Here is a 71,299-nt window from a genome sequence, read left to right as displayed (position 1 = left end):
GTTCTTGCAAGCTAAGCTGGAGTCAGTCTCTCTCATTAAGGCCACATGGCCACACTGTGTCTCTTAGTTCTTGCAAGCTAAGCTGGAGTCAGTCTCTCTCATTAAGGCCACATGGCCACACTGTGTCTCTTAGTTCTTGCAAGCTAAGCTGGAGTCATTTTCTCTCATTAAGGCCACATGGCCACACTGTGTCTATTAGTTCTTGCAAGCTGAGCTGGAGTTAGTCTCTCTCATTAAGGCCACATGGCCACACTGTGTCTCTTAGTTCTTGCAAGATAAGCTGGAGTCAGTCTCTCTCATTAAGGCCACATGGCCACACTGTATCTCTTAGTTCTTGCAAGCTGAGCTGGAGTTAGTCTCTCTCATTAAGGCCACATGGCCACACTGTGTCTCTTAGTTCTTGCAAGCTAAGCTGGAGTCAGTCTCTCTCATTAAGGCCACATGGCCACACTGTGTCTCTTAGTTCTTGCAAGCTAAGCTGGAGTCAGTCCCTCTCATTAAGGCCACATGGCCACACAGTGTCTCTTAGTTCTTGCAAGCTAAGCTGGAGTGAGTCTCTCTCATTAAGGCCACATGGCTACACTGTCTCTTAGTTCTTGCAAGCTAAGCTGGAGTGAGTCTCTCTCATTAAGGCCACATGGCCATACTGTGTCTCTTAGTTCTTGCAAGCTAAGTTGGAGTGAGTCTCTCTCATTAATGCCACATGGCTACACTGTGTCTCTTAGTTCTTGCAAGCTAAGCTGGAGTCAGTCTCTCTCATTAAGGCCACATGGCCACACCGTGTCTCTTAGTTCTTGCAAGCTAAGCTGGAGTCAGTCTCTCTCATTAAGGCCACATGGCCACACTGTGTCTCTTAGTTCTTGCAAGCTAAGCTGGAGCCAGTCTCTCTCATTAAGGCCACATGGCCACACTGTGTCTCTTAGTTCTTGCAAGCTAAGCTGGAGTCAGTCTCTCTCATTAAGGCCACATGGCCACACTGTCTCTTAATTCTTACAAGCTAAGCTGGAGTCAGTCTCTCTCATTAAGGCCACATGGCCACTGTCTCTTAGTTCTTGCAAGCTAAGCTGGAGTCAGTCTCTCTCATTAAGGCCACATGGCCACACTGTGTCTCTTAGTTATTACAAGCTAAGCTGGAGTCAGTCTCTCATTAAGGCCACATGGCCACACAGTGTCTCTTAGTTCTTGCAAGCTAAGCTGGGGTCATTCTCTTTTCGACATATGTCCAACCAAATTCTGTAATAATAATGTTCCAGTTTCTCTATATGTTTTTAAATATAGATTTAAATAAATCTACATTTAAAAATCCACAAATCTGGCTGCCTCCTGATGATGCTGGTTGTAATTACTGGCAAAACGACGTACTCAGATTGTTAATGTTGTGGCTATGCTCTCTAACACACAACCGGTGTGCTGTACTAGTAACGAATTGGCATGTTCTGTTTAAGTGACAAATCTTACTAATTGGCTGTGTCGGGTGGTGGTGGGTTTACCGACATATTTTTATATTTACGCAATCTTACGCAAAAAACCTGTATTATGTAAAAATAAATTTATTTTCCTCCTTTCTTTTTGGACAGTTTCAAATCTCTAACGTCTTTCAAATTGTTCTGATGTACAGTGCTACATTTCAAATTACTGTCATGTTTGCAACGGGTTGTTTACAATATATTTAAATGGTGTAGATTCATGTTTAAACTCGCTTCGAATCTGCATTCATCATTTTCTTCTTAAGCAGTCCGTAGCTACAATTGATACATCGATGCATGACCCATTTGATTATGGTTTATTGGTCTTTATTTATCAATTAAAATGTTATTGAGTGTGCCAAATCCTAAAGAGTGGTGTTTGAGTCGACCTTATTTATTTCATATTCACATCTAAAACGCCTGTGCACATGAATGTAATCCAGTTACACACTCTCCTACTTGTTCATCAACTCTCTTCGTGGTGTAGATTTGATGGCTTGTATAGCAACCATAAACAAACACAACAAGTCCGGGTGACTCATGATCCATGACTCACGATGCCAGTGGGCCAGGTTTCACTATCAACTCTCTACCTGTGTGGCATGAATAAAACGCACCTGTAAATTTGACCTGAAATTATTGCACAACAATTGCCCCGCCTTCATGGGATGTTTATCCTCCACTGTTTATCTGGCTTTGACCTGAATTATATAAAAGTGCGGCTCTGCAACTGCTGTAGAGTCACATTGGTATAAACGCATTTAACAATATGAACAGCGCATTGAAAACGCGTACTATTTTATGTATTGTTTAACAAGTGTGTTTACAAATCCACACTGAGAAACACGATGATTGACAGAGGGGAGTAGATTATGTTTTTGATGGTGTATTTAAATAGACCTACTGTAGGTAAGTAGTTTTCAGTTTTAATGGCATAGTTTAACAAGACAACACTTGCCACCATCCTTCAAACCCATTGGTGAAAAAGAGCACAGTTTATGTTTACATTATAATATAATGTTTACATTATATATAATATATAATATAATGTTTACATTATATATAATGCTTACATTATATATAATATAATGTTTACATGATATGTTTACATATAATGTTTACATTATATATAATATAATGTTTATGCGCGAGTCGCCATGAGGTTCATATGAATGGTTACCTAATAACTTTTGAAACACGGTAATCGCTGTGAAGTGCAGTTTCCAATTCTTATTGTTCACTCAATCTCTCTGGCCTTTCTATGCAATATGAAGAAGGGTCATTGCCCGAAACGTCGCTTATCGGATGTTTTCCCTTTTGCAAGGCCCCAGTCCTACTGATGCATGAATTTGTTTGGTATTTGAAATGATACGAAGGCTCAGCAAGTGATTCCTTGCAGACATAAACAGAAGCGATACGCGCCACCCCAGCCACCCATGTCGCGAATCAATCGATTATCGCGATTGAGTGCTCATGAATAAATTCTAAATTCAACGCCTTGTTTTAAAACGTGAACACAGCCGGCTCTAGTGACTGGAGTGGGTGGGTGTTGGACAATGTGAAACAATGACACGCAACGTATACAAATCTAAAACATAAATTCTTACGCACGCGATCCGGTGTGCATATCGCGATCTTCAGGATGAATGATCACGTCCGAATCAATGCGTCGTCGTTGCTCCCCTAGCATGCGCTCTGCGTAACCCGCTCGTATTGTTGTTGTTTGCGGCAGAGTTTAGGACCTTCGTGGCCAAGAGCCGCAGCTCCCGAGGCAAAGGAGTGATGGCACGCTTCAAGGTGCCGGACTTGCTGAAGCATCTCATGGAACGATACGGGGCTCCGGATATTCACGATCTGGGCATCCGTATCACCAGCATACCTCTGGGCATTTCCGTACGTGCCGTGCCTGCGTGTACGAGTGTGTGTGTGTGTGTACGTGTGTATGCATTGCGTCGCTTGTTGACTGCGAATTGTATTATTATTGGATGCCTCAAGTTATGCTCTTTGGTTCTTTCGGTAAAGTCAGGTAGGTATAAAATAAAATAAATCACGACGTTTCGGGCGCGACACAAGCGTCCGTCATCAGGTGATAAAGCCTTGGTGTGCTGCTGAGGCAGACTGTTTTAAATGGTTTGAAATGTGTGTAGCCCATGGGTCATAAAGAAGTGGCCAGGGCTAGTGATGTTGACGTGAGAAATTAGCGTGGAACTGTAAGGTAGGAAAGCGGCCTCCTCCTCGATTTTACGTGACTTTACCGAAAGAACCAAAGAGTCTGGATTCCTGCAGTCGCGAAAGCTTCAAATCAAGATTGCCTCAAGTATGTATTGTTGTTGCCCTTGAGGGGGTTTACTTTCGGAATTAAATGCATTCTGGAATTGCTGACACACAGCCACAACGTACGTGTCGCTGTGTTCACACCTGAGAGTGACACTGCATCAGCCTTTTACCAATATTCCCCCGCCCCTGCGTTTGCCTTACACGGCCACAATGCTGAGCTATCCTCAGTTGCTCAGGCACACAAGTTTCACACCTGTCTCCCTGTCAAGTGAATGTTGTGTATCCTTTTGTCATGCAGTCTGAGACAGACTTCCAACACGACTTCAGTTTTGTGGGTGCAGTGCTGCGACAAGAGCACTGAAGTAACTGCTCGTGTAAGTACATCATGTTAATATATATCGTATTCAAGGCTGAGGCCTATTTTACTGTACCGCTCCTTACATAAATCTTCTTTCCCGAGTGGTTGTGCATTTTTCGCTTGTTTCAGAGGTTCGCGATTCGATCCCAGGAGTCGCCCTCGTTAATATTGCGGGTGTATTATCCAAAACTGCATTTCTATATGCTTCACAAATAATGTAAAAAAAAATCCCGTGTTGTTATTAATGAATGAGGAGGACATGTGTGCCGGCGTCAGAATCAAAATTTGCAAATCCAAACAAGTACTCAGAAATGACTGGATTGGGTAAAACCACAAGTATATATGTTGAACTTCTTTCGCATTGTACGTAGCCAAATGTGCTAATCGGAGGTGTGGAGGGCAACAAACTGAACACAAAAAGCAGTTCTAAAGAAATTGTTTTCAATCTAGATTTAAAAGTGCATAGCTCCAATGGCTTCCTAATATCGGAAGTAAGAGTAATTACCGTGCGAGAAAATTCATGGATCTGCTTATATTTGTCAAAATTTTCCATAATACATTTGTCCTTGGGAATTATTTAATGAGTGATAATCGCCATACGTTTCAAGTCTGTGGATACTTCCACCAGTATCAAAAGACTTGCTCTACCACTGAATGAACTCTCCTCTATAATATTTAGGGCTATCGCTTTCACAGAATTCAGTCACACGTTGAGACAAAAGTAAGGGGGGGCATTGAAATCGGTCGGGCATCTATGCATGTGTCACCCTCTATTTGTCCCAACAGAGTGATATGGCTGCACGTGGTTTGGGTCCTTTGTTGTCTCCACCAACAGTGTGTGCAGGACTTCCTGGGGCAGGTGAAAGGGGACACGCTGGCCCGGAAGCTGTTTCAGTTGGCCCTGTGCTGTGGCTCCCTCGAGACTCCTCGCGACCTCGTGGTCAAGGAGAAACCGGTCGCGTTTCTCGGCAGCATCAGCACTCCCGACACCAGACCGCCGCCTCCTCCAGGGAGTAAGGAGACAAATTTTCACATACAGTAGACTCTCGATTGTCCGCGCTAATTACGGGGAAGATGGCTGCGGATGATAAAAAATCTCGCATGATCCAAAGATATCTATTTTCTGCGGATCTCTATGCCACAAACTAACGATCGACCGATCGATGCATGTGGTCGGTGATAAAACTTTCCTGCTCCCGAGCAGAAGACTCGGCCCTCTAAGTGGATAGCAGAGCCACACCAATCACCATCAATCAAACTCCACCCACTGTTGTAAAGATATGCAACTACTGTACTGTCGAGGTGATCACGTAGATTTCGGATTCATGGGCGCACATATTTGCTCGATATAAGCACGTGACTTGTAACAAACATTTCCAAGAATTACAATGTATAACTATTTTTCGATTATTAATTTGGGCCTAAGGGGAAATCCATGAGATATTAATAAGTAAAAATCTCACGTGCGTGGTTAATCCGCAAATCAGATAAACCGCACACGGATAATCAAGAGTCTACTGGATTGCACGCGCGCTGAATTGTCGTAGCTTCTCTAAACACCTTATTTCACATCTCGTCTCGATTATTACTAATGCATTAGTAAGAGTTTGGCATATCACGACGGATCAGTTTGTTAAATTTACGTCGAGATGGCCCGGGTGGCTGAAAGAGATTATTAGCGTTGAGCTGGAAACGCTGAGATCCTGGGTTCGAATCTGGGTAACCACCTGTGATTAAACTTGCTTTTGTCAAGTGCAGCCAGTTGATGGTCTCAGCTCGGTCATTAATGACTGTCAAAAAACCCAAAACATACTAAATAAATGGCTATGCACTTAATTTGACCAAGTCCAATATCGGTTCAACAGAGTGGGTGGGAATGTGCTTCCCTTTACTCTGTGGCCTAGAGGTCACTATAAGCAATGTCAGAGGTAGCTTTGTGATGTTCTCTTCTGCGGGCCATTCTCCAATAGGACGGGTTCCGCTGCTCTGAGAGATCCGAGTGGATACTCGGTCTCATGACACGATATCGAAAGCACAATCTGAATAAAATGTAGTTTCTTATATTGTACATAAGGGATCAGACCACGGAGGACCTTCAGAATGCTGAGTATGAACTTGAAATTGATTCTGGACTGGTTCGGGGGATAGTTGAACAATTCGAATATTGGGGCGATATCGTCTTGCATACGGGTGTGAGTGAGAAGTCTGCCAGCGTTTTTTTGAGTCCATAATCGAGATTTTTGGGTTAGATCACGTAAATATGCACTCAATAATACACGTAAATATGCACTATTTATTCGACCTAATCCAAAAATCTCTATTGCGGGTAATATTGGTCGCGAAGGCCTTCGCCTAGTTATTTCAATGCAAGCTAAGCTGGAATCAGTCTCTCTCATTAAGGCCACATGGCCACACTGTGTCTCTTAGTTCTTGCAAGCTAAGCTTGAGTCAGTCTCTCTCATTAAGGCCACATGGCCACACTGTCTCTTAGTTCTTGCAAGCTAAGCTGGAGTCAGTCTCTCTCATTAAGGTCACATGGTCACACTGTGTCTCTTAGTTCTTGCAAGCTAAGCTGGAATCAGTCTCTCTCATTAAGGCTACATGGCCACACTGTGTCTCTTAGTTCTTGCAAGCTAAGCTGGAATCAGTCTCTCTCATTAAGGCCACATGGCCACACTGTGTCTCTTAGTTCTTGCAAGCTAAGCTGGAGTCAGTCTCTCTCATTAAGGCCACATGGCCACACTGTGTCTCTTAGTTCTTGTAAGCTAAGCTGGAGTCAGTCTCTCTCATTAAGGCCACATGGCCACACTGTCTCTTAGTTCTTGCAAGCTAAGCTGTAGTGAGTCTCTCTCATTAAGGCCACATGGCCACACAGTGTCTCTTAGTTCTTGCAAGCTAAGCTGGAGTGAGTCTCTCTCATTAAGGCCACATGGCCACACTGTGTCTCTTAGTTATTGCAAGCTAAGCTTGAGTCAGTCTCATTAAGGCCACATGGCCACACAGTGTCTCTTAGTTCTTGCAAGGTAAGCTGGAGTCAGTCTCTCTCATTAAGGTCACATGGGCACACTGTCTCTTAGTTCTTGCAAGCTAAGCTGGAGTCAGTCTCTCTCATTAAGGCCACATGGCCAAACTGTGTCTCTTAGTTCTTGCAAGCTAAGCTGGAATCAGTCTCTCTCATTAAGGCCACATGGCCACACTGTGTCTCTTAGTTCTTGCAAGCTAAGCTGGAGTGAGTATCTCTCATTAAGGCCACATGGCCACACAGTGTCTCTTAGTTCTTGCAAGCTAAGCTGGAGTGAGTCTCTCTCATTAAGGCCACATGGCCACACTGTGTCTCTTAGTTCTTGCAAGCTAAGCTTGAGTCAGTCTCTCTCATTAAGGCCACATGGCCACACAGTGTCTCTTAGTTCTTGCAAGGTAAGCTGGAGTCAGTCTCTCTCATTAAGGTCACTTGGGCACACTGTGTCTCTTAATTCTTGCAAGCTAAGCTGGAGTCAGTCTCTCTCATTAAGGCCACATGGCCACACTGTGTCGCTTAGTTCTTGCAAGTTAAGCTGGAATCAGTCTCTCTCATTAAGGCCACATGGCCACACTGTGTCTCTTAGTTCTTGCAAGCTAAGCTGGAGGCAGTCTCTCTCATTAAGGCCACATGGCCACGCTGTGTCTCTTAGTTCTTGCAAGCTAAGCTGGAGTCAGTCTCTCTCATTAAGGCTACATGGCCACACTGTCTCTTAGTTCTTGCAAGCTAAGCTGGAGTGAGTCTCTCATTAAGGCCACATGGCCACACTGTGTCTCTTAGTTCTTGCAAGCTAAGCTGGAGTGAGTCTCTCTCATTAAGGCCACATGGCCACACAGTGTCTCTTAGTTCTTGCAAGCTAAGTTGGAGTCAGTCTCTCTCATTAAGGCCACATGGCCACACTGAGTCTCTTAGTTCTTGCAAGCTAAGCTGGAGTGAGTCTCTCTCATTAAGGCCACATGGCCACACAGTGTCTCTTAGTTCTTGCAAGCTAAGCTGGAGTGAGTCTCTCTCATTAAGGCCACATGGCCACACTGTGTCTCCTAGTTCTTGCCAGCTAAGCTTGAGTCAGTCTCTCTCATTAAGGCCACATGGCCACACAGTGTCTCTTAGTTCTTGCAAGCTAAGCTGGAGTCAGTCTCTCTCATTAAGGTCACATGGTCACACTGTCTCTTAGTTCTTGCAAGCTAAGCTGGAGTCAGTCTCTCTCATTAAGGCCACATGGCCACACTGTGTCTCTTAGTTCTTGCAAGCTAAGCTGGAGTCAGTCTCTCTCATTAAGGCTACATGGCCACACTGTCTCTTAGTTCTTGCAAGCTAAGCTGGAGTGAGTCTTTCATTAAGGCCACATGGCCACACTGTGTCTCTTAGTTCTTGCAAGCTAAGCTGGAGTGAGTCTCTCTCATTAAGACCACATGGCCACACAGTGTCTCTTAGTTCTTGCAAGCTAAGCTGGAGTCAGTCTCTCTCATTAAGGCCACATGGCCGCACAGTGTCTCTTAGTTCTTGCAAGGTAAGCTGGAGTCAGTCTCTCTCATTAAGGTCACATGGGCACACTGTGTCTCTTAATTCTTGCAAGCTAAGCTGGAGTCAGTCTCTCTCATTAAGGCCACATGGCCACACTGTGTCGCTTAGTTCTTGCAAGTTAAGCTGGAATCAGTCTCTCTCATTAAGGCCACATGGCCACACTGTGTCTCTTAGTTCTTGCAAGCTAAGCTGGAGGCAGTCTCATTAAGGCCACATGGCCACACTGTGTCTCTTAGGTCTTGCAAGCTAAGCTGGAGTCAGTCTCTCTCATTAAGGCTACATGGCCACACTGTCTCTTAGTTCTTGCAAGCTAAGCTGGAGTGAGTCTCTCATTAAGGCCACATGGCCACACTGTGTCTCTTAGTTCTTGCAAGCTAAGCTGGAGTGTGTCTCTCTCATTAAGGCCACATGGTCACACAGTGTCTCTTAGTTCTTGCAAGCTAAGTTGGAGTCAGTCTCTCTCATTAAGGCCACATGGCCACACTGAGTCTCTTAGTTCTTGCAAGCTAAGCTTGAGTCAGTCTCTCTCATTAAGGCCACATGGCCGCACAGTGTCTCTTAGTTCTTGCAAGGTAAGCTGGAGTCAGTCTCTCTCATTAAGGCCACATGGCCACACTGTGTCTCTTAGTTCTTGCAAGCTAAGCTGGAGTGAGTCTCTCTCATTAAGGCCACATGGCCACACAGTGTCTCTTAGTTCTTGCAAGCTAAGCTGGAGTGAGTATCTCTCATTAAGGCCACATGGCCACACTGTGTCTCTTAGTTCTTGCAAGCTAAGCTGGAGTGAGTCTCTCTCATTAAGGCCACATGGCCACACTGTATCTCTTAGTTCTTGCAAGCTAAGCTTGAGTCTGTCTCTCTCATTAAGGCCACATGGCCACACAGTGTCTCTTAGTTCTTGCAAGCTAAGCTGGAGTCAGTCTCTCTCATTAAGGCCACATGGCCACACTGTGTCGCTTAGTTCTTGCAAGTTAAGCTGGAATCAGTCTCTCTCATTAAGGCCACATGGCCACACTGTGTCTCTTAGTTCTTGCAAGCTAAGCTGGAGGCAGTCTCTCTCATTAAGGCCACATGGCCACACTGTGTCTCTTAGTTCTTGCAAGCTAAGCTGGAGTCAGTCTCTCTCATTAAGGCTACATGGCCACACTGTCTCTTAGTTCTTGCAAGCTAAGCTGGAGTGAGTCTCTCATTAAGGCCACATGGCCACACTGTGTCTCTTAGTTCTTGCAAGCTAAGCTGGAGTGTGTCTCTCTCATTAAGGCCACATGGCCACACAGTGTCTCTTAGTTCTTGCAAGCTAAGTTGGAGTCAGTCTCTCTCATTAAGGCCACATGGCCACACTGAGTCTCTTAGTTCTTGCAAGCTAAGCTTGAGTCGGTCTCTCTCATTAAGGCCACATGGCCATACAGTGTCTCTTAGTTCTTGCAAGCTAAGCTGGAGTCAGTCTCTCTCATTAAGGTCAGATGGTCACACTGTGTCTCTTAGTTCTTGCAAGCTAAGCTGGAGTCAGTCTCTCTCATTAAGGCCACATGGCCACACTGTGTCTCTTAGTTCTTGCAAGCTAAGCTGGAATCAGTCTCTCTCATTAAGGCCACATGGCCACACTGTGTCTCTTAGTTCTTGCAAGCTAAGCTGGAGTCAGTCTCTCTCATTAAGGCCACATGGCCACACTGTGTCTCTTAGTTCTTGCAAGCTAAGCTGGAGTCAGTCTCTCTCATTAAGGCTACATGGCCACACTGTCTCTTAGTTCTTGCAAGCTAAGCTGGAGTCAGTCTCTCTCATTAAGGCCACATGGCCACACTGTGTCTCTTAGTTCTTGCAAGCTAAGCTGGAGTCAGTCTCTCTCATTAAGGCTACATGGCCACACTGTCTCTTAGTTCTTGCAAGCTAAGCTGGAGTGAGTCTCTCATTAAGGCCACATGGCCACACAGTGTCTCTTAGTTCTTGCAAGCTAAGTTGGAGTCAGTCTCTCTCATTAAGGCCACATGGCCACACAGTGTCTCTTAGTTCTTGCAAGCTAAGCTGGAGTCAGTCTCTCTCATTAAGGTCACATGGTCACACTGTGTCTCTTAGTTCTTGCAAGCTAAGCTGGAGTCAGTCTCTCTCATTAAGGCCACATGGCCACACTGTGTCTCTTAGTTCTTGCAAGCTAAGCTGGAGTCAGTCTCTCTCATTAAGGCCACATGGCCACACTGTGTCTCTTAGTTCTTGCAAGCTAAGCTGGAGTGAGTCTCTCATTAAGGCCACATGGCCACACTGTGTCTCTTAGTTCTTGCAAGCTAAGCTGGAGTCAGTCTCTCTCATTAAGGCCACATGGCCACACTGTGTCTCTTAGTTCTTGCAAGCTAAGCTGGAATCAGTCTCTCTCATTAAGGCCACATGGCCACACTGTGTCTCTTAGTTCTTGCAAGCTAAGCTGGAGTCAGTCTCTCTCATTAAGGCCACATGGCCACACTGTGTCTCTTAGTTCTTGCAAGCTAAGCTGGAGTCAGTCTCTCTCATTAAGGTCACATGGTCACACTGTGTCTCTTAGTTCTTGCAAGCTAAGCTGGAGTCAGTCTCTCTCATTAAGGCCACATGGCCACACTGTGTCTCTTAGTTCTTGCAAGCTAAGCTGGAATCAGTCTCTCTCATTAAGGCCACATGGCCACACTGTGTCTCTTAGTTCTTGCAAGCTAAGCTGGAGTCAGTCTCTCTCATTAAGGCCACATGGCCACACAGTGTCTCTTAGTTCTTGCAAGCTAAGCTTGAGTCAGTCTCTCTCATTAAGGCCACATGGCCGCACAGTGTCTCTTAGTTCTTGCAAGGTAAGCTGGAGTCAGTCTCTCTCATTAAGGTCACATGGGCACACTGTGTCTCTTAATTCTTGCAAGCTAAGCTGGAGTCAGTCTCTCTCATTAAGGCCACATGGCCACACTGTGTCGCTTAGTTCTTGCAAGTTAAGCTGGAATCAGTCTCTCTCATTAAGGCCACATGGCCACACTGTGTCTCTTAGTTCTTGCAAGCTAAGCTGGAGGCAGTCTCTCTCATTAAGGCTACATGGCCACACTGTCTCTTAGTTCTTGCAAGCTAAGCTGGAGTGAGTCTCTCATTAAGGCCACATGGCCACACTGTGTCTCTTAGTTCTTGCAAGCTAAGCTGGAGTGTGTCTCTCTGATTAAGGCCACATGGCCACACAGTGTCTCTTAGTTCTTGCAAGCTAATCTGGAGTCAGTCTCTCTCATTAAGGCCACATGGCCACACTGAGTCTCTTAGTTCTTGCAAGCTAAGCTTGAGTCGGTCTCTCTCATTAAGGCCACATGGCCACACAGTGTCTCTTAGTTCTTGCAAGCTAAGCTGGAGTCAGTCTCTCTCATTAAGGTCACATGGTCACACTGTGTCTCTTAGTTCTTGCAAGCTAAGCTGGAGTCAGTCTCTCTCATTAAGGCCACATGGCCACACTGTGTCTCTTAGTTCTTGCAAGCTAAGCTGGAATCAGTCTCTCTCATTAAGGCCACATGGCCACACTGTGTCTCTTAGTTCTTGCAAGCTAAGCTGGAGTCAGTCTCTCTCATTAAGGCCACATGGCCACACAGTGTCTCTTAGTTCTTGCAAGCTAAGCTTGAGTCAGTCTCTCTCATTAAGGCCACATGGCCGCACAGTGTCTCTTAGTTCTTGCAAGGTAAGCTGGAGTCAGTCTCTCTCATTAAGGTCACATGGGCACACTGTGTCTCTTAATTCTTGCAAGCTAAGCTGGAGTCAGTCTCTCTCATTAAGGCCACATGGCCACACTGTGTCGCTTAGTTCTTGCAAGTTAAGCTGGAATCAGTCTCTCTCATTAAGGCCACATGGCCACACTGTGTCTCTTAGTTCTTGCAAGCTAAGCTGGAGGCAGTCTCTCTCATTAAGGCTACATGGCCACACTGTCTCTTAGTTCTTGCAAGCTAAGCTGGAGTGAGTCTCTCATTAAGGCCACATGGCCACACTGTGTCTCTTAGTTCTTGCAAGCTAAGCTGGAGTGTGTCTCTCTGATTAAGGCCACATGGCCACACAGTGTCTCTTAGTTCTTGCAAGCTAATCTGGAGTCAGTCTCTCTCATTAAGGCCACATGGCCACACTGAGTCTCTTAGTTCTTGCAAGCTAAGCTTGAGTCGGTCTCTCTCATTAAGGCCACATGGCCACACAGTGTCTCTTAGTTCTTGCAAGCTAAGCTGGAGTCAGTCTCTCTCATTAAGGCCACATGGCCACACAGTGTCTCTTAGTTCTTGCAAGCTAAGCTGGAGTGAGTATCTCTCATTAAGGCCACATGGCCACACTGTGTCTCTTAGTTCTTGCAAGCTAAGCTTGAGTCAGTCTCTCTCATTAACGCCACATGGCCGCACAGTGTCTCTTAGTTCTTGCAAGGTAAGCTGGAGTCAGTCTCTCTCATTAAGGTCACATGGGCACACTGTGTCTTTTAATTCTTGCAAGCTAAGCTGGAGTCAGTCTCTCTCATTAAGGCCACATGGCCACACTGTGTCGCTTAGTTCTTGCAAGTTAAGCTGGAATCAGTCTCTCTCATTAAGGCCACATGGCCACACTGTGTCTCTTAGTTCTTGCAAGCTAAGCTGGAGGCAGTCTCTCTCATTAAGGCTACATGGCCACACTGTCTCTTAGTTCTTGCAAGCTAAGCTGGAGTGAGTCTCTCATTAAGGCCACATGGCCACACTGTGTCTCTTAGTTCTTGCAAGCTAAGCTGGAGTGTGTCTCTCTGATTAAGGCCACATGGCCACACAGTGTCTCTTAGTTCTTGCAAGCTAAGTTGGAGTCAGTCTCTCTCATTAAGGCCACATGGCCACACTGAGTCTCTTAGTTCTTGCAAGCTAAGCTTGAGTCGGTCTCTCTCATTAAGGCCACATGGCCACACAGTGTCTCTTAGTTCTTGCAAGCTAAGCTGGAGTCAGTCTCTCTCATTAAGGTCAGATGGTCACACTGTGTCTCTTAGTTCTTGCAAGCTAAGCTGGAGTCAGTCTCTCTCATTAAGGCCACATGGCCACACTGTGTCTCTTAGTTCTTGCAAGCTAAGCTGGAATCAGTTTCTCTCATTAAGGCCACATGGCCACACTGTGTCTCTTAGTTCTTGCAAGCTAAGCTGGAGTCAGTCTCTCTCATTAAGGCTACATGGCCACACTGTCTCTTAGTTCTTGCAAGCTAAGCTGGAGTCAGTCTCTCTCATTAAGGCCACATGGTCACACTGTGTCTCTTAGTTCTTGCAAGCTAAGCTGGAGTCAGTCTCTCTCATTAAGGCCACATGGCCACACTGTGTCTCTTAGTTCTTGCAAGCTAAGCTGGAGTCAGTCTCTCTCATTAAGGCTACATGGCCACACTGTCTCTTAGTTCTTGCAAGCTAAGCTGGAGTGAGTCTTTCATTAAGGCCACATGGCCACACTGTGTCTCTTAGTTCTTGCAAGCTAAGCTGGAGTGAGTCTCTCTCATTAAGGCCACATGGCCACACAGTGTCTCTTAGTTCTTGCAAGCTAAGCTGGAGTGAGTATCTCTCATTAAGGCCACATGGCCACACTGTGTCTCTTAGTTCTTGCAAGCTAAGCTTGAGTCAGTCTCTCTCATTAAGGCCACATGGCCGCACAGTGTCTCTTAGTTCTTGCAAGGTAAGCTGGAGTCAGTCTCTCTCATTAAGGTCACATGGGCACACTGTGTCTCTTAATTCTTGCAAGCTAAGCTGGAGTCAGTCTCTCTCATTAAGGCCACATGGCCACACTGTGTCTCTTAGTTCTTGCAAGCTAAGCTGGAGTCAGTCTCTCTCATTAAGGCCACATGGCCGCACAGTGTCTCTTAGTTCTTGCAAGGTAAGCTGGAGTCAGTCTCTCTCATTAAGGTCACATGGGCACACTGTGTCTCTTAATTCTTGCAAGCTAAGCTGGAGTCAGTCTCTCTCATTAAGGCCACATGGCCACACTGTGTCTCTTAGTTCTTGCAAGCTAAGCTGGAGTCAGTCTCTCTCATTAAGGCTACATGGCCACACTGTCTCTTAGTTCTTGCAAGCTAAGCTGGAGTGAGTCTCTCATTAAGGCCACATGGCCACACTGTGTCTCTTAGTTCTTGCAAGCTAAGCTGGAGTGTGTCTCTCTCATTAAGGCCACATGGCCACACAGTGTCTCTTAGTTCTTGCAAGCTAAGTTGGAGTCAGTCTCTCTCATTAAGGCCACATGGCCACACTGAGTCTCTTAGTTCTTGCAAGCTAAGCTTGAGTCAGTCTCTCTCATTAAGGCCACATGGCCGCACAGTGTCTCTTAGTTCTTGCAAGGTAAGCTGGAGTCAGTCTCTCTCATTAAGGTCACATGGGCACACTGTGTCTCTTAATTCTTGCAAGCTAAGCTGGAGTCAGTCTCTCTCATTAAGGCCACATGGCCACACTGTGTCGCTTAGTTCTTGCAAGTTAAGCTGGAATCAGTCTCTCTCATTAAGGCCACATGGCCACACTGTGTCTCTTAGTTCTTGCAAGCTAAGCTGGAGGCAGTCTCTCTCATTAAGGCTACATGGCCACACTGTCTCTTAGTTCTTGCAAGCTAAGCTGGAGTGAGTCTCTCATTAAGGCCACATGGCCACACTGTGTCTCTTAGTTCTTGCAAGCTAAGCTGGAGTGTGTCTCTCTGATTAAGGCCACATGGCCACACAGTGTCTCTTAGTTCTTGCAAGCTAATCTGGAGTCAGTCTCTCTCATTAAGGCCACATGGCCACACTGAGTCTCTTAGTTCTTGCAAGCTAAGCTTGAGTCGGTCTCTCTCATTAAGGCCACATGGCCACACAGTGTCTCTTAGTTCTTGCAAGCTAAGCTGGAGTCAGTCTCTCTCATTAAGGCCACATGGCCACACAGTGTCTCTTAGTTCTTGCAAGCTAAGCTGGAGTGAGTATCTCTCATTAAGGCCACATGGCCACACTGTGTCTCTTAGTTCTTGCAAGCTAAGCTTGAGTCAGTCTCTCTCATTAAGGCCACATGGCCGCACAGTGTCTCTTAGTTCTTGCAAGGTAAGCTGGAGTCAGTCTCTCTCATTAAGGTCACATGGGCACACTGTGTCTCTTAATTCTTGCAAGCTAAGCTGGAGTCAGTCTCTCTCATTAAGGCCACATGGCCACACTGTGTCGCTTAGTTCTTGCAAGTTAAGCTGGAATCAGTCTCTCTCATTAAGGCCACATGGCCACACTGTGTCTCTTAGTTCTTGCAAGCTAAGCTGGAGGCAGTCTCTCTCATTAAGGCTACATGGCCACACTGTCTCTTAGTTCTTGCAAGCTAAGCTGGAGTGAGTCTCTCATTAAGGCCACATGGCCACACTGTGTCTCTTAGTTCTTGCAAGCTAAGCTGGAGTGTGTCTCTCTGATTAAGGCCACATGGCCACACAGTGTCTCTTAGTTCTTGCAAGCTAAGTTGGAGTCAGTCTCTCTCATTAAGGCCACATGGCCACACTGAGTCTCTTAGTTCTTGCAAGCTAAGCTTGAGTCGGTCTCTCTCATTAAGGCCACATGGCCACACAGTGTCTCTTAGTTCTTGCAAGCTAAGCTGGAGTCAGTCTCTCTCATTAAGGTCAGATGGTCACACTGTGTCTCTTAGTTCTTGCAAGCTAAGCTGGAGTCAGTCTCTCTCATTAAGGCCACATGGCCACACTGTGTCTCTTAGTTCTTGCAAGCTAAGCTGGAATCAGTTTCTCTCATTAAGGCCACATGGCCACACTGTGTCTCTTAGTTCTTGCAAGCTAAGCTGGAGTCAGTCTCTCTCATTAAGGCTACATGGCCACACTGTCTCTTAGTTCTTGCAAGCTAAGCTGGAGTCAGTCTCTCTCATTAAGGCCACATGGTCACACTGTGTCTCTTAGTTCTTGCAAGCTAAGCTGGAGTCAGTCTCTCTCATTAAGGCCACATGGCCACACTGTGTCTCTTAGTTCTTGCAAGCTAAGCTGGAGTCAGTCTCTCTCATTAAGGCTACATGGCCACACTGTCTCTTAGTTCTTGCAAGCTAAGCTGGAGTGAGTCTTTCATTAAGGCCACATGGCCACACTGTGTCTCTTAGTTCTTGCAAGCTAAGCTGGAGTGAGTCTCTCTCATTAAGGCCACATGGCCACACAGTATCTCTTAGTTCTTGCAAGCTAAGCTGGAGTGAGTATCTCTCATTAAGGCCACATGGCCACACTGTGTCTCTTAGTTCTTGCAAGCTAAGCTTGAGTCAGTCTCTCTCATTAAGGCCACATGGCCGCACAGTGTCTCTTAGTTCTTGCAAGGTAAGCTGGAGTCAGTCTCTTTCATTAAGGTCACATGGGCACACTGTGTCTCTTAATTCTTGCAAGCTAAGCTGGAGTCAGTCTCTCTCATTAAGGCCACATGGCCACACTGTGTCTCTTAGTTCTTGCAAGCTAAGCTGGAGTCAGTCTCTCTCATTAAGGCCACATGGCCGCACAGTGTCTCTTAGTTCTTGCAAGGTAAGCTGGAGTCAGTCTCTCTCATTAAGGTCACATGGGCACACTGTGTCTCTTAATTCTTGCAAGCTAAGCTGGAGTCAGTCTCTCTCATTAAGGCCACATGGCCACACTGTGTCTCTTAGTTCTTGCAAGCTAAGCTGGAGTCAGTCTCTCTCATTAAGGCTACATGGCCACACTGTCTCTTAGTTCTTGCAAGCTAAGCTGGAGTGAGTCTCTCATTAAGGCCACATGGCCACACTGTGTCTCTTAGTTCTTGCAAGCTAAGCTGGAGTGTGTCTCTCTCATTAAGGCCACATGGCCACACAGTGTCTCTTAGTTCTTGCAAGCTAAGTTGGAGTCAGTCTCTCTCATTAAGGCCACATGGCCACACTGAGTCTCTTAGTTCTTGCAAGCTAAGCTTGAGTCAGTCTCTCTCATTAAGGCCACATGGCCGCACAGTGTCTCTTAGTTCTTGCAAGGTAAGCTGGAGTCAGTCTCTCTCATTAAGGCCACATGGCCACACAGTGTCTCTTAGTTCTTGCAAGCTAAGCTGGAGTCAGTCTCTCTCATTAAGGCCACATGGTCACACTGTGTCTCTTAGTTCTTGCAAGCTAAGCTGGAGTCAGTCTCTCTCATTAAGGCCACATGGCCACACTGTGTCTCTTAGTTCTTGCAAGCTAAGCTGGAGTCAGTCTCTCTCATTAAGGCTACATGGCCACACTGTCTCTTAGTTCTTGCAAGCTAAGCTGGAGTGAGTCTTTCATTAAGGCCACATGGCCACACTGTGTCTCTTAGTTCTTGCAAGCTAAGCTGGAGTGAGTCTCTCTCATTAAGGCCACATGGCCACACAGTGTCTCTTAGTTCTTGCAAGCTAAGGTGGAGTGAGTATCTCTCATTAAGGCCACATGGCCACACTGTGTCTCTTAGTTCTTGCAAGCTAAGCTTGAGTCAGTCTCTCTCATTAAGGCCACATGGCCGCACAGTGTCTCTTAGTTCTTGCAAGGTAAGCTGGAGTCAGTCTCTCTCATTAAGGTCACATGGGCACACTGTGTCTCTTAATTCTTGCAAGCTAAGCTGGAGTCAGTCTCTCTCATTAAGGCCACATGGCCACACTGTGTCTCTTAGTTCTTGCAAGCTAAGCTGGAGGCAGTCTCTCTCATTAAGGCTACATGGCCACACTGTCTCTTAGTTCTTGCAAGCTAAGCTGGAGTGAGTCTCTCATTAAGGCCACATGGCCACACTGTGTCTCTTAGTTCTTGCAAGCTAAGCTGGAGTGTGTCTCTCTGATTAAGGCCACATGGCCACACAGTGTCTCTTAGTTCTTGCAAGCTAAGTTGGAGTCAGTCTCTCTCATTAAGGCCACATGGCCACACTGAGTCTCTTAGTTCTTGCAAGCTAAGCTTGAGTCGGTCTCTCTCATTAAGGCCACATGGCCACACAGTGTCTCTTAGTTCTTGCAAGCTAAGCTGGAGTCAGTCTCTCTCATTAAGGTCAGATGGTCACACTGTGTCTCTTAGTTCTTGCAAGCTAAGCTGGAGTCAGTCTCTCTCATTAAGGCCACATGGCCACACTGTGTCTCTTAGTTCTTGCAAGCTAAGCTGGAATCAGTTTCTCTCATTAAGGCCACATGGCCACACTGTGTCTCTTAGTTCTTGCAAGCTAAGCTGGAGTCAGTCTCTCTCATTAAGGCTACATGGCCACACTGTCTCTTAGTTCTTGCAAGCTAAGCTGGAGTCAGTCTCTCTCATTAAGGCCACATGGTCACACTGTGTCTCTTAGTTCTTGCAAGCTAAGCTGGAGTCAGTCTCTCTCATTAAGGCCACATGGCCACACTGTGTCTCTTAGTTCTTGCAAGCTAAGCTGGAGTCAGTCTCTCTCATTAAGGCTACATGGCCACACTGTCTCTTAGTTCTTGCAAGCTAAGCTGGAGTGAGTCTTTCATTAAGGCCACATGGCCACACTGTGTCTCTTAGTTCTTGCAAGCTAAGCTGGAGTGAGTCTCTCTCATTAAGGCCACATGGCCACACAGTGTCTCTTAGTTCTTGCAAGCTAAGCTGGAGTGAGTATCTCTCATTAAGGCCACATGGCCACACTGTGTCTCTTAGTTCTTGCAAGCTAAGCTTGAGTCAGTCTCTCTCATTAAGGCCACATGGCCGCACAGTGTCTCTTAGTTCTTGCAAGGTAAGCTGGAGTCAGTCTCTCTCATTAAGGTCACATGGGCACACTGTGTCTCTTAATTCTTGCAAGCTAAGCTGGAGTCAGTCTCTCTCATTAAGGCCACATGGCCACACTGTGTCTCTTAGTTCTTGCAAGCTAAGCTGGAGTCAGTCTCTCTCATTAAGGCCACATGGCCGCACAGTGTCTCTTAGTTCTTGCAAGGTAAGCTGGAGTCAGTCTCTCTCATTAAGGTCACATGGGCACACTGTGTCTCTTAATTCTTGCAAGCTAAGCTGGAGTCAGTCTCTCTCATTAAGGCCACATGGCCACACTGTGTCTCTTAGTTCTTGCAAGCTAAGCTGGAGTCAGTCTCTCTCATTAAGGCTACATGGCCACACTGTCTCTTAGTTCTTGCAAGCTAAGCTGGAGTGAGTCTCTCATTAAGGCCACATGGCCACACTGTGTCTCTTAGTTCTTGCAAGCTAAGCTGGAGTGTGTCTCTCTCATTAAGGCCACATGGCCACACAGTGTCTCTTAGTTCTTGCAAGCTAAGTTGGAGTCAGTCTCTCTCATTAAGGCCACATGGCCACACTGAGTCTCTTAGTTCTTGCAAGCTAAGCTTGAGTCAGTCTCTCTCATTAAGGCCACATGGCCGCACAGTGTCTCTTAGTTCTTGCAAGGTAAGCTGGAGTCAGTCTCTCTCATTAAGGCCACATGGCCACACAGTGTCTCTTAGTTCTTGCAAGCTAAGCTGGAGTCAGTCTCTCTCATTAAGGCCACATGGTCACACTGTGTCTCTTAGTTCTTGCAAGCTAAGCTGGAGTCAGTCTCTCTCATTAAGGCCACATGGCCACACTGTGTCTCTTAGTTCTTGCAAGCTAAGCTGGAGTCAGTCTCTCTCATTAAGGCTACATGGCCACACTGTCTCTTAGTTCTTGCAAGCTAAGCTGGAGTGAGTCTTTCATTAAGGCCACATGGCCACACTGTGTCTCTTAGTTCTTGCAAGCTAAGCTGGAGTGAGTCTCTCTCATTAAGGCCACATGGCCACACAGTGTCTCTTAGTTCTTGCAAGCTAAGCTGGAGTGAGTATCTCTCATTAAGGCCACATGGCCACACTGTGTCTCTTAGTTCTTGCAAGCTAAGCTTGAGTCAGTCTCTCTCATTAAGGCCACATGGCCGCACAGTGTCTCTTAGTTCTTGCAAGGTAAGCTGGAGTCAGTCTCTCTCATTAAGGTCACATGGGCACACTTTGTCTCTTAATTCTTGCAAGCTAAGCTGGAGTCAGTCTCTCTCATTAAGGCCACATGGCCACACTGTGTCTCTTAGTTCTTGCAAGCTAAGCTGGAGTCAGTCTCTCTCATTAAGGCCACTTGGCCGCACAGTGTCTCTTAGTTCTTGCAAGGTAAGCTGGAGTCAGTCTCTCTCATTAAGGTCACATGGGCACACTGTGTCTCTTAATTCTTGCAAGCTAAGCTGGAGTCAGTCTCTCTCATTAAGGCCACATGGCCACACTGTGTCTCTTAGTTCTTGCAAGCTAAGCTGGAGTCAGTCTCTCTCATTAAGGCTACATGGCCACACTGTCTCTTAGTTCTTGCAAGCTAAGCTGGAGTGAGTCTCTCATTAAGGCCACATGGCCACACTGTGTCTCTTAGTTCTTGCAAGCTAAGCTGGAGTGTGTCTCTCTCATTAAGGCCACATGGCCACACAGTGTCTCTTAGTTCTTGCAAGCTAAGTTGGAGTCAGTCTCTCTCATTAAGGCCACATGGCCACACTGAGTCTCTTAGTTCTTGCAAGCTAAGCTTGAGTCAGTCTCTCTCATTAAGGCCACATGGCCGCACAGTGTCTCTTAGTTCTTGCAAGGTAAGCTGGAGTCAGTCTCTCTCATTAAGGCCACATGGCCACACTGTGTCTCTTAGTTCTTGCAAGCTAAGCTGGAGTGAGTCTCTCTCATTAAGGCCACATGGCCACACAGTGTCTCTTAGTTCTTGCAAGCTAAGCTGGAGTGAGTATCTCTCATTAAGGCCACATGGCCACACTGTGTCTCTTAGTTCTTGCAAGCTAAGCTGGAGTGAGTCTCTCTCATTAAGGCCACATGGCCACACTGTATCTCTTAGTTCTTGCAAGCTAAGCTTGAGTCTGTCTCTCTCATTAAGGCCACATGGCCACACAGTGTCTCTTAGTTCTTGCAAGCTAAGCTGGAGTCAGTCTCTCTCATTAAGGCCACATGGCCACACTGTGTCGCTTAGTTCTTGCAAGTTAAGCTGGAATCAGTCTCTCTCATTAAGGCCACATGGCCACACTGTGTCTCTTAGTTCTTGCAAGCTAAGCTGGAGGCAGTCTCTCTCATTAAGGCCACATGGCCACATTGTGTCTCTTAGTTCTTGCAAGCTAAGCTGGAGTCAGTCTCTCTCATTAAGGCTACATGGCCACACTGTCTCTTAGTTCTTGCAAGCTAAGCTGGAGTGAGTCTCTCATTAAGGCCACATGGCCACACTGTGTCTCTTAGTTCTTGCAAGCTAAGCTGGAGTGTGTCTCTTTCATTAAGGCCACATGGCCACACAGTGTCTCTTAGTTCTTGCAAGCTAAGTTGGAGTCAGTCTCTCTCATTAAGGCCACATGGCCACACTGAGTCTCTTAGTTCTTGCAAGCTAAGCTTGAGTCGGTCTCTCTCATTAAGGCCACATGGCCACACAGTGTCTCTTAGTTCTTGCAAGCTAAGCTGGAGTCAGTCTCTCTCATTAAGGTCAGATGGTCACACTGTGTCTCTTAGTTCTTGCAAGCTAAGCTGGAGTCAGTCTCTCTCATTAAGGCCACATGGCCACACTGTGTCTCTTAGTTCTTGCAAGCTAAGCTGGAATCAGTCTCTCTCATTAAGGCCACATGGCCACACTGTGTCTCATAGTTCTTGCAAGCTAAGCTGGAGTCAGTCTCTCTCATTAAGGCCACATGACCACACTGTGTCTCTTAGTTCTTGCAAGCTAAGCTGGAGTCAGTCTCTCTCATTAAGGCTACATGGCCACACTGTCTCTTAGTTCTTGCAAGCTAAGCTGGAGTCAGTCTCTCTCATTAAGGCCACATGGCCACACTGTGTGTCTTAGTTCTTGCAAGCTAAGCTGGAGTCAGTCTCTCTCATTAAGGCTACATGGCCACACTGTCTCTTAGTTCTTGCAAGCTAAGCTGGAGTGAGTCTCTCATTAAGGCCACATGGCCACACAGTGTCTCTTAGTTCTTGCAAGCTAAGTTGGAGTCAGTCTCTCTCATTAAGGCCACATGGCCACACTGAGTCTCTTAGTTCTTGTAAGCTAAGCTGGAGTGAGTCTCTCTCATTAAGGCCACATTGCCACACTGTATCTCTTAGTTCTTGCAAGCTAAGCTTGAGTCTGTCTCTCTCATTAAGGCCACATGGCCACACAGTGTCTCTTAGTTCTTGCAAGCTAAGCTGGAGTCAGTCTCTCTCATTAAGGTCACATGGTCACACTGTGTCTCTTAGTTCTTGCAAGCTAAGCTGGAGTCAGTCTCTCTCATTAAGGCCACATGGCCACACTGTGTCTCTTAGTTCTTGCAAGCTAAGCTGGAGTCAGTCTCTCTCATTAAGGCCACATGGCCACACTGTGTCTCTTAGTTCTTGCAAGCTAAGCTGGAGTGAGTCTCTCATTAAGGCCACATGGCCACACTGTGTCTCTTAGTTCTTGCAAGCTAAGCTGGAGTGAGTCTCTCTCATTAAGGCCACATGGCCACACAGTGTATCTTAGTTCTTGCAAGGTAAGCTGGAGTGAGTCTCTCTCATTAAGGCCACATGGCCACACTGTGTCTCTTAGTTCTTGCAAGCTAAGCTGGAGTCAGTCTCTCTCATTAAGGCTACATGGCCACACTGTCTCTTAGTTCTTGCAAGCTAAGCTGGAGTCAGTCTCTCTCATTAAGGCCACATGGTCACACTGTGTCTCTTAGTTCTTGCAAGCTAAGCTGGAGTCAGTCTCTCTCATTAAGGCCACATGGCCACACTGTGTCTCTTAGTTCTTGCAAGCTAAGCTGGAGTCAGTCTCTCTCATTAAGGCTACATGGCCACACTGTCTCTTAGTTCTTGCAAGCTAAGCTGGAGTGAGTCTTTCATTAAGGCCACATGGCCACACTGTGTCTCTTAGTTCTTGCAAGCTAAGCTGGAGTGAGTCTCTCTCATTAAGGCCACATGGCCACACAGTGTCTCTTAGTTCTTGCAAGGTAAGCTGGAGTCAGTCTCTCTCATTAAGGTCACATGGGCACACTGTGTCTCTTAATTCTTGCAAGCTAAGCTGGAGTCAGTCTCTCTCATTAAGGCCACATGGCCACACTGTGTCTCTTAGTTCTTGCAAGCTAAGCTGGAGTCAGTCTCTCTCATTAAGGCCACATGGCCGCACAGTGTCTCTTAGTTCTTGCAAGGTAAGCTGGAGTCAGTCTCTCTCATTAAGGTCACATGGGCACACTGTGTCTCTTAATTCTTGCAAGCTAAGCTGGAGTCAGTCTCTCTCATTAAGGCCACATGGCCACACTGTGTCTCTTAGTTCTTGCAAGCTAAGCTGGAGTCAGTCTCTCTCATTAAGGCTACATGGCCACACTGTCTCTTAGTTCTTGCAAGCTAAGCTGGAGTGAGTCTCTCATTAAGGCCACATGGCCACACTGTGTCTCTTAGTTCTTGCAAGCTAAGCTGGAGTGTGTCTCTCTCATTAAGGCCACATGGCCACACAGTGTCTCTTAGTTCTTGCAAGCTAAGTTGGAGTCAGTCTCTCTCATTAAGGCCACATGGCCACACTGAGTCTCTTAGTTCTTGCAAGCTAAGCTTGAGTCAGTCTCTCTCATTAAGGCCACATGGCCGCACAGTGTCTCTTAGTTCTTGCAAGGTAAGCTGGAGTCAGTCTCTCTCATTAAGGCCACATGGCCACACTGTGTCTCTTAGTTCTTGCAAGCTAAGCTGGAGTGAGTCTCTCTCATTAAGGCCACATGGCCACACAGTGTCTCTTAGTTCTTGCAAGCTAAGCTGGAGTGAGTATCTCTCATTAAGGCCACATGGCCACACTGTGTCTCTTAGTTCTTGCAAGCTAAGCTGGAGTGAGTCTCTCTCATTAAGGCCACATGGCCACACTGTATCTCTTAGTTCTTGCAAGCTAAGCTTGAGTCTGTCTCTCTCATTAAGGCCACATGGCCACACAGTGTCTCTTAGTTCTTGCAAGCTAAGCTGGAGTCAGTCTCTCTCATTAAGGCCACATGGCCACACTGTGTCGCTTAGTTCTTGCAAGTTAAGCTGGAATCAGTCTCTCTCATTAAGGCCACATGGCCACACTGTGTCTCTTAGTTCTTGCAAGCTAAGCTGGAGGCAGTCTCTCTCATTAAGGCCACATGGCCACACTGTGTCTCTTAGTTCTTGCAAGCTAAGCTGGAGTCAGTCTCTCTCATTAAGGCTACATGGCCACACTGTCTCTTAGTTCTTGCAAGCTAAGCTGGAGTGAGTCTCTCATTAAGGCCACATGGCCACACTGTGTCTCTTAGTTCTTGCAAGCTAAGCTGGAGTGTGTCTCTCTCATTAAGGCCACATGGCCACACAGTGTCTCTTAGTTCTTGCAAGCTAAGTTGGAGTCAGTCTCTCTCATTAAGGCCACATGGCCACACTGAGTCTCTTAGTTCTTGCAAGCTAAGCTTGAGTCGGTCTCTCTCATTAAGGCCACATGGCCACACAGTGTCTCTTAGTTCTTGCAAGCTAAGCTGGAGTCAGTCTCTCTCATTAAGGTCAGATGGTCACACTGTGTCTCTTAGTTCTTGCAAGCTAAGCTGGAGTCAGTCTCTCATTAAGGCCACATGGCCACACTGTGTCTGTTAGTTCTTGCAAGCTAAGCTGGAATCAGTCTCTCTCATTAAGGCCACATGGCCACACTGTGTCTCATAGTTCTTGCAAGCTAAGCTGGAGTCAGTCTCTCTCATTAAGGCCACATGACCACACTGTGTCTCTTAGTTCTTGCAAGCTAAGCTGGAGTCAGTCTCTCTCATTAAGGCTACATGGCCACACTGTCTCTTAGTTCTTGCAAGCTAAGCTGGAGTCAGTCTCTCTCATTAAGGCCACATGGCCACACTGTGTCTCTTAGTTCTTGCAAGCTAAGCTGGAGTCAGTCTCTCTCATTAAGGCTACATGGCCACACTGTCTCTTAGTTCTTGCAAGCTAAGCTGGAGTGAGTCTCTCATTAAGGCCACATGGCCACACAGTGTCTCTTAGTTCTTGCAAGCTAAGTTGGAGTCAGTCTCTCTCATTAAGGCCACATGGCCACACTGAGTCTCTTAGTTCTTGTAAGCTAAGCTGGAGTGAGTCTCTCTCATTAAGGCCACATTGCCACACTGTATCTCTTAGTTCTTGCAAGCTAAGCTTGAGTCTGTCTCTCTCATTAAGGCCACATGGCCACACAGTGTCTCTTAGTTCTTGCAAGCTAAGCTGGAGTCAGTCTCTCTCATTAAGGTCACATGGTCACACTGTGTCTCTTAGTTCTTGCAAGCTAAGCTGGAGTCAGTCTCTCTCATTAAGGCCACATGGCCACACTGTGTCTCTTAGTTCTTGCAAGCTAAGCTGGAGTCAGTCTCTCTCATTAAGGCCACATGGCCACACTGTGTCTCTTAGTTCTTGCAAGCTAAGCTGGAGTGAGTCTCTCATTAAGGCCACATGGCCACACTGTGTCTCTTAGTTCTTGCAAGCTAAGCTGGAGTGAGTCTCTCTCATTAAGGCCACATGGCCACACAGTGTATCTTAGTTCTTGCAAGCTAAGCTGGAGTCAGTCTCTCTCATTAAGGCTACATGGCCACACTGTCTCTTAGTTCTTGCAAGCTAAGCTGGAGTCAGTCTCTCTCATTAAGGCCACATGGTCACACTGTGTCTCTTAGTTCTTGCAAGCTAAGCTGGAGTCAGTCTCTCTCATTAAGGCCACATGGCCACACTGTGTCTCTTAGTTCTTGCAAGCTAAGCTGGAGTCAGTCTCTCTCATTAAGGCTACATGGCCACACTGTCTCTTAGTTCTTGCAAGCTAAGCTGGAGTGAGTCTTTCATTAAGGCCACATGGCCACACTGTGTCTCTTAGTTCTTGCAAGCTAAGCTGGAGTGAGTCTCTCTCATTAAGGCCACATGGCCACACAGTGTCTCTTAGTTCTTGCAAGCTAAGCTGGAGTGAGTATCTCTCATTAGGGCCACATGGCCACACTGTGTCTCTTAGTTCTTGCAAGCTAAGCTTGAGTCAGTCTCTCTCATTAAGGCCACATGGCCGCACAGTGTCTCTTAGTTCTTGCAAGGTAAGCTGGAGTCAGTCTCTCTCATTAAGGTCACATGGGCACACTGTGTCTCTTAATTCTTGCAAGCTAAGCTGGAGTCAGTCTCTCTCATTAAGGCCACATGGCCACACTGTGTCTCTTAGTTCTTGCAAGCTAAGCTGGAGTCAGTCTCTCTCATTAAGGCCACATGGCCGCACAGTGTCTCTTAGTTCTTGCAAGGTAAGCTGGAGTCAGTCTCTCTCATTAAGGTCACATGGGCACACTGTGTCTCTTAATTCTTGCAAGCTAAGCTGGAGTCAGTCTCTCTCATTAAGGCCACATGGCCACACTGTGTCTCTTAGTTCTTGCAAGCTAAGCTGGAGTCAGTCTCTCTCATTAAGGCTACATGGCCACACTGTCTCTTAGTTCTTGCAAGCTAAGTTGGAGTGAGTCTCTCATTAAGGCCACATGGCCACACTGTGTCTCTTAGTTCTTGCAAGCTAAGCTGGAGTGTGTCTCTCTCATTAGGCCACATGGCCACACAGTGTCTCTTAGTTCTTGCAAGCTAAGTTGGAGTCAGTCTCTCTCATTAAGGCCACATGGCCACACTGAGTCTCTTAGTTCTTGCAAGCTAAGCTTGAGTCAGTCTCTCTCATTAAGGCCACATGGCCGCACAGTGTCTCTTAGTTCTTGCAAGGTAAGCTGGAGTCAGTCTCTCTCATTAAGGCCACATGGCCACACTGTGTCTCTTAGTTCTTGCAAGCTAAGCTGGAGTGAGTCTCTCTCATTAAGGCCACATGGCCACACAGTGTCTCTTAGTTCTTGCAAGCTAAGCTGGAGTGAGTATCTCTCATTAAGGCCACATGGCCACACTGTGTCTCTTAGTTCTTGCAAGCTAAGCTGGAGTGAGTCTCTCTCATTAAGGCCACATGGCCACACTGTATCTCTTAGTTCTTGCAAGCTAAGCTTGAGTCTGTCTCTCTCATTAAGGCCACATGGCCACACAGTGTCTCTTAGTTCTTGCAAGCTAAGCTGGAGTCAGTCTCTCTCATTAAGGCCACATGGCCACACTGTGTCGCTTAGTTCTTGCAAGTTAAGCTGGAATCAGTCTCTCTCATTAAGGCCACATGGCCACACTGTGTCTCTTAGTTCTTGCAAGCTAAGCTGGAGGCAGTCTCTCTCATTAAGGCCACATGGCCACACTGTGTCTCTTAGTTCTTGCAAGCTAAGCTGGAGTCAGTCTCTCTCATTAAGGCTACATGGCCACACTGTCTCTTAGTTCTTGCAAGCTAAGCTGGAGTGAGTCTCTCATTAAGGCCACATGGCCACACTGTGTCTCTTAGTTCTTGCAAGCTAAGCTGGAGTGTGTCTCTCTCATTAAGGCCACATGGCCACACAGTGTCTCTTAGTTCTTGCAAGCTAAGTTGGAGTCAGTCTCTCTCATTAAGGCCACATGGCCACACTGAGTCTCTTAGTTCTTGCAAGCTAAGCTTGAGTCGGTCTCTCTCATTAAGGCCACATGGCCACACAGTGTCTCTTAGTTCTTGCAAGCTAAGCTGGAGTCAGTCTCTCTCATTAAGGTCAGATGGTCACACTGTGTCTCTTAGTTCTTGCAAGCTAAGCTGGAGTCAGTCTCTCTCATTAAGGCCACATGGCCACACTGTGTCTCTTAGTTCTTGCAAGCTAAGCTGGAATCAGTCTCTCTCATTAAGGCCACATGGCCACACTGTGTCTCATAGTTCTTGCAAGCTAAGCTGGAGTCAGTCTCTCTCATTAAGGCCACATGACCACACTGTGTCTCTTAGTTCTTGCAAGCTAAGCTGGAGTCAGTCTCTCTCATTAAGGCTACATGGCCACACTGTCTCTTAGTTCTTGCAAGCTAAGCTGGAGTCAGTCTCTCTCATTAAGGCCACATGGCCACACTGTGTCTCTTAGTTCTTGCAAGCTAAGCTGGAGTCAGTCTCTCTCATTAAGGCTACATGGCCACACTGTCTCTTAGTTCTTGCAAGCTAAGCTGGAGTGAGTCTCTCATTAAGGCCACATGGCCACACAGTGTCTCTTAGTTCTTGCAAGCTAAGTTGGAGTCAGTCTCTCTCATTAAGGCCACATGGCCACACTGAGTCTCTTAGTTCTTGTAAGCTAAGCTGGAGTGAGTCTCTCTCATTAAGGCCACATGGCCACACAGTGTATCTTAGTTCTTGCAAGCTAAGCTGGAGTGAGTCTCTCTCATTAAGGCCACATGGTCACACTGTGTCTCTTAGTTCTTGCAAGCTAAGCTGGAGTCAGTCTCTCTCATTAAGGCCACATGGCCACACTGTGTCTCTTAGTTCTTGCAAGCTAAGCTGGAGTCAGTCTCTCTCATTAAGGCTACATGGCCACACTGTCTCTTAGTTCTTGCAAGCTAAGCTGGAGTGAGTCTCTCATTAAGGCCACATGGCCACACTGTGTCTCTTAGTTCTTGCAAGCTAAGCTGGAGTGTGTCTCTCTCATTAAGGCCACATGGCCACACAGTGTCTCTTAGTTCTTGCAAGCTAAGTTGGAGTCAGTCTCTCTCATTAAGGCCACATGGCCACACTGCATCTCTTAGTTCTTGCAAGCTAAGCTTGAGTCAGTCTCTCTCATTAAGGCCACATGGCCGCACAGTGTCTCTTAGTTCTTGCAAGGTAAGCTGGAGTCAGTCTCTCTCATTAAGGCCACATGGCCACACTGTGTCTCTTAGTTCTTGCAAGCTAAGCTGGAGTGAGTCTCTCTCATTAAGGCCACATGGCCACACAGTGTCTCTTAGTTCTTGCAAGCTAAGCTGGAGTGAGTATCTCTCATTAAGGCCACATGGCCACACTGTGTCTCTTAGTTCTTGCAAGCTAAGCTGGAGTGAGTCTCTCTCATTAAGGCCACATGGCCACACTGTATCTCTTAGTTCTTGCAAGCTAAGCTTGAGTCTGTCTCTCTCATTAAGGCCACATGGCCACACAGTGTCTCTTAGTTCTTGCAAGCTAAGCTGGAGTCAGTCTCTCTCATTAAGGCCACATGGCCACACTGTGTCACTTAGTTCTTGCAAGTTAAGCTGGAATCAGTCTCTCTCATTAAGGCCACATGGCCACACTGTGTCTCTTAGTTCTTGCAAGCTAAGCTGGAGGCAGTCTCTCTCATTAAGGCCACATGGCCACACTGTGTCTCTTAGTTCTTGCAAGCTAAGCTGGAGTCAGTCTCTCTCATTAAGGCTACATGGCCACACTGTCTCTTAGTTCTTGCAAGCTAAGCTGGAGTGAGTCTCTCATTAAGGCCACATGGCCACACTGTGTCTCTTAGTTCTTGCAAGCTAAGCTGGAGTGTGTCTCTCTCATTAAAGCCACATGGCCACACAGTGTCTCTTAGTTCTTGCAAGCTAAGTTGGAGTCAGTCTCTCTCATTAAGGCCACATGGCCACACTGAGTCTCTTAGTTCTTGCAAGCTAAGCTTGAGTCGGTCTCTCTCATTAAGGCCACATGGCCACACAGTGTCTCTTAGTTCTTGCAAGCTAAGCTGGAGTCAGTCTCTCTCATTAAGGTCAGATGGTCACACTGTGTCTCTTAGTTCTTGCAAGCTAAGCTGGAGTCAGTCTCTCTCATTAAGGCCACATGGCCACACTGTGTCTCTTAGTTCTTGCAAGCTAAGCTGGAATCAGTCTCTCTCATTAAGGCCACATGGCCACACTGTGTCTCATAGTTCTTTCAAGCTAAGCTGGAGTCAGTCTCTCTCTTTAAGGCCACATGACCACACTGTGTCTCTTAGTTCTTGCAAGCTAAGCTGGAGTCAGTCTCTCTCATTAAGGCTACATGGCCACACTGTCTCTTAGTTCTTGCAAGCTAAGCTGGAGTCAGTCTCTCTCATTAAGGCCACATGGCCACACTGTGTCTCTTAGTTCTTGCAAGCTAAGCTGGAGTCAGTCTCTCTCATTAAGGCCACATGGCCACACTGTCTCTTAGTTCTTGCAAGCTAAGCTGGAGTGAGTCTCTCATTAAGGCCACATGGCCACACAGTGTCTCTTAGTTCTTGCAAGCTAAGTTGGAGTCAGTCTCTCTCATTAAGGCCACATGGCCACACTGAGTCTCTTAGTTCTTGTAAGCTAAGCTGGAGTGAGTCTCTCTCATTAAGGCCACATTGCCACACTGTATCTCTTAGTTCTTGCAAGCTAAGCTTGAGTCTGTCTCTCTCATTAAGGCCACATGGCCACACAGTGTCTCTTAGTTCTTGCAAGCTAAGCTGGAGTCAGTCTCTCTCATTAAGGTCACATGGTCACACTGTGTCTCTTAGTTCTTGCAAGCTAAGCTGGAGTCAGTCTCTCTCATTAAGGCCACATGGCCACACTGTGTCTCTTAGTTCTTGCAAGCTAAGCTGGAGTCAGTCTCTCTCATTAAGGCCACATGGCCACACTGTGTCTCTTAGTTCTTGCAAGCTAAGCTGGAGTGAGTCTCTCATTAAGGCCACATGGCCACACTGTGTCTCTTAGTTCTTGCAAGCTAAGCTGGAGTGAGTCTCTCTCATTAAGGCCACATGGCCACACAGTGTATCTTAGTTCTTGCAAGCTAAGCTGGAGTCAGTCTCTCTCATTAAGGCTACATGGCCACACTGTCTCTTAGTTCTTGCAAGCTAAGCTGGAGTCAGTCTCTCTCATTAAGGCCACATGGTCACACTGTGTCTCTTAGTTCTTGCAAGCTAAGCTGGAGTCAGTCTCTCTCATTAAGGCCACATGGCCACACTGTGTCTCTTAGTTCTTGCAAGCTAAGCTGGAGTCAGTCTCTCTCATTAAGGCTACATGGCCACACTGTCTCTTAGTTCTTGCAAGCTAAGCTGGAGTGAGTCTTTCATTAAGGCCACATGGCCACACTGTGTCTCTTAGTTCTTGCAAGCTAAGCTGGAGTGAGTCTCTCTCATTAAGGCCACATGGCCACACAGTGTCTCTTAGTTCTTGCAAGCTAAGCTGGAGTGAGTATCTCTCATTAAGGCCACATGGCCACACTGTGTCTCTTAGTTCTTGCAAGCTAAGCTTGAGTCAGTCTCTCTCATTAAGGCCACATGGCCGCACAGTGTCTCTTAGTTCTTGCAAGGTAAGCTGGAGTCAGTCTCTCTCATTAAGGTCACATGGGCACACTGTGTCTCTTAATTCTTGCAAGCTAAGCTGGAGTCAGTCTCTCTCATTAAGGCCACATGGCCACACTGTGTCTCTTAGTTCTTGCAAGCTAAGCTGGAGTCAGTCTCTCTCATTAAGGCCACATGGCCGCACAGTGTCTCTTAGTTCTTGCAAGGTAAGCTGGAGTCAGTCTCTCTCATTAAGGTCACATGGGCACACTGTGTCTCTTAATTCTTGCAAGCTAAGCTGGAGTCAGTCTCTCTCATTAAGGCCACATGGCCACACTGTGTCTCTTAGTTCTTGCAAGCTAAGCTGGAGTCAGTCTCTCTCAATAAGGCTACATGGCCACACTGTCTCTTAGTTCTTGCAAGCTAAGCTGGAGTGAGTCTCTCATTAAGGCCACATGGCCACACTGTGTCTCTTAGTTCTTGCAAGCTAAGCTGGAGTGTGTCTCTCTCATTAAGGCCACATGGCCACACAGTGTCTCTTAGTTCTTGCAAGCTAAGTTGGAGTCAGTCTCTCTCATTAAGGCCACATGGCCACACTGAGTCTCTTAGTTCTTGCAAGCTAAGCTTGAGTCAGTCTCTCTCATTAAGGCCACATGGCCGCACAGTGTCTCTTAGTTCTTGCAAGGTAAGCTGGAGTCAGTCTCTCTCATTAAGGCCACATGGCCACACTGTGTCTCTTAGTTCTTGCAAGCTAAGCTGGAGTGAGTCTCTCTCATTAAGGCCACATGGCCACACAGTGTCTCTTAGTTCTTGCAAGCTAAGCTGGAGTGAGTATCTCTCATTAAGGCCACATGGCCACACTGTGTCTCTTAGTTCTTGCAAGCTAAGCTGGAGTGAGTCTCTCTCATTAAGGCCACATGGCCACACTGTATCTCTTGGTTCTTGCAAGCTAAGCTTGAGTCTGTCTCTCTCATTAAGGCCACATGGCCACACAGTGTCTCTTAGTTCTTGCAAGCTAAGCTGGAGTCAGTCTCTCTCATTAAGGCCACATGGCCACACTGTGTCGCTTAGTTCTTGCAAGTTAAGCTGGAATCAGTCTCTCTCATTAAGGCCACATGGCCACACTGTGTCTCTTAGTTCTTGCAAGCTAAGCTGGAGGCAGTCTCTCTCATTAAGGCCACATGGCCACACTGTGTCTCTTAGTTCTTGCAAGCTAAGCTGGAGTCAGTCTCTCTCATTAAGGCTACATGGCCACACTGTCTCTTAGTTCTTGCAAGCTAAGCTGGAGTGAGTCTCTCATTAAGGCCACATGGCCACACTGTGTCTCTTAGTTCTTGCAAGCTAAGCTGGAGTGTGTCTCTCTCATTAAGGCCACATGGCCACACAGTGTCTCTTAGTTCTTGCAAGCTAAGTTGGAGTCAGTCTCTCTCATTAAGGCCACATGGCCACACTGAGTCTCTTAGTTCTTGCAAGCTAAGCTTGAGTCGGTCTCTCTCATTAAGGCCACATGGCCACACAGTGTCTCTTAGTTCTTGCAAGCTAAGCTGGAGTCAGTCTCTCTCATTAAGGTCAGATGGTCACACTGTGTCTCTTAGTTCTTGCAAGCTAAGCTGGAGTCAGTCTCTCTCATTAAGGCCACATGGCCACACTGTGTCTCTTAGTTCCTGCAAGCTAAGCTGGAATCAGTCTCTCTCATTAAGGCCACATGGCCACACTGTGTCTCATAGTTCTTGCAAGCTAAGCTGGAGTCAGTCTCTCTCATTAAGGCCACATGACCACACTGTGTCTCTTAGTTCTTGCAAGCTAAGCTGGAGTCAGTCTCTCTCATTAAGGCTACATGGCCACACTGTCTCTTAGTTCTTGCAAGCTAAGCTGGAGTCAGTCTCTCTCATTAAGGCCACATGGCCACACTGTGTCTCTTAGTTCTTGCAAGCTAAGCTGGAGTCAGTCTCTCTCATTAAGGCTACATGGCCACACTGTCTCTTAGTTCTTGCAAGCTAAGCTGGAGTGAGTCTCTCATTAAGGCCACATGGCCACACAGTGTCTCTTAGTTCTTGCAAGCTAAGTTGGAGTCAGTCTCTCTCATTAAGGCCACATGGCCACACTGAGTCTCTTAGTTCTTGTAAGCTAAGCTGGAGTGAGTCTCTCTCATTAAGGCCACATTGCCACACTGTATCTCTTAGTTCTTGCAAGCTAAGCTTGAGTCTGTCTCTCTCATTAAGGCCACATGGCCACACAGTGTCTCTTAGTTCTTGCAAGCTAAGCTGGAGTCAGTCTCTCTCATTAAGGTCACATGGTCACACTGTGTCTCTTAGTTCTTGCAAGCTAAGCTGGAGTCAGTCTCTCTCATTAAGGCCACATGGCCACACTGTGTCTCTTAGTTCTTGCAAGCTAAGCTGGAGTCAGTCTCTCTCATTAAGGCCACATGGCCACACTGTGTCTCTTTGTTCTTGCAAGCTAAGCTGGAGTGAGTCTCTCATTAAGGCCACATGGCCACACTGTGTCTCTTAGTTCTTGCAAGCTAAGCTGGAGTGAGTCTCTCTCATTAAGGCCACATGGCCACACAGTGTATCTTAGTTCTTGCAAGCTAAGCTGGAGTCAGTCTCTCTCATTAAGGCTACATGGCCACACTGTCTCTTAGTTCTTGCAAGCTAAGCTGGAGTCAGTCTCTCTCATTAAGGCCACATGGTCACACTGTGTCTCTTAGTTCTTGCAAGCTAAGCTGGAGTCAGTCTCTCTCATTAAGGCCACATGGCCACACTGTGTCTCTTAGTTCTTGCAAGCTAAGCTGGAGTCAGTCTCTCTCATTAAGGCTACATGGCCACACTGTCTCTTAGTTCTTGCAAGCTAAGCTGGAGTGAGTCTTTCATTAAGGCCACATGGCCACACTGTGTCTCTTAGTTCTTGCAAGCTAAGCTGGAGTGAGTCTCTCTCATTAAGGCCACATGGCCACACAGTGTCTCTTAGTTCTTGCAAGCTAAGCTGGAGTGAGTATCTCTCATTAAGGCCACATGGCCACACTGTGTCTCTTAGTTCTTGCAAGCTAAGCTTGAGTCAGTCTCTCTCATTAAGGCCACATGGCCGCACAGTGTCTCTTAGTTCTTGCAAGGTAAGCTGGAGTCAGTCTCTCTCATTAAGGTCACATGGGCACACTGTGTCTCTTAATTCTTGCAAGCTAAGCTGGAGTCAGTCTCTCTCATTAAGGCCACATGGCCACACTGTGTCTCTTAGTTCTTGCAAGCTAAGCTGGAGTCAGTCTCTCTCATTAAGGCCACATGGCCGCACAGTGTCTCTTAGTTCTTGCAAGGTAAGCTGGAGTCAGTCTCTCTCATTAAGGTCACATGGGCACACTGTGTCTCTTAATTCTTGCAAGCTAAGCTGGAGTCAGTCTCTCTCATTAAGGCCACATGGCCACACTGTGTCTCTTAGTTCTTGCAAGCTAAGCTGGAGTCAGTCTCTCTCAATAAGGCTACATGGCCACACTGTCTCTTAGTTCTTGCAAGCTAAGCTGGAGTGAGTCTCTCATTAAGGCCACATGGCCACACTGTGTCTCTTAGTTCTTGCAAGCTAAGCTGGAGTGTGTCTCTCTCATTAAGGCCACATGGCCACACAGTGTCTCTTAGTTCTTGCAAGCTAAGTTGGAGTCAGTCTCTCTCATTAAGGCCACATGGCCACACTGAGTCTCTTAGTTCTTGCAAGCTAAGCTTGAGTCAGTCTCTCTCATTAAGGCCACATGGCCGCACAGTGTCTCTTAGTTCTTGCAAGGTAAGCTGGAGTCAGTCTCTCTCATTAAGGCCACATGGCCACACTGTGTCTCTTAGTTCTTGCAAGCTAAGCTGGAGTGAGTCTCTCTCATTAAGGCCACATGGCCACACAGTGTCTCTTAGTTCTTGCAAGCTAAGCTGGAGTGAGTATCTCTCATTAAGGCCACATGGCCACACTGTGTCTCTTAGTTCTTGCAAGCTAAGCTGGAGTGAGTCTCTCTCATTAAGGCCACATGGCCACACTGTATCTCTTGGTTCTTGCAAGCTAAGCTTGAGTCTGTCTCTCTCATTAAGGCCACATGGCCACACAGTGTCTCTTAGTTCTTGCAAGCTAAGCTGGAGTCAGTCTCTCTCATTAAGGCCACATGGCCACACTGTGTCGCTTAGTTCTTGCAAGTTAAGCTGGAATCAGTCTCTCTCATTAAGGCCACATGGCCACACTGTGTCTCTTAGTTCTTGCAAGCTAAGCTGGAGGCAGTCTCTCTCATTAAGGCCACATGGCCACACTGTGTCTCTTAGTTCTTGCAAGCTAAGCTGGAGTCAGTCTCTCTCATTAAGGCTACATGGCCACACTGTCTCTTAGTTCTTGCAAGCTAAGCTGGAGTGAGTCTCTCATTAAGGCCACATGGCCACACTGTGTCTCTTAGTTCTTGCAAGCTAAGCTGGAGTGTGTCTCTCTCATTAAGGCCACATGGCCACACAGTGTCTCTTAGTTCTTGCAAGCTAAGCTGGAGTCAGTCTCTCTCAATAAGGCTACATGGCCACACTGTCTCTTAGTTCTTGCAAGCTAAGCTGGAGTGAGTCTCTCATTAAGGCCACATGGCCACACTGTGTCTCTTAGTTCTTGCAAGCTAAGCTGGAGTGTGTCTCTCTCATTAAGGCCACATGGCCACACAGTGTCTCTTAGTTCTTGCAAGCTAAGTTGGAGTCAGTCTCTCTCATTAAGGCCACATGGCCACACTGAGTCTCTTAGTTCTTGCAAGCTAAGCTTGAGTCAGTCTCTCTCATTAAGGCCACATGGCCGCACAGTGTCTCTTAGTTCTTGCAAGGTAAGCTGGAGTCAGTCTCTCTCATTAAGGCCACATGGCCACACTGTGTCTCTTAGTTCTTGCAAGCTAAGCTGGAGTGAGTCTCTCTCATTAAGGCCACATGGCCACACAGTGTCTCTTAGTTCTTGCAAGCTAAGCTGGAGTGAGTATCTCTCATTAAGGCCACATGGCCACACTGTGTCTCTTAGTTCTTGCAAGCTAAGCTGGAGTGAGTCTCTCTCATTAAGGCCACATGGCCACACTGTATCTCTTGGTTCTTGCAAGCTAAGCTTGAGTCTGTCTCTCTCATTAAGGCCACATGGCCACACAGTGTCTCTTAGTTCTTGCAAGCTAAGCTGGAGTCAGTCTCTCTCATTAAGGCCACATGGCCACACTGTGTCGCTTAGTTCTTGCAAGTTAAGCTGGAATCAGTCTCTCTCATTAAGGCCACATGGCCACACTGTGTCTCTTAGTTCTTGCAAGCTAAGCTGGAGGCAGTCTCTCTCATTAAGGCCACATGGCCACACTGTGTCTCTTAGTTCTTGCAAGCTAAGCTGGAGTCAGTCTCTCTCATTAAGGCTACATGGCCACACTGTCTCTTAGTTCTTGCAAGCTAAGCTGGAGTGAGTCTCTCATTAAGGCCACATGGCCACACTGTGTCTCTTAGTTCTTGCAAGCTAAGCTGGAGTGTGTCTCTCTCATTAAGGCCACATGGCCACACAGTGTCTCTTAGTTCTTGCAAGCTAAGTTGGAGTCAGTCTCTCTCATTAAGGCCACATGGCCACACTGAGTCTCTTAGTTCTTGCAAGCTAAGCTTGAGTCGGTCTCTCTCATTAAGGCCACATGGCCACACAGTGTCTCTTAGTTCTTGCAAGCTAAGCTGGAGTCAGTCTCTCTCATTAAGGTCAGATGGTCACACTGTGTCTCTTAGTTCTTGCAAGCTAAGCTGGAGTCAGTCTCTCTCATTAAGGCCACATGGCCACACTGTGTCTCTTAGTTCCTGCAAGCTAAGCTGGAATCAGTCTCTCTCATTAAGGCCACATGGCCACACTGTGTCTCATAGTTCTTGCAAGCTAAGCTGGAGTCAGTCTCTCTCATTAAGGCCACATGACCACACTGTGTCTCTTAGTTCTTGCAAGCTAAGCTGGAGTCAGTCTCTCTCATTAAGGCTACATGGCCACACTGTCTCTTAGTTCTTGCAAGCTAAGCTGGAGTCAGTCTCTCTCATTAAGGCCACATGGCCACACTGTGTCTCTTAGTTCTTGCAAGCTAAGCTGGAGTCAGTCTCTCTCATTAAGGCTACATGGCCACACTGTCTCTTAGTTCTTGCAAGCTAAGCTGGAGTGAGTCTCTCATTAAGGCCACATGGCCACACAGTGTCTCTTAGTTCTTGCAAGCTAAGTTGGAGTCAGTCTCTCTCATTAAGGCCACATGGCCACACTGAGTCTCTTAGTTCTTGTAAGCTAAGCTGGAGTGAGTCTCTCTCATTAAGGCCACATTGCCACACTGTATCTCTTAGTTCTTGCAAGCTAAGCTTGAGTCTGTCTCTCTCATTAAGGCCACATGGCCACACAGTGTCTCTTAGTTCTTGCAAGCTAAGCTGGAGTCAGTCTCTCTCATTAAGGTCACATGGTCACACTGTGTCTCTTAGTTCTTGCAAGCTAAGCTGGAGTCAGTCTCTCTCATTAAGGCCACATGGCCACACTGTGTCTCTTAGTTCTTGCAAGCTAAGCTGGAGTCAGTCTCTCTCATTAAGGCCACATGGCCACACTGTGTCTCTTAGTTCTTGCAAGCTAAGCTGGAGTGAGTCTCTCATTAAGGCCACATGGCCACACTGTGTCTCTTAGTTCTTGCAAGCTAAGCTGGAGTGAGTCTCTCTCATTAAGGCCACATGGCCACACAGTGTATCTTAGTTCTTGCAAGGTAAGCTGGAGTGAGTCTCTCTCATTAAGGCCACATGGCCACACTGTGTCTCTTAGTTCTTGCAAGCTAAGCTGGAGTCAGTCTCTCTCATTAAGGCTACATGGCCACACTGTCTCTTAGTTCTTGCAAGCTAAGCTGGAGTCAGTCTCTCTCATTAAGGCCACATGGTCACACTGTGTCTCTTAGTTCTTGCAAGCTAAGCTGGAGTCAGTCTCTCTCATTAAGGCCACATGGCCACACTGTGTCTCTTAGTTCTTGCAAGCTAAGCTGGAGTCAGTCTCTCTCATTAAGGCTACATGGCCACACTGTCTCTTAGTTCTTGCAAGCTAAGCTGGAGTGAGTCTTTCATTAAGGCCACATGGCCACACTGTGTCTCTTAGTTCTTGCAAGCTAAGCTGGAGTGAGTCTCTCTCATTAAGGCCACATGGCCACACAGTGTCTCTTAGTTCTTGCAAGCTAAGCTGGAGTGAGTATCTCTCATTAAGGCCACATGGCCACACTGTGTCTCTTAGTTCTTGCAAGCTAAGCTTGAGTCAGTCTCTCTCATTAAGGCCACATGGCCGCACAGTGTCTCTTAGTTCTTGCAAGGTAAGCTGGAGTCAGTCTCTCTCATTAAGGTCACATGGGCACACTGTGTCTCTTAATTCTTGCAAGCTAAGCTGGAGTCAGTCTCTCTCATTAAGGCCACATGGCCACACTGTGTCTCTTAGTTCTTGCAAGCTAAGCTGGAGTCAGTCTCTCTCTTTAAGGCCACATGGCCGCACAGTGTCTCTTAGTTCTTGCAAGGTAAGCTGGAGTCAGCCTCTCTCATTAAGGTCACATGGGCACACTGTGTCTCTTAATTCTTGCAAGCTAAGCTGGAGTCAGTCTCTCTCATTAAGGCCACATGGCCACACTGTGTCTCTTAGTTCTTGCAAGCTAAGCTGGAGTCAGTCTCTCTCATTAAGGCTACATGGCCACACTGTCTCTTAGTTCTTGCAAGCTAAGCTGGAGTGAGTCTCTCATTAAGGCCACATGGCCACACTGTGTCTCTTAGTTCTTGCAAGCTAAGCTGGAGTGTGTCTCTCTCATTAAGGCCACATGGCCACACAGTGTCTCTTAGTTCTTGCAAGCTAAGTTGGAGTCAGTCTCTCTCATTAAGGCCACATGGCCACACTGAGTCTCTTAGTTCTTGCAAGCTAAGCTTGAGTCAGTCTCTCTCATTAAGGCCACATGGCCGCACAGTGTCTCTTAGTTCTTGCAAGGTAAGCTGGAGTCAGTCTCTCTCATTAAGGCCACATGGCCACACTGTGTCTCTTAGTTCTTGCAAGCTAAGCTGGAGTGAGTCTCTCTCATTAAGGCCACATGGCCACACAGTGTCTCTTAGTTCTTGCAAGCTAAGCTGGAGTGAGTATCTCTCATTAAGGCCACATGGCCACACTGTGTCTCTTAGTTCTTGCAAGCTAAGCTGGAGTGAGTCTCTCTCATTAAGGCCACATGGCCACACTGTATCTCTTAGTTCTTGCAAGCTAAGCTTGAGTCTGTCTCTCTCATTAAGGCCACATGGCCACACAGTGTCTCTTAGTTCTTGCAAGCTAAGCTGGAGTCAGTCTCTCTCATTAAGGCCACATGGCCACACTGTGTCGCTTAGTTCTTGCAAGTTAAGCTGGAATCAGTCTCTCTCATTAAGGCCACATGGCCACACTGTGTCTCTTAGTTCTTGCAAGCTAAGCTGGAGGCAGTCTCTCTCATTAAGGCCACATGGCCACACTGTGTCTCTTAGTTCTTGCAAGCTAAGCTGGAGTCAGTCTCTCTCATTAAGACTACATGGCCACACTGTCTCTTAGTTCTTGCAAGCTAAGCTGGAGTGAGTTTCTCATTAAGGCCACATGGCCACACTGTGTCTCTTAGTTCTTGCAAGCTAAGCTGGAGTGTGTCTCTCTCATTAAGGCCACATGGCCACACAGTGTCTCTTAGTTCTTGCAAGCTAAGTTGGAGTCAGTCTCTCTCATTAAGGCCACATGGCCACACTGAGTCTCTTAGTTCTTGCAAGCTAAGCTTGAGTCGGTCTCTCTCATTAAGGCCACATGGCCACACAGTGTCTCTTAGTTCTTGCAAGCTAAGCTGGAGTCAGTCTCTCTCATTAAGGTCAGATGGTCACACTGTGTCTCTTAGTTCTTGCATGCTAAGCTGGAGTCAGTCTCTCTCATTAAGGCCACATGGCCACACTGTGTCTCTTAGTTCTTGCAAGCTAAGCTGGAATCAGTCTCTCTCATTAAGGCCACATGGCCACACTGTGTCTCATAGTTCTTGCAAGCTAAGCTGGAGTCAGTCTCTCTCATTAAGGCCACATGACCACACTGTGTCTCTTAGTTCTTGCAAGCTAAGCTGGAGTCAGTCTCTCTCATTAAGGCTACATGGCCACACTGTCTCTTAGTTCTTGCAAGCTAAGCTGGAGTCAGTCTCTCTCATTAAGGCCACATGGCCACACTGTGTCTCTTAGTTCTTGCAAGCTAAGCTGGAGTCAGTCTCTCTCATTAAGGCTACATGGCCACACTGTCTCTTAGTTCTTGCAAGCTAAGCTGGAGTGAGTCTCTCATTAAGGCCACATGGCCACACAGTGTCTCTTAGTTCTTGCAAGCTAAGTTGGAGTCAGTCTCTCTCATTAAGGCCACATGGCCACACTGAGTCTCTTAGTTCTTGTAAGCTAAGCTGGAGTGAGTCTCTCTCATTAAGGCCACATTGCCACACTGTATCTCTTAGTTCTTGCAAGCTAAGCTTGAGTCTGTCTCTCTCATTAAGGCCACATGGCCACACAGTGTCTCTTAGTTCTTGCAAGCTAAGCTGGAGTCAGTCTCTCTCATTAAGGTCACATGGTCACACTGTGTCTCTTAGTTCTTGCAAGCTAAGCTGGAGTCAGTCTCTCTCATTAAGGCCACATGGCCACACTGTGTCTCTTAGTTCTTGCAAGCTAAGCTGGAGTCAGTCTCTCTCATTAAGGCCACATGGCCACACTGTGTCTCTTAGTTCTTGCAAGCTAAGCTGGAGTGAGTCTCTCATTAAGGCCACATGGCCACACTGTGTCTCTTAGTTCTTGCAAGCTAAGCTGGAGTGAGTCTCTCTCATTAAGGCCACATGGCCACACAGTGTATCTTAGTTCTTGCAAGGTAAGCTGGAGTGAGTCTCTCTCATTAAGGCCACATGGCCACACTGTGTCTCTTAGTTCTTGCAAGCTAAGCTTGAGTCAGTCTCTCTCATTAAGGCCACATGGCCACACAGTGTCTCTTAGTTCTTGCAAGCTAAGCTGGAGTCAGTCTCTCTCATTAAGGTCACATGGTCACACTGTGTCTCTTAGTTCTTGCAAGCTAAGCTGGAGTCAGTCTCTCTCATTAAGGCCACATGGCCACACTGTGTCTCTTAGTTCTTGCAAGCTAAGCTGGAATCAGTCTCTCTCATTAAGGCCACATGGCCACACTGTGTCTCTTAGTTCTTGCAAGCTAAGCTGGAGTCAGTCTCTCTCATTAAGGCCACATGGCCACACTGTGTCTCTTAGTTCTTGCAAGCTAAGCTGGAGTCAGTCTCTCTCATTAAGGTCACATGGTCACACTGTGTCTCTTAGTTCTTGCAAGCTAAGCTGGAGTCAGTCTCTCTCATTAAGGCCACATGGCCACACTGTGTCTCTTAGTTCTTGCAAGCTAAGCTGGAATCAGTCTCTCTCATTAAGGCCACATGGCCACACTGTGTCTCTTAGTTCTTGCAAGCTAAGCTGGAGTCAGTCTCTCTCATTAAGGCCACATGGCCACACAGTGTCTCTTAGTTCTTGCAAGCTAAGCTGGAGTGAGTATCTCTCATTAAGGCCACATGGCCACACTGTGTCTCTTAGTTCTTGCAAGCTAAGCTTGAGTCAGTCTCTCTCATTAAGGCCACATGGCCGCACAGTGTCTCTTAGTTCTTGCAAGGTAAGCTGGAGTCAGTCTCTCTCATTAAGGTCACATGGGCACACTGTGTCTCTTAATTCTTGCAAGCTAAGCTGGAGTCAGTCTCTCTCATTAAGGCCACATGGCCACACTGTGTCGCTTAGTTCTTGCAAGTTAAGCTGGAATCAGTCTCTCTCATTAAGGCCACATGGCCACACTGTGTCTCTTAGTTCTTGCAAGCTAAGCTGGAGGCAGTCTCTCTCATTAAGGCTACATGGCCACACTGTCTCTTAGTTCTTGCAAGCTAAGCTGGAGTGAGTCTCTCATTAAGGCCACATGGCCACACTGTGTCTCTTAGTTCTTGCAAGCTAAGCTGGAGTGTGTCTCTCTGATTAAGGCCACATGGCCACACAGTGTCTCTTAGTTCTTGCAAGCTAAGTTGGAGTCAGTCTCTCTCATTAAGGCCACATGGCCACACTGAGTCTCTTAGTTCTTGCAAGCTAAGCTTGAGTCGGTCTCTCTCATTAAGGCCACATGGCCACACAGTGTCTCTTAGTTCTTGCAAGCTAAGCTGGAGTCAGTCTCTCTCATTAAGGTCAGATGGTCACACTGTGTCTCTTAGTTCTTGCAAGCTAAGCTGGAGTCAGTCTCTCTCATTAAGGCCACATGGCCACACTGTGTCTCTTAGTTCTTGCAAGCTAAGCTGGAATCAGTCTCTCTCATTAAGGCCACATGGCCACACTGTGTCTCTTAGTTCTTGCAAGCTAAGCTGGAGTCAGTCTCTCTCATTAAGGCTACATGGCCACACTGTCTCTTAGTTCTTGCAAGCTAAGCTGGAGTCAGTCTCTCTCATTAAGGCCACATGGTCACACTGTGTCTCTTAGTTCTTGCAAGCTAAGCTGGAGTCAGTCTCTCTCATTAAGGCCACATGGCCACACTGTGTCTCTTAGTTCTTGCAAGCTATGCTGGAATCAGTCTCTCTCATTAAGGCCACATGGCCACACTGTGTCTCTTAGTTCTTGCAAGCTAAGCTGGAGTCAGTCTCTCTCATTAAGGCCACATGGCCACACTGTGTCTCTTAGTTCTTGCAAGCTAATCTGGAGTCAGTCTCTCTCATTAAGGCCACATGGCCACACAGTGTATCTTAGTTCTTGCATGTTAAGTTGGAGTCAGTCTCTCTCATTGAGGCCACATGGCCATACTGAATCTCTTAGTTCTTGCAAGCTAAGCTGGAGTGAGTCTTTCTCATTAAGGCCACATGGCCACACAGTGTCTCTTAGTTCTTGCAAGCTAAGCTGGAGTGAGTCTCTCTCATTAAGGCCACATGGCCACACTGTGTCTCTTAGTTCTTGCAAGCTAAGCTGGAGTGAGTCTCTCTCATTAAGACCACATGGCCACACTGTGTCTCTTAGTTCTTGCAAGCTAAGCTGGAGTGAGTCTCTCTCATTAAGGCCACATGGCCACACAGTGTATCTTAGTTCTTGCAAGCTAAGCTGGAGGCAGTCTCTCTCATTAAGGTTACATGGCCACACTGTCTCTTAGTTCTTGCAAGCTAAGCTGGAGTGAGTCTCTCATTAAGGCCACATGGCCACACTGTGTCTCTTAGTTCTTGCAAGCTAAGCTGGAGTGTGTCTCTCTGATTAAGGCCACATGGCCACACAGTGTCTCTTAGTTCTTGCAAGCTAAGTTGGAGTCAGTCTCTCTCATTAAGGCCACATGGCCACACTGAGTCTCTTAGTTCTTGCAAGCTAAGCTTGAGTCGGTCTCTCTCATTAAGGCCACATGGCCACACAGTGTCTCTTAGTTCTTGCAAGCTAAGCTGGAGTCAGTCTCTCTCATTAAGGTCAGATGGTCACACTGTGTCTCTTAGTTCTTGCAAGCTAAGCTGGAGTCAGTCTCTCTCATTAAGGCCACATGGCCACACTGTGTCTCTTAGTTCTTGCAAGCTAAGCTGGAATCAGTCTCTCTCATTAAGGCCACATGGCCACACTGTGTCTCTTAGTTCTTGCAAGCTAAGCTGGAGTCAGTCTCTCTCATTAAGGCTACATGGCCACACTGTCTCTTAGTTCTTGCAAGCTAAGCTGGAGTCAGTCTCTCTCATTAAGGCCACATGGTCACACTGTGTCTCTTAGTTCTTGCAAGCTAAGCTGGAGTCAGTCTCTCTCATTAAGGCCACATGGCCACACTGTGTCTCTTAGTTCTTGCAAGCTATGCTGGAATCAGTCTCTCTCATTAAGGCCACATGGCCACACTGTGTCTCTTAGTTCTTGCAAGCTAAGCTGGAGTCAGTCTCTCTAATTAAGGCCACATGGCCACACTGTGTCTCTTAGTTCTTGCAAGCTAAGCTGGAGTCAGTCTCTCTCATTGAGGCCACATGGCCATACTGAATCTCTTAGTTCTTGCAAGCTAAGCTGGAGTGAGTCTTTCTCTTTAAGGCCACATGGCCACACAGTGTCTCTTAGTTCTTGCAAGCTAAGCTGGAGTGAGTCTCTCTCATTAAGGCCACATGGCCACACTGTGTCTCTTAGTTCTTGCAAGCTAAGCTGGAGTGAGTCTCTCTCATTAAGACCACATGGCCACACTGTGTCTCTTAGTTCTTGCAAGCTAAGCTGGAGTCAGTCTCTCTCATTAAGGCCACATGGCCACACTGTGTCTCTTAGTTCTTGCAAGCTAAGCTGGAGTCAGTCTCTCTCATTAAGGCCACATGGCCACACTGTGTCTCTTAGTTCTTGCAAGCTAAGCTGGAGTCAGTCTCTCTCATTAAGGTCACATGGTCACACTGTGTCTCTTAGTTCTTGCAAGCTAAGCTGGAGTCAGTCTCTCTCATTAAGGCCACATGGCCACACTGTGTCTCTTAGTTCTTGCAAGCTAAGCTGGAATCAGTCTCTCTCATTAAGGCCACATGGCCACACTGTGTCTCTTAGTTCTTGCAAGCTAAGCTGGAGTCAGTCTCTCTCATTAAGGCCACATGGCCACACAGTGTCTCTTAGTTCTTGCAAGCTAAGCTGGAGTGAGTATCTCTCATTAAGGCCACATGGCCACACTGTGTCTCTTAGTTCTTGCAAGCTAAGCTTGAGTCAGTCTCTCTCATTAAGGCCACATGGCCGCACAGTGTCTCTTAGTTCTTGCAAGGTAAGCTGGAGTCAGTCTCTCTCATTAAGGTCACATGGGCACACTGTGTCTCTTAATTCTTGCAAGCTAAGCTGGAGTCAGTCTCTCTCATTAAGGCCACATGGCCACACTGTGTCGCTTAGTTCTTGCAAGTTAAGCTGGAATCAGTCTCTCTCATTAAGGCCACATGGCCACACTGTGTCTCTTAGTTCTTGCAAGCTAAGCTGGAGGCAGTCTCTCTCATTAAGGCTACATGGCCACACTGTCTCTTAGTTCTTGCAAGCTAAGCTGGAGTGAGTCTCTCATTAAGGCCACATGGCCACACTGTGTCTCTTAGTTCTTGCAAGCTAAGCTGGAGTGTGTCTCTCTGATTAAGGCCACATGGCCACACAGTGTCTCTTAGTTCTTGCAAGCTAAGTTGGAGTCAGTCTCTCTCATTAAGGCCACATGGCCACACTGAGTCTCTTAGTTCTTGCAAGCTAAGCTTGAGTCGGTCTCTCTCATTAAGGCCACATGGCCACACAGTGTCTCTTAGTTCTTGCAAGCTAAGCTGGAGTCAGTCTCTCTCATTAAGGCCACATGGCCACACTGTGTCTCTTAGTTCTTGCAAGCTAAGCTGGAATCAGTCTCTCTCATTAAGGCCACATGGCCACACTGTGTCTCTTAGTTCTTGCAAGCTAAGCTGGAGTCAGTCTCTCTCATTAAGGCTACATGGCCACACTGTCTCTTAGTTCTTGCAAGCTAAGCTGGAGTCAGTCTCTCTCATTAAGGCCACATGGTCACACTGTGTCTCTTAGTTCTTGCAAGCTAAGCTGGAGTCAGTCTCTCTCATTAAGGCCACATGGCCACACAGTGTCTCTTAGTTCTTGCAAGCTAAGTTGGAGTCAGTCTCTCTCATTAAGGCCACATGGCCACACTGAGTCTCTTAGTTCTTGCAAGCTAAGCTGGAGTCAGTCTCTCTCATTAAGGTCAGATGGTCACACTGTGTCTCTTAGTTCTTGCAAGCTAAGCTGGAGTCAGTCTCTCTCATTAAGGCCACATGGCCACACTGTGTCTCTTAGTTCTTGCAAGCTAAGCTGGAATCAGTCTCTCTCATTAAGGCCACATGGCCACACTGTGTCTCTTAGTTCTTGCAAGCTAAGCTGGAGTCAGTCTCTCTCATTAAGGCTACATGGCCACACTGTCTCTTAGTTCTTGCAAGCTAAGCTGGAGTCAGTCTCTCTCATTAAGGCCACATGGCCACACTGTGTCTCTTAGTTCTTGCAAGCTAAGCTGGAGTCAGTCTCTCTCATTGAGGCCACATGGCCATACTGAATCTCTTAGTTCTTGCAAGCTAAGCTGGAGTGAGTCTTTCTCTTTAAGGCCACATGGCCACACAGTGTCTCTTAGTTCTTGCAAGCTAAGCTGGAGTGAGTCTCTCTCATTAAGGCCACATGGCCACACTGTGTCTCTTAGTTCTTGCAAGCTAAGCTGGAGTGAGTCTCTCTCATTAAGACCACATGGCCACACTGTGTCTCTTAGTTCTTGCAAGCTAAGCTGGAGTCAGTCTCTCTCATTAAGGCCACATGGCCACACTGTGTCTCTTAGTTCTTGCAAGCTAAGCTGGAGTCAGTCTCTCTCATTAAGGCCACATGGCCACACTGTGTCTCTTAGTTCTTGCAAGCTAAGCTGGAGTCAGTCTCTCTCATTAAGGTCACATGGTCACACTGTGTCTCTTAGTTCTTGCAAGCTAAGCTGGAGTCAGTCTCTCTCATTAAGGCCACATGGCCACACTGTGTCTCTTAGTTCTTGCAAGCTAAGCTGGAATCAGTCTCTCTCATTAAGGCCACATGGCCACACTGTGTCTCTTAGTTCTTGCAAGCTAAGCTGGAGTCAGTCTCTCTCATTAAGGCCACATGGCCACACAGTGTCTCTTAGTTCTTGCAAGCTAAGCTGGAGTGAGTATCTCTCATTAAGGCCACATGGCCACACTGTGTCTCTTAGTTCTTGCAAGCTAAGCTTGAGTCAGTCTCTCTCATTAAGGCCACATGGCCGCACAGTGTCTCTTAGTTCTTGCAAGGTAAGCTGGAGTCAGTCTCTCTCATTAAGGTCACATGGGCACACTGTGTCTCTTAATTCTTGCAAGCTAAGCTGGAGTCAGTCTCTCTCATTAAGGCCACATGGCCACACTGTGTCGCTTAGTTCTTGCAAGTTAAGCTGGAATCAGTCTCTCTCATTAAGGCCACATGGCCACACTGTGTCTCTTAGTTCTTGCAAGCTAAGCTGGAGGCAGTCTCTCTCATTAAGGCTACATGGCCACACTGTCTCTTAGTTCTTGCAAGCTAAGCTGGAGTGAGTCTCTCATTAAGGCCACATGGCCACACTGTGTCTCTTAGTTCTTGCAAGCTAAGCTGGAGTGTGTCTCTCTGATTAAGGCCACATGGCCACACAGTGTCTCTTAGTTCTTGCAAGCTAAGTTGGAGTCAGTCTCTCTCATTAAGGCCACATGGCCACACTGAGTCTCTTAGTTCTTGCAAGCTAAGCTTGAGTCGGTCTCTCTCATTAAGGCCACATGGCCACACAGTGTCTCTTAGTTCTTGCAAGCTAAGCTGGAGTCAGTCTCTCTCATTAAGGCCACATGGCCACACTGTGTCTCTTAGTTCTTGCAAGCTAAGCTGGAATCAGTCTCTCTCATTAAGGCCACATGGCCACACTGTGTCTCTTAGTTCTTGCAAGCTAAGCTGGAGTCAGTCTCTCTCATTAAGGCTACATGGCCACACTGTCTCTTAGTTCTTGCAAGCTAAGCTGGAGTCAGTCTCTCTCATTAAGGCCACATGGTCACACTGTGTCTCTTAGTTCTTGCAAGCTAAGCTGGAGTCAGTCTCTCTCATTAAGGCCACATGGCCACACAGTGTCTCTTAGTTCTTGCAAGCTAAGTTGGAGTCAGTCTCTCTCATTAAGGCCACATGGCCACACTGAGTCTCTTAGTTCTTGCAAGCTAAGCTGGAGTCAGTCTCTCTCATTAAGGTCAGATGGTCACACTGTGTCTCTTAGTTCTTGCAAGCTAAGCTGGAGTCAGTCTCTCTCATTAAGGCCACATGGCCACACTGTGTCTCTTAGTTCTTGCAAGCTAAGCTGGAATCAGTCTCTCTCATTAAGGCCACATGGCCACACTGTGTCTCTTAGTTCTTGCAAGCTAAGCTGGAGTCAGTCTCTCTCATTAAGGCTACATGGCCACACTGTCTCTTAGTTCTTGCAAGCTAAGCTGGAGTCAGTCTCTCTCATTAAGGCCACATGGTCACACTGTGTCTCTTAGTTCTTGCAAGCTAAGCTGGAGTCAGTCTCTCTCATTAAGGCCACATGGCCACACTGTGTCTCTTAGTTCTTGCAAGCTATGCTGGAATCAGTCTCTCTCATTAAGGCCACATGGCCACACTGTGTCTCTTAGTTCTTGCAAGCTAAGCTGGAGTCAGTCTCTCTCATTAAGGCCACATGGCCACACTGTGTCTCTTAGTTCTTGCAAGCTAATCTGGAGTCAGTCTCTCTCATTAAGGCCACATGGCCACACAGTGTATCTTAGTTCTTGCATGTTAAGTTGGAGTCAGTCTCTCTCATTGAGGCCACATGGCCATACTGAATCTCTTAGTTCTTGCAAGCTAAGCTGGAGTGAGTCTTTCTCATTAAGGCCACATGGCCACACAGTGTCTCTTAGTTCTTGCAAGCTAAGCTGGAGTGAGTCTCTCTCATTAAGGCCACATGGCCACACTGTGTCTCTTAGTTCTTGCAAGCTAAGCTGGAGTGAGTCTCTCTCATTAAGACCACATGGCCACACTGTGTCTCTTAGTTCTTGCAAGCTAAGCTGGAGTGAGTCTCTCTCATTAAGGCCACATGGCCACACAGTGTATCTTAGTTCTTGCAAGCTAAGCTGGAGGCAGTCTCTCTCATTAAGGTTACATGGCCACACTGTCTCTTAGTTCTTGCAAGCTAAGCTGGAGTGAGTCTCTCATTAAGGCCACATGGCCACACTGTGTCTCTTAGTTCTTGCAAGCTAAGCTGGAGTGTGTCTCTCTGATTAAGGCCACATGGCCACACAGTGTCTCTTAGTTCTTGCAAGCTAAGTTGGAGTCAGTCTCTCTCATTAAGGCCACATGGCCACACTGAGTCTCTTAGTTCTTGCAAGCTAAGCTTGAGTCGGTCTCTCTCATTAAGGCCACATGGCCACACAGTGTCTCTTAGTTCTTGCAAGCTAAGCTGGAGTCAGTCTCTCTCATTAAGGTCAGATGGTCACACTGTGTCTCTTAGTTCTTGCAAGCTAAGCTGGAGTCAGTCTCTCTCATTAAGGCCACATGGCCACACTGTGTCTCTTAGTTCTTGCAAGCTAAGCTGGAATCAGTCTCTCTCATTAAGGCCACATGGCCACACTGTGTCTCTTAGTTCTTGCAAGCTAAGCTGGAGTCAGTCTCTCTCATTAAGGCTACATGGCCACACTGTCTCTTAGTTCTTGCAAGCTAAGCTGGAGTCAGTCTCTCTCATTAAGGCCACATGGTCACACTGTGTCTCTTAGTTCTTGCAAGCTAAGCTGGAGTCAGTCTCTCTCATTAAGGCCACATGGCCACACTGTGTCTCTTAGTTCTTGCAAGCTATGCTGGAATCAGTCTCTCTCATTAAGGCCACATGGCCACACTGTGTCTCTTAGTTCTTGCAAGCTAAGCTGGAGTCAGTCTCTCTCATTAAGGCCACATGGCCACACTGTGTCTCTTAGTTCTTGCAAGCTAAGCTGGAGTCAGTCTCTCTCATTGAGGCCACATGGCCATACTGAATCTCTTAGTTCTTGCAAGCTAAGCTGGAGTGAGTCTTTCTCTTTAAGGCCACATGGCCACACAGTGTCTCTTAGTTCTTGCAAGCTAAGCTGGAGTGAGTCTCTCTCATTAAGGCCACATGGCCACACTGTGTCTCTTAGTTCTTGCAAGCTAAGCTGGAGTGAGTCTCTCTCATTAAGACCACATGGCCACACTGTGTCTCTTAGTTCTTGCAAGCTAAGCTGGAGTCAGTCTCTCTCATTAAGGCCACATGGCCACACTGTGTCTCTTAGTTCTTGCAAGCTAAGCTGGAGTCAGTCTCTCTCATTAAGGCCACATGGCCACACAGTGTCTCTTAGTTCTTGCAAGCTAAGCTGGAGTGAGTATCTCTCATTAAGGCCACATGGCCACACTGTGTCTCTTAGTTCTTGCAAGCTAAGCTTGAGTCAGTCTCTCTCATTAAGGCCACATGGCCGCACAGTGTCTCTTAGTTCTTGCAAGGTAAGCTGGAGTCAGTCTCTCTCATTAAGGTCACATGGGCACACTGTGTCTCTTAATTCTTGCAAGCTAAGCTGGAGTCAGTCTCTCTCATTAAGGCCACATGGCCACACTGTGTCGCTTAGTTCTTGCAAGTTAAGCTGGAATCAGTCTCTCTCATTAAGGCCACATGGCCACACTGTGTCTCTTAGTTCTTGCAAGCTAAGCTGGAGGCAGTCTCTCTCATTAAGGCTACATGGCCACACTGTCTCTTAGTTCTTGCAAGCTAAGCTGGAGTGAGTCTCTCATTAAGGCCACATGGCCACACTGTGTCTCTTAGTTCTTGCAAGCTAAGCTGGAGTGTGTCTCTCTGATTAAGGCCACATGGCCACACAGTGTCTCTTAGTTCTTGCAAGCTAAGTTGGAGTCAGTCTCTCTCATTAAGGCCACATGGCCACACTGAGTCTCTTAGTTCTTGCAAGCTAAGCTTGAGTCGGTCTCTCTCATTAAGGCCACATGGCCACACAGTGTCTCTTAGTTCTTGCAAGCTAAGCTGGAGTCAGTCTCTCTCATTAAGGTCAGATGGTCACACTGTGTCTCTTAGTTCTTGCAAGCTAAGCTGGAGTCAGTCTCTCTCATTAAGGCCACATGGCCACACTGTGTCTCTTAGTTCTTGCAAGCTAAGCTGGAATCAGTCTCTCTCATTAAGGCCACATGGCCACACTGTGTCTCTTAGTTCTTGCAAGCTAAGCTGGAGTCAGTCTCTCTCATTAAGGCTACATGGCCACACTGTCTCTTAGTTCTTGCAAGCTAAGCTGGAGTCAGTCTCTCTCATTAAGGCCACATGGTCACACTGTGTCTCTTAGTTCTTGCAAGCTAAGCTGGAGTCAGTCTCTCTCATTAAGGCCACATGGCCACACTGTGTCTCTTAGTTCTTGCAAGCTATGCTGGAATCAGTCTCTCTCATTAAGGCCACATGGCCACACTGTGTCTCTTAGTTCTTGCAAGCTAAGCTGGAGTCAGTCTCTCTCATTAAGGCCACATGGCCACACTGTGTCTCTTAGTTCTTGCAAGCTAAGCTGGAGTCAGTCTCTCTCATTAAGGCCACATGGTCACACTGTGTCTCTTAGTTCTTGCAAGCTAAGCTGGAGTCAGTCTCTCTCATTAAGGCCACATGGCCACACTGTGTCTCTTAGTTCTTGCAAGCTAAGCTGGAGTCAGTCTCTCTCATTGAGGCCACATGGCCATACTGAATCTCTTAGTTCTTGCAAGCTAAGCTGGAGTGAGTCTTTCTCATTAAGGCCACATGGCCACACAGTGTCTCTTAGTTCTTCAAGCTAAGCTGGAGTGAGTCTCTCTCATTAAGGCCACATGGCCACACTGTGTCTCTTAGTTCTTGCAAGCTAAGCTGGAGTGAGTCTCTCTCATTAAGACCACATGGCCACACTGTGTCTCTTAGTTCTTGCAAGCTAAGCTGGAGTGAGTCTCTCTCATTAAGGCCACATGGCCACACAGTGTATCTTAGTTCTTGCAAGCTAAGCTGGAGGCAGTCTCTCTCATTAAGGTTACATGGCCACACTGTCTCTTAGTTCTTGCAAGCTAAGCTGGAGTGAGTCTCTCATTAAGGCCACATGGCCACACTGTGTCTCTTAGTTCTTGCAAGCTAAGCTGGAGTGTGTCTCTCTGATTAAGGCCACATGGCCACACAGTGTCTCTTAGTTCTTGCAAGCTAAGTTGGAGTCAGTCTCTCTCATTAAGGCCACATGGCCACACTGAGTCTCTTAGTTCTTGCAAGCTAAGCTTGAGTCGGTCTCTCTCATTAAGGCCACATGGCCACACAGTGTCTCTTAGTTCTTGCAAGCTAAGCTGGAGTCAGTCTCTCTCATTAAGGTCAGATGGTCACACTGTGTCTCTTAGTTCTTGCAAGCTAAGCTGGAGTCAGTCTCTCTCATTAAGGCCACATGGCCACACTGTGTCTCTTAGTTCTTGCAAGCTAAGCTGGAATCAGTCTCTCTCATTAAGGCCACATGGCCACACTGTGTCTCTTAGTTCTTGCAAGCTAAGCTGGAGTCAGTCTCTCTCATTAAGGCTACATGGCCACACTGTCTCTTAGTTCTTGCAAGCTAAGCTGGAGTCAGTCTCTCTCATTAAGGCCACATGGTCACACTGTGTCTCTTAGTTCTTGCAAGCTAAGCTGGAGTCAGTCTCTCTCATTAAGGCCACATGGCCACACTGTGTCTCTTAGTTCTTGCAAGCTATGCTGGAATCAGTCTCTCTCATTAAGGCCACATGGCCACACTGTGTCTCTTAGTTCTTGCAAGCTAAGCTGGAGTCAGTCTCTCTCATTAAGGCCACATGGCCACACTGTGTCTCTTAGTTCTTGCAAGCTAAGCTGGAGTCAGTCTCTCTCATTGAGGCCACATGGCCATACTGAATCTCTTAGTTCTTGCAAGCTAAGCTGGAGTGAGTCTTTCTCATTAAGGCCACATGGCCACACAGTGTCTCTTAGTTCTTGCAAGCTAAGCTGGAGTGAGTCTCTCTCATTAAGGCCACATGGCCACACTGTGTCTCTTAGTTCTTGCAAGCTAAGCTGGAGTGAGTCTCTCTCATTAAGACCACATGGCCACACTGTGTCTCTTAGTTCTTGCAAGCTAAGCTTGAGTCAGTCTCTCTCATTAAGGCCACATGGCCACACTGTGTCTCTTAGTTCTTGCAAGCTAAGCTGGAGTCAGTCTCTCTCATTAAGGCCACATGGCCACACTGTGTCTCTTAGTTCTTGCAAGCTAAGCTGGAATCAGTCTCTCTCATTAAGGCCACATGGCCACACTGTGTCTCTTAGTTCTTGCAAGCTAAGCTGGAGTCAGTCTCTCTCATTAAGGCCACATGGCCACACTGTGTCTCTTAGTTCTTGCAAGCTAAGCTGGAGTCAGTCTCTCTCATTAAGGCTACATGGCCACACTGTCTCTTAGTTCTTGCAAGCTAAGCTGGAGTGAGTCTCTCATTAAGGCCACATGGCCACACCGTGTCTCTTAGTTCTTGCAAGCTAAGCTGGAGTGAGTCTCTCTCATTAAGGCCACATGGCCACACTGTGTCTCTTAGTTCTTGCAAGCTAAGCTTGAGTCAGTCTCTCTCATTAAGGCCACATGGCCACGCAGTGTCTCTTAGTTCTTGCAAGCTAAGCTGGAGTCAGTCTCTCTCATTAAGGTCACATGGTCACACTGTGTCTCTTAGTTCTTGCAAGCTAAGCTGGACTGAGTCTCTCTCATTAAGGCCACATGGCCACACTGTGTCTCTTAGTTCTTGCAAGCTAAGCTGGAATCAGTCTCTCTCATTAAGGCCACATGGCCACACTGTGTCTCTTAGTTCTTGCAAGCTAAGCTGGAGTCAGTCTCTCTCATTAAGGCCACATGGCCACACTGTGTCTCTTAGTTCTTGCAAGCTAAGCTGGAGTCAGTCTCTCTCATTAAGGCCACATGGCCACACTGTCTCTTAGTTCTTGCAAGCTAAGCTGGAGTGAGTCTCTCATTAAGGCCACATGGCCACACTGTGTCTCTTAGTTCTTGCAAGCTAAGCTGAAGTGAGTCTCTCTCATTAAGGCCACATGGCCACACAGTGTATCTTAGTTCTTGCAAGTTAAGTTGGAGTCAGTCTCTCTCATTAAGGCCACATGGCCACACTGAGTCTCTTAGTTCTTGCAAGCTAAGCTGGAGTGAGTCTTTCTCATTAAGGCCACATGGCCACACAGTGTCTCTTAGTTCTTGCAAGCTAAGCTGGAGTGAGTCTCTCTCATTAAGGCCACATGGCCACACTGTGTCTCTTAGTTCTTTCAAGCTAAGCTTGAGTCAGTCTCTCTCATTAAGGCCACATGGCCACACAGTGTCTCTTAGTTCTTGCAAGCTAAGCTGGAGTCAGTCTCTCTCATTAAGGTCACATGGTCACACTGTGTCTCTTAGTTCTTGCAAGCTAAGCTGGAGTCAGTCTCTCTCATTAAGGCCACATGGCCACACTGTGTCTCTTAGTTCTTGCAAGCTAAGCTGGAATCACTCTCTCTCATTAAGGCCACATGGCCACACTATGTCTCTTAGTTCTTGCAAGCTAAGCTGGAGTCAGTCTCTCTCATTAAGGCCACATGGCCACACTGTGTCTCTTAGTTCTTGCAAGCTAAGCTGGAGTCAGTCTCTCTCATTAAGGCCACATGGCCACACTGTCTCTTAGTTCTTGCAAGCTAAGCTGGAGTGAGTCTCTCATTAAGGCCACATGGCCACACTGTGTCTCTTAGTTCTTGCAAGCTAAGCTGGAGTGAGTCTCTCTCATTAAGGCCACATGGCCACACTGTGTCTCTTAGTTCTTGCAAGCTAAGCTGGAGTGAGTCTCTCATTAAGACCACATGGCCACACTGTGTCTCTTAGTTCTTGCAAGCTAAGCTGGAGTGAGTCTCTCTCATTAAGGCCACATGGCCACACAGTGTCTCTTAGTTCTTGCAAGCTAAGCTGGAGTGAGTCTCTCATTAAGGCCACATGGCCACACTGTGTCTCTTAGTTCTTGCAAGCTAAGCTGGAGTCAGTCTCTTTTCGACATGTCTCACCACATTCTGTAATAATAATGTTCCAGTTTCTCTATATGTTTTTAAATTTAGATTTAAATAAATCTACATTTAAAAATCCACAAATCTGGCTGCCTCCTGATGACGCTGGTTGTAATTACTGGCGAAACGTCGTACTCAGATTGTTAATGTTGTGGCTTTGCTCTCTAACACACAACCGGTGTGCTGTACTAGTAACGAATTGGCATGTTCTGTTTAATTGACAAACCTTACTAATTGGCTGTGTCGGGTGGTGGTGGGTTTACCGACATATTTTTATATTTACGCGATCTTACCCAAACGTCGTACTCAGATTGTTAATGTTGTGGCTTTGCTCTCTAACACACAACCGGTGTGCTGTACTAGTAACGAATTGGCATGTTCTGTTTAATTGACAAACCTTACTAATTGGCTGTGTCGGGTGGTGGTGGGTTTACCGACATATTTTTATATTTACGCGATCTTACCCAAAAAACCTGTATTATGTAAAAATATATTTATTTTCCCCCTTTTTTTTTGGACAGTTTCAAATCTCTAACGTCTTTCAAATTGTTCTGATGTACAGTGCTACATTTCAAATTGCTGTCATGTTTGCAACGGGTTGTTTAAAATATATTTAAATGGTGTAGATTCACGTTTAAACTCGCTTCGAATCTGCATTCATCATTTTCTTCTTTAGCAGTCCGTAACCACAATTGGTACATCGATGCATGATCCATTTGATTATGGTTTGTTGGCCTTAATTTATCAATTAAAATGTTATTGAGTGTGCCAAATCCTAAAGAGTGGCGTTTGAGTCGACCTTATTTATATTCACATCTGAAACGCCTGTGCACATGAATGTAATCCAGTTACACACTCTCCTACTTGTTCATCAACTCTCTTCGTGGTGTAGATTTGATGACTTGTATAGCAACCATAAACAAACACAACAAGTCCGGGTGACTCATGATCCATGACTCACGATGCCAGTGGGCCAGGTTTCACTCTCAACTCTCTACCTGTGTGGCATGAATAAAACGCACCTGTAAATTTGACCTGAAATGATTGCACAACAATTGCCCCGCCTTCATGCGATGTTTATCCTCCACTGTTTATCTGGCTTTGACCTGAATTATTTAAAAGTGTGGCTCTGCAACTGCTGTAGAGTCACATTGGTATAAACACATTTTACAATATGAACAGCGCATTGAAAACGCGTACTATTTTATGTATTGTTTAACAAGTGTGTTCACAAATCCACACTGAGAAACACGATGATTGACAGAGGGGAGTAGATTATGTTTTCGATAGTGTATTTAAATAGAGCTACTGTAGGTAAGTAGTTTTCAGTTTTAAAGCCATAGTTTAACAAGACAACACTTGCCACCATCCTTCAAACCCATTGGTGAAAAAGACCACAGTTTATGTTTACATTATAATATGTTTACATTATATATAATATATAATATAATGTTTACTTTATATATAATATAATGTTTATATATAATATATAATATAATGTTTACATTATAATACAATGTTTACATTATATATAATATAATGTTTATGCAAGAGCCGGAGACTTATGGGACCCCGGGGTCCCACCATAAGGTTCATATGAATGGTTACCTAATAACTTTTGAAACACGGTAATCGCTGTGAAGTGCAGTTTCCAATTCTTATTGTTCACTCAATCTCTCTGGTCTTTCTATGCAATATGAAGAAGGGTCATTGCCCGAAACGTCGCTTATCGGATTTTTTCCCTTTTTCAAGGCACCAGTGCTACTGATGCATGAATTTGTTTGGTATTTGAAATGATACGAAGGCTCAGCAAGTGATTCCTTGCAGACATAAACAGAAGCGATACGCGCCACCCCAGCCACCCATGTCGCGAATCAATCGATTATCGCGATTGAGGGCTCGTGAATAAATTCTAGATTCAACGCCTTGTTTTAAAACGTGAACACAGCCGGCTCTAGTGACTGGAGTGGGTGGGTGTTGGACAATGTGAAACAATGACACGCAACGTATACAAATCTAAAACATAAATTCTTACGCACGCGATCCGGTGTGCATATCGCGATCTTCAGGATGAATGATCACGTCCGAATCAATGCATCGTCGTTGCTCCCCTAGCATGCGCTCTGCGTAACCCGCTCGTGTTGTTGTTGTTTGCGGCAGAGTTTAGGACCTTCGTGGCCAAGAGCCGCAGCTCCCGAGGCAAAGGAGTGATGGCACGCTTCAAGGTGCCGGACTTGCTGAAGCATCTCATGGAACGATACGGGGCTCCGGATATTCACGATCTGGGCATCCGTATCACCAGCATACCTCTGGGCATTTCCGTACGTGCCGTGCCTGCGTGTACGAGCGTGTGTGTGTGTGTGTACGTGTGTATGCATTGCGTCGCTTATTGACTGCGAATTGTATTATTATTGGATGCCTCAAGTTATACTCTTTGGTTCTTTCGGTAAAGTCACGACGTTTTGGGCGCGACACAAGTGTCCGTCATCAGGTGATAAAGCCTTGGTGTGCTGCTGAGGCAGACTGTTTTAAATGGTTTGAAATGTGTGTAGCCCATGGGTCATAAAGAAGTGGCCAGGGCTAGTGATGTTAACGTGAGAAATTAGCGTGTAACTGTAAGGTAGGAAAGCGGCCTCCTCCTCGATTTTACGTGACTTTACCGAAAGAACCAAAGAGTCTGGATTCCTGCAGTCGCGAAAGCTTCAAATCAAGATTGCCTCAAGTATGTATTGTTGTTGCCCTTGAGGGGGTTTACTTTCTGAATTAAATGCGTTCTGGAATTGCTGACACACAGCCACAACGTACGTGTCGCTGTGTTCACACCTGAGAGTGACACTGCATCAGCCTTTTACCAATATTCCCCCGCCCCTGCGTTTGCCTTACACGGCCACAATGCTGAGCTATCCTCAGTTGCTCAGGCACGCAAGTTTCACACCTGTCTCCCTGTCAAGTGAATGTGGTGTATCCTTTTGTCATGCAGTCTGAGACAGACTTCCAACACGACTTCAGTTTTGTGGGTGCAGTGCTGTGACAAGAGCACTGAAGTAACTGCTCGTGTAAGTACATCATGTTAATATATATCGTATAGAAGGCTGAGGCCTATTTTACTGTACCACTCCTTACAGAAATCTTCTTTCCCGAGTGGTTGTGCATTTGTCGCTTGTTTCAGAGGTTCGCGATTCGATCCCAGGAGTCGCCCTAGTTAATATTGCGGGTGTATTATCCAAAACTGCATTTCTATATGCTTCACAAATAATGTAAAAAAAAATCCCGTGTTGTTATCAATGAATGAGGAGGACATGTGTGCCGGCGTCAGAATCAAAATTTGCAAATCTAAACAAGTACTTAGAAATGACTGGATTGGGTAAAACCACATGTATATATGTTGAACTTCTTTCGCACTGTACGTAGCCAACTGTGCTAATCGGAGGTGTGGAGGACAACAAACTGAACACAAAAAGCAGTTCTAAAGACATTGTTTTCAATCTAGATTTAAAAGTGCTGTTGTATATGTGGGTGTGTGAAAATTGATGAAAAATAATTCAAATTAAATGAAATTCGAAATTTGCATAATTAATCCGAAATTATGCTAATTCGTGTAATTATGCGTGTAACTATGCTAATTAGAGAGGTAATCGTATTCATTTATACGAGTGGGTGTGGTTGTGTTAATGATAGCCTTTATGATAATCAGGCCCCGCCTCGTTGACGAGGTGGGGTTATCAATCAGGATAACGCAATCAATCGTGTGCAGTTACGCTAGTGTCAATTCGGCCTCGTTGTCTAACTTCGTATTATTGATCAGCATAATACAATGATTCTCGCTTTAACACTCCCCGAGTGTTCATATTTTAGGTCCCAAGTTCATATCATTCGCTTTAAAGTTTAATGAGTGTGGATTGGTGTGTTTATAGTTTAGGTTCCCGAGTTCATATCTCGTCGCAGGATACAGATCTTATGCAAAAATTTCAGGAAAGAATCACACGACCACTTCTGTATTAATCAATTTATTTTCTAATTAAACCTTAACTATAATATGTATGTGAACTCTCAATCTCGGAACTTCAACACGGTATCCACACGGTATCAAGACAGTATCATCAACGACTGTACGATTTCACTTTGATAACACATGGACCCCGCATAAAGCGATTGCTGTTAGTGAGAGAGAGAGTCAGGACATGCAAATGCTATGCTACACAAAAGCTTATACATTATAATATGAACGATCATTATGCTTGAAATGGTCAGCACATTATCACAGGCGATTGATTAACATGCCACGGTATTCATATAAAAAGACAATCAAACAGTTATTATTTCCAAAGGCATAAATGTAACAACAGATCCACCGGACAGACTATAAGATTACCGAAATGGCTTAGTGTGAGGGTATGCGGTGGAACGTGTTATCTCACGGGATATTAATTAATTAATTCGTGAATAAGATTGTATGATCAGAAAATCGGTTTAGCACGATTCCTCCGCGGGAGCGTAGCTCCGTGGCGAAGGCTCCAAGGGTTAATTCGTATTGATGGATCGGTTGGTAACTTATGCGATTAGAAGTACAGTCCAAAACAAAATATTAAAGAGGGAAATTATGAATATACTTATAAATGTCAGACTGTTATCACACGATCGATGCTTCCACAGCCAGATGGTTCACGGACTTGAGTGTTCGCCTCTGGTTAAGGACCCATGTATGTTTGAGTGATATGAATTGTTTTGAATAGTCAGTGTTTGGAATTCTTTGCGTTGCCATACGCTGAAGTTGGCATCGCTTGTAGAAGTAGCCTCGCTCCCTTTAGAGCGGTGAGGTGTGTGAGAGTTGTACATCATACGTATCGGCGTTCCCTCCTCCACACAGCAGCCAGCCTCTGTCCACGGGGGAGAGTTGCTTGATCGCTCTCAGTTCTGCTCAGTGGACACCTCTCTCCACTGCTGGATGAGCTGCGCGATCACGCTCGTGCTGGTTCGCTGACAGCAGTTTCTCTCCGCTGTTGGATGAGCTGCATCGGCACGCTCCCTCTCTCTGGGTGGAGAACTCGAACGTGCTCGTTGCTGGTTTGCTGAAAGCAGGTTTTTCTCCACTGCTGGATGACTCAAGTCGCACGTGCTCTTGCTCTGGTTTGCAGAAGCTCTTGCTTGGTGCGTCGGTCGCTCTGCAGCTGGACTCAATGTAGAATAATCTTTCAGCAATACTCTGTCTTTCAGCTCTTGGAAATCACACTAGGTGACGCCTCACTACCCTGCGAGTCTTGCCAACGTCAGTGGGTAGCGACGGGGCCACTTTGGCTTCTGCTCGCCGCCCCCTGCTCTGCAGCTCGCCGGCTGGCGACCTGTTGCTCTCGTTCCCGATTGGAACGGCTCCTGAGCCGACCCACTGGTCGAACTCCCCGCGTTCCGACCTCCTCCGAGTCGAACTCCCCGAGTTCCGACCCCCCTGGTCGAACTCTTCCGAGTTGCTCCTCCGAGTCAAACTGTCTCCCGAGAGTCGACCCCCCGGTCGAACTCTGGTGAGCCGACCCCCCCCGGGTCGAACTCTGGTGAGCCGACCCACTCCTGTCGAACTGATGTTTCAATGCTCAGGATCCTCTTTTTATGCCCAAAAATCCCTTCACTCGGATCCTGCCCACAAGGCGGGGTTTCTTTCGATTTTTGCTGTGTCAGGATTTGTCCGTATGTATCTGTGTCCGTGTGTGTCCGTACGTGTGTCAGTGTGTGTCCTTGTGCATCACCCACGGTATATTCCGTTGTCATACTCCTACCATAAAACCCACAAGTAAAACAATCAAATGTTATAAATTGTCTCGAAGGCGCCTCTCTGTCTGGGTGCACAACCTGGAGGGAGGGGCGATATTCCCTCCGACTTTCACCGACGCACAAAGAAATGGTTAAAAAGTTTTAAGTTAACATTTCATTTCATCAGAGTTCAATAGTTATGATTCTGTATTAATCCAAGGTCTGAGTCAGCTTCTCGTTGTGGTGTTTGACTCGTGTTTCCCCAAGCGTATACACACTCCTACCCCGCGCTGCAGGGATACAAAGACGGCCGGGATTTCCCTTTCTCTCCGACCCTGGGTTTAACATCGCCCTTTGCTTACGTTGCAGTTTTGCTGTGCGCTTGCATTCCTTTTCCTCTCTACTCTTACTTTAACCCTGCTTATTATTTGTGTATGGGTGGAGGCTAGAGCATTTATGTTGACTTAGGAAAACCTGATTGTTATAGGCTTCGGGTCAAGTCGTATAGAAATTATTAAAATATGGAAATACATTTCATATTAAATTAATAGACGGTTGATGGTTACATTGATGTAGCTATTGGCAGGGTTCAATTGAAGTTGGTGTGAAGATCAATAACTTTAGCCTACCCTGTCGTTGAATTCCGATTTTAAGTTACTTTAATAGTAATGTAGAACCAATCAGCTTTTTGACTGAACTATATCTAGGCTAACGCAAACTCCCAGTGACCCTGGCTTGGTGTGTTTACGTCAGCCCCTGGCAATCCGCTGTGCTCTGCTCTCTATCTGCTCCCGCTGACCCTGGGAGGGCTCTTAATGTCAAAATCGTGTTAGTGGGTCATGGTAAAGATAACCTCCACATGCCATGCGGAGGCCTGGTTTGGTGTTTTTATTCATTATTAAAAAAAAACCCAATAGAAACATGTATCTATATGTATCAGAAAATTACCTGTTAACATTAAGATGGAAAAGGGGCCTAGATACAACAGTGCATAGCTCCAATGGCTTCCTAATATCGGAAGGAAGAGCATTCCAGTTGGCCGCAGAAGCCCATCTGAAAGCGAGTGATGCGGTGACTGTCTTTGTTCGATGGCTTGCCAAAAGCCACTGCCGCTAGGATGATCCACCAATCCCATCTCTCGATTGCAATCGTGCATTAGCAGCACACCTTGCATTCGCTGTTGAACCACTCGTCCATCACGTGTTCCATCATCGCAACTACAGCACTGCCCTGCACCTGTGGCCGCCACAGTTGCTAACATTGTGTTGTTTAAATTTTGATTTAAAGCTTTCGTGACTGCAGTAATTCATATTCTTAGTTTTTTTTCGGTAAAGTCACGTTGAAGAGAAACAACAAAATAATAAAATATATATAAAACAAAAAAATTCTCACGACGTTTCGACCGTTTGAGTTATGGTCGAAACGTCGTGAGAATTTTTTATTGTTTTATATATATTTTATTATTTTGTTGTTTCTCTTCAACGTGACTTTACCGAAAAAAAAAAACTAAGAATATTGTGTTGTTTGTTTAGGTGATCGGCAAGGCCCGGAAAGGCGAGCGGGAGGCGATGGACCGTGGGCTGGCTCGCATTGAGTGTGACATCAAGCAGGAGGTGGAGGGCCGGCCACACAAGATCAAGAAATACCTGTTGGAGTCGTTCCCCTTGCCAGGGACGAGCGCCGATCTTCGCCGACAGTTCACGACACAGCCGGCGACCGAGATGGTGCTGCAGGTCTTCCAGAACGCCGAGGACATCTTTGTGAATAAGCTGAAGAAGGTGGGGCCATGGCGTCTGGACTTAATGCAACAAAATTACCGTGCGAGAAAAATCATGCATCTGCTTAGATTTGTCAAAGATTTTCCAAAATACATTTGTTCTCGGAATTATTTAATGAGTGATAATCGCCATACGTTTCAAGTCTGTCGATACTTCCACCAGTATCAATGACTTGCTCTACCACTGAATTAACTCTCCTCTATAATATTTAGGGCCATCGCTTTCACAAAATTCAGTCACACATTGAGACAAAAGTAAGGGGGGCATTGAAATCGGTAGGACATCTATGCATGTGTCACCCTCTATTTGTCCCAACAGAGTGATATGGCTGCACGTGGTTTGGGTCCTTTGTTGTCTCCACCAACAGTGTGTGCAGGACTTCCTGGGGCAGGTGAAAGGGGACACGCTGGCCCAGAAGCTGTTTCAGTTGGCCCTGTGCTGTGGCTCCCTCGAGACTCCTCGCGACCTCGTGGTCAAGGAGAAACCGGCCGCGTTTCTCGGCAACATCAGCACTCCCGACACCAGACCGCCGCCTCCTCCGGGGAGTAAGAAGACAAATTTGCATATACAGTAGACTCTCGATTGTCCGCGCTAATGACGTGGAGGATGGCTGCGGATAATAAAAATGACGGATGATCCAAAGATATCTATTTTTTGCGGCTCTCTATGCCACAAACTAACGATCAACCGATCGATGCACGTGGTCAGTGATAACACTTTCCTGCTAATTTGACCAAGTCCAATATCGGCTCAACTTTCATGTGACGGACGTTACTCTCACGTTCAGAGTGGGTTGGAATGTGCTTCCCTTTACTCTGTGGACCAGAGGTCACTATAAGCAATGTCAGAGGTAGCTTTGTGATGTTCTCTTCTGCGGGCCATTCTCAAATAGGATGGGTTCCACTGCTCCATGAGAGATCCGAGTGGATACTCCGTCTCATGACACGATATCGAAAGCACAATCTGAATAAAATGTAGTTTCTTGTATTGTACATAAGGGGTCAGACCACGGAGGACCTTCAGAATGCTGAGTGTGATCTTGAAATTAATCCTGGACTGGTTCGGGGGATAGTTGAACAATTCGAATATTGGGGTGATATTGTCTTGCATACGGGTGTGAGTGAGAAGTCTGCCAGTGGTTTTTTGAGTCCATCATCTAAATTTTTGGGTTAGATCATGTAAACATGCACTCAATAATACGCGTTAATATGCGCTTTTTATGTGACCTAACCCAAAAATCTCTATTATGGATAATATTGGTCGCGAAGGCCTTCGTGTTAAACTTGTTTTTTGAGTCATCTGGAGAGTGATGATGAAACTTATCGGGAGGCCGTAGATGAGACGTGGGGGTGGGGGGGCAGAGAGAGAGAGTTGCAGTTGTTGAGCCTATTGGAGCGAGTTACAGCATCGTTGTCCTCTCCTACAATGGCATTGCTTCTCTCCTTCGCAGAGGCGGTAACCGAGCATCTGGTCCGTCTGCTGAGCCACGCAAGTAAGATGGCAGAGCCCCTGGGCCTACCCGCGCTGTCACGCGTGGAGAAGCAGCTTGCCGAGCACTCTGACTCGCGCGACCTCCCCAGCCTGGGCCTCGGCTCCTTCTTGGACATCCTCCATCGCAACGCCCAGGTGCGTACGTGGCGTGCGTGAGCCCACCCGCCTCCAGCTGGTAAGAGGCAGTACAGCAAGTAGGTGTACGACACTGCCCGTGCAAAGTTTGAGTGTACTTATCGCCTCCGAGTGGCGCTCAATGTTAAGTTTGTTTCCAAAATTGTGCGGGGTAATATTAGTTTATTATTACGAACTTAAAACTAATTTATCGATAACTCGAATACGTTTAAGCATCATGTAATCACTGCGAATGCAGAGCGCAACAAAGTGTCACGTAAGATGCATGGGTTTTCTCTTGTCACTCTTAAAAAATATCTGTGAATTTGGCAAACATCCCAAAGGTATAGGTATAAAAATCCCAAAGGTAGATATTGAAAATCACCGTTAAAATTGAGTGTGCAGCGGTGACATTCAGATAACATATATGATAACACTATATATGCAAAGCGGCCAGGTGGCTCAGATATCAAAGCGGTGCGTTGGCAATAATGAGATGCTGGGCTTGAATCTGGATTTTGACCGCTTGGATGGAAACCGAGGTCTCAAGTCTTATGAAGTCGATCATCCAAGCCCAGTCACCAGCGACTGCACAAAATTACAGTCTCATTAAACTTGGGTTTTGCACTTCATTTTCCTAATTCCATCTCTGAGAATAACAATTTCAGCTTGACTCTCGTGCGCCGCACAATCTCATAACACAGCTCATGTGAAAGTGTTGGCTCCTATTGTGTACAAGATCAAAGGCCACCCACTGCATTTTATGACACAGGGCCTGCACGGCTATGCGAGATTTACGAATGGATGATTTATTTGTCTCTTGACATTACGCCGATAGCGCATTTGGAAAACTAAAATTGAGAACAAATTTTGTGTTAATTTGCAAACTTAAATCTGTAATATGTAATCAGTTTTCGTGCACTGCATTGTGAGATGCAGCTCCATGCGTATCGTTTAGCTTTAAGCCGGTGTTTGCCTTGCGGTCGCCTCGGTGTCAACCAACTGATGTTGACGGATTTGTTGTGTCTGTGGTAGCTGTTGGAGGAGACTGGGGTTGTGATCTCTGCCCTGGGTGGATCTGGAGCCACAGCGGGAAGTTTCTGTTCATCCACCAGTGCGGCAGCCTCGACACCGCAGCGGTGAGACACGGGCCCCAGTAGGGGCCACAGGGGCGGCTCAGAGATGGGGATAAGGATTTGGAGATTTAGGGCGCTCGTGGAAATAAACTCTTCAACTCAAAGCGCCTTACAGCAACGTCTCATCTCAACCATTCCATTGCTCTGCGGCAGTCTACCCGAGGGGACCCCCCCCCCATTGGCAGCTGTTCCTATTTGGCACGTGGTGCACGCACTACCGGCCTGTGAATGGACATGTCTGCCATTCGGGAGCGATGTTTGATTTTCCTACGTGGTTTTTCACCGATAAAGTAATTTGCAAGTATTTTATCTGATTTAGCAAATTTGGAACATGATGCGGTTACACGTGGCCAATTCTATTTTTTTAATACAGCGTCACAGGATTATTATCATACATTGTGAAACAGATCTCTTTGTTTGTGGTGAATAAACTGCCAACATTAACCAGGGCGGATGCTGGGCTTGAACCGAGAACCACCACTCGACCATGTTTCCATAAATTTGTGCAGTCACATTAACGCTGTTCACGTCGTACGCAATGGACACTTTATTATTAGCACCACCTCTGGACCTGTTTGGCCCCTGATCCATCTTGAGAGGTCTTGTAAGGGCGGCGTATTACAGTTTGATTTTATATCGGCACAGCAAATAGCCAATGGAAAACCACCCGTTCCGTGGGGGTGCTACGCGCTGGCACGGATCGGATGCGCCAGTGGAAAAGGGCTGCTAGCAACTCGGCCGCCTCCAAACGAAAGAGAGAGGGTTCCTGGTCTCTGTTGTTGGCTGTGTGCTCTGCAGCTGCCGGCCGTGGACTGCGCTGTGGGGCAGCACTACGGCGTGCATTCCTGCCGCAACCTTGGGCACGGCCCCATGGCCAACCTGGTAAAACTGGCGCAGAAGGCCAAGCCCGGTGGCAGCAGCGGCGGTGCCCATCGGTGCGCCGTCTTGTACGAGACGGCGCTGTGTGCTCGCGACTCGAGGTTTGGCAGCCCCCTCCAAAGTGCCCTCCTCCTCACCCCTCTGCTCACCTCGTGATCTGCCTGACCGCCACGGGTCGCTCCTCAAAATTGTTGAGTCGGCGACAGACACTTGGGGTTCTTTAATCTTTCACATCAAAGGGTCAGTGAGCCACACCAATATGCCATTGGTAATGTAACTTAAGGATTCAATGTTCAAGGCAAGTGATTGTCGAGACAAACTGATGATTGTGTGTGTAACACCCCTCTGGCAGTCCACTGCCTGATGAAGGCCTCGCCACGTTGCTTTGGTCATGGGGGTTGTTGCACCAAACTTTACCACGCTTGGTGAAGGGGGCGCGGATTAGGTTCAGGACTTGTGCAGATATCAGTCACCACTGACGTCAGCCATGGCTAGGAATCCAACTCGGATCGCCGCGTTAGTATCGCAGTGCACCAAACATTGCAGCAGTGCTTCAGAAATCATTCCGAAGTTGCTTGATATTGCACACAGTTTGAATAAACCATCATTACTTCAGGAAATATATTTTTAGTTAAAATTTTACTTTGTACATGCTGTGATCGTAATAAAGAGTTGTGCTCGTTAGTAGTAACAGCGCGATACATCGGTTAAATCGATTAATATTTATTATTCAGCTGACAATTCATGTATTGAATTGCACGTGTAAGAATCAACTCTTAAAAAATTGTATCCCTTTTTATTTTAATAGTTTCACATCGCCACTAGAGAGAGTCGACATGATCAGTGTAAGTTCAAATGAACTGACACACCTTGTGAAAAACCCAACGCAGAAGATCCCTGGGCTTGATATTCCACGAAGCTCATGGTCGCCCTAAACCGCATCTGCACAAACCATGGCAGATGCGGATACCTGATGCACAAATGGAAAATTTTAAACTCTCCAGTGTTTGACTGTGGTCATCCAGAACAGATCGTACAACGTGAAACGACGCAATAGAAAATTAAAGTCAAGCCACAGTGCGATTGTGACCATGCAACCCAAACTATGCACGATATTGTGAACCACAGTCGTCTGTGCTCCTTCAACGGAGTAGGAATAGTAACCCTACACGAAGTTTCTCCTGAAGCCCTCTCGTCGTGACCAGCAGACCTCGGACATTGGCTTATGGCTCCTGAACATGTTGCCCTCATGGGCAGAAATAGAATAGCTCAGGGGTTGGCAATCTGCGTCTCCCGGTGCCGCATGCTGCTCTTTAAAGACTGTTTGGTGATGTTGTTTATGAAGGACCACTGTCTCGTATTCACCACAGTGCATTGCGCCTCTTGAAATATTGAGTTGAGTAATCCCGGTAGTTGAGAAACTAAGGTAGTTGAGTACCCCGGGAACATGCTGTGGTTCGTGTCGCGTTAATAGCTCCGTACCGTGCCGTGTAACTCACTAAGCAGCCGATTGCTCGCGTGCAGTGGTAGTGCCGTGTTCATTGATAACACTGCACACTCCGTGCAGTGGTAGTGCCGTGTTCATTGATAACACTGCACACTCCGTGCAGTGGTAGTGCCGTGTTCATTGATAACGCTGCACACTCCATGCAGTGGTAGTGCCGTGTTCATTGATAACGCTGCACACTCCGTGCAGCGTTGTGTGAGGATGGCTCACTAATTGAAAGAGGAGTCGTAGCTATCGCACTGTGGGGTGGTCATCGCCCTCCTCCCCCTGGGCATGTGCCGTGTGTGTTGTGTGCGTCGTGAGTCGTGGCGATGTAAACCCGGGGTAGCTCCTCTCTCCGTCTCTTCGTTTGTTGCTGTCCCGGCGAAGCTCGAGTTGGTGAGCGCAACGCGTGGCAGATCCGGCTTCACCCGTTCCCACTCCTCCCAGTCAGCGACTCCAAAACCCCCACTCAATAATCGCAGATCACTACCCAGGTCCTTATCAACCAAATGATTTTTAACTAAACTATTTTTTGTATTCTTAACAATGTATCCACATTTTGATTTAAAGCTTTCGTGACTGCAGTAATTCATATTCTTAGTTTTTTCGGTAAAGTCACGTTGAAGAGAAACAACAAAATAACAAAATATATATAAAACAATAAAAATTCTCACGACGTTTCGACCATAACTCAAACGGTCATCATCAGGTGTGTCGGTTTGCATAAATTTATTTTGAAAACGGCATATTTATTTATATAAAAATAACGTTTGCGTCACGCGCAACGATTGGCTGTTTGCCAGGACTAGTCCATCTATTTTTTGAAAAGAGGAGGGGGGAGACGAAATTTATTTTTATGTATGCTGTCTGAAAGCCACTGTAAGCGTGAACAATCAATCAAGAACTGAAATGATTTATCAAATCTTTCCAATGATTGCTAAGATAGAATCCATCTTCTCGGTTGAAATTGTCTCTGTGTTTGTATATGTGGATAGCCTCATGAACGAATCTCTCATGGAAGCCAGATGGCTTACAAAGAACCTCCGTCTTGGAAAAGTCAATGGCATGTGAGCCTACTGAATTAGAACAATGATCTGCTACGGCCGAGGTGTTGGTCCTACCGTGTAACTACTTTGGAGAAACCAAACGCCATATCTCGGACCGCATTCGTGAACATAAAGCAGACCTTAAACACGGTAGGACCAACACCTCGGCCGTAGCAGATCATTGTTCTAATTCAGTAGGCTCACATGCCATTGACTTTTCCAAGACGGAGGTTCTTTGTAAGCCATCTGGCTTCCATGAGAGATTCGTTCATGAGGCTATCCACATATACAAACACAGAGACAATTTCAACCGAGAAGATGGATTCTATCTTAGCAATCATTGGAAAGATTTGATAAATCATTTCAGTTCTTGATTGATTGTTCACGCTTACAGTGGCTTTCAGACAGCATACATAAAAACAAATTTCGTCTCCCCCCTCCTCTTTTCAAAAAATAGATGGACTAGTCCTGGCAAACAGCCAATCGTTGCGCGTGACGCAAACGTTATTTTTATATATATAAATAAATATGCCGTTTTCAAAATAAATTTATGCAAACCGACACACCTGATGATGACCGTTTGAGTTATGGTCGAAACGTCGTGAGAATTTTTATTGTTTTATATATATTTTGTTATTTTGTTGTTTCTCTTCAACGTGACTTTACTGAAAAAACTAAGAATATAATGTATCCACAGTTCAATTTTAAAGTACAATTTTACCGAGGCACTGCATGTTTTCCTGGTGTGGACTGTGGCTGTTTTTGCTATTGTTTTACTGCCTTTTCCAAGCTTGGAAATGTATGTATGAATGAAATTGGAACTTATATACTTCATTTATTTACTAATTGACAAACTATTTTTATTTTACCAGGTAAGGCCCACTGAGCATATATAGCAGTTTTTCAGAAGCGACCTGGCCATCGCAAATGATAGCTCAACGAAGTGGCTTATCGTCACGTGGACATTTATAGCAGACAAATATACAGCATGCGTCAGGGTTGGGATGGAACCCACGACCTCCTGCGTACCAGGGGAGGTAGTTAACATCTCCCAGCCACCGTGGTGCCCTGTGGTCACGTGAGGCCTTCCACTTCTGAATGGCTTGCGATGCATATTTGAACATTACTGCAAGCGTCTTAGCCTCGCTCATTCGCTATTCGAGGGGAATATTGCCATTTAGTAACTTTGTTTCAAATATCGTGCATTGAACTTTCGATTTTAATTTGCAATGTAAGTGAGGGACTGTGCGTTGTCTTGTCGTGGTCTGGTGCTGTTGTTGTGTTGCTGAATTGCCCAAACTTGCATTTGTTGACAAATCGGCAGGAATCTATGTACTTTGTATTTTTAGCAACATGCTTACATTTTCTCCGTCTTGCCTCTCATATCGTTTTTGAACATACCTCGCTGACCCGCCCCTACTGGACATATGTGAAAAGAGCTTCATAGCTCATTGGATTCCTCCAGGATGAAAAAAAGATTCTAATTAATCAGTGGCACTGCCAACAACCTCCATCCACACACGACTAAGCACCTCTTTGTAATTCCATACACATGGTTCCTTTCCCATAGACATGTAATTCTGCAAATTTCCAGAAATATCTGCCGTATGCGAATTACTCCAGACAAGTTTAGAGTATTAAACGTGACCTGTTGTGACTCGTCTAATGTGTATCGCGTGGTCGTTAGCACAGAAAGATGCGTCTGGTAACGTCCTAATGGACCAAACATCGTAAAAAGGAGGCTGGGTCTGCGTTGTTCAGAGTGACCACCATATACAGGGACTCTTCTACTTACGGACGAGTTAGGTTCCAGAAGTCTGTTCGTAAGTCCAACTTTACTCCTGTCGATTCCAAACATGTTGTACGGCGTGTACACTAAACACAAGGAATGGCTTTAAGAGTTGTATAATCTCCTGTAGACGTAGACGCCACTGGTTCTTCACGTTGTGTAGATGTAGATGCCACCACCACCATCTATTGCGTGGCGGTTGAACTTATGAATCTCGGTACAAACAGGCAACTGGACATATGGACAGGTTTCTTCGTATCTCTGAGACTTTCTAAGTTGAATGTTTGTAAGCGAAGGAGTCCCCGTAAATATTTTTGAGGACCACTGGGATCTTCAGTTTAAACCGTGATTCTTGGAGTCATTGGACCAGAAAGAAGTGAGACAAAAACGACAGTAACATTGAAAAATATGTACACAGGGCAGGGAGGGCCCAGCCGCATGACAGGATTTATTCAGCGGTATCGTCACGGTAACAGAAACAGTGCTCCCGAATGAATCGCAGAATCCCCCGAATATTCCGCCTCAGGCAGGAGAATCTCCGTCCAGGCCCGCGTGACGCTTTTGGCCCAATCTTGTCGACGGCATCATCATCATCCTCCTCCTCGTTGTTGTTGTTGTTGCCTGGTTGGAGAGCAGGGCCCCGCCTGGCAAATGGACGCACGCGCCATCGTTAGCACGGTCGGCTACAGTTAGCACGGTCGGCTACGGTTAGCACGATCGGCTACGTACGCGTTCAA

Source organism: Petromyzon marinus, chromosome 25, assembly GCF_048934315.1.
Source record: "Petromyzon marinus isolate PM22_M1 ecotype Great Lakes invasive population chromosome 25, UKy_Petmar_22M1.pri1.0, whole genome shotgun sequence".
Lineage (NCBI taxonomy): Eukaryota > Metazoa > Chordata > Hyperoartia > Petromyzontiformes > Petromyzontidae > Petromyzon > Petromyzon marinus.
Note: the sequence above shows the minus strand (reverse complement) of the source record.